Source organism: Caretta caretta, chromosome 2 (assembly GCF_965140235.1).
Source record: "Caretta caretta isolate rCarCar2 chromosome 2, rCarCar1.hap1, whole genome shotgun sequence".
Taxonomy (NCBI): Eukaryota; Metazoa; Chordata; order Testudines; family Cheloniidae; genus Caretta; species Caretta caretta.
Window position 1 is genome coordinate 131,723,887 of NC_134207.1, and position 72,089 is coordinate 131,795,975.

The 72,089-nt window shown below is 40.7% G+C and overlaps 1 long non-coding RNA gene across 1 annotated transcript; it reads right to left on the reverse strand.

Moving 5' to 3' along the window:
• Positions 1-202: 202 nt before the first annotated feature.
• On the reverse strand, positions 203-28,067 carry LOC125630950 (uncharacterized). Its single transcript, XR_007354830.1, has 3 exons — positions 28,043-28,067; positions 11,361-11,445; positions 203-243 (listed from the first exon to the last, which is right to left on the reverse strand). It is a non-coding gene; the product is annotated as an uncharacterized LOC125630950 (long non-coding RNA).
• Positions 28,068-72,089: the final 44,022 nt, after the last annotated feature.

Genomic DNA, 72,089 nt, shown 5'->3' on the forward strand with positions numbered 1-72,089 from the left:
TGCACTGCTTCAAGTAGAATAAACAAAGATTTATTAACTATAAAGATAGATTTTAAGTAATTATAAATCAAGGCATAACAAGTCAGATTTGGTCAAATGAAATAAAAGCAAAATGCATTCTCAACTGATCTTAATACTTTCAATGTCCTTACAAACTTAGATGCTTCTCACCATAGACTGGCTGGTTGCCCTTCAGCTAGGCTTTCCCCTTTGATCAGAGCTTCAGTCACTTGGTGATGGTGTCTATAGATGGAAGTGGAAGAGAGAAGAAGAGCATGGCAAATGTATCTCCTTTTTATCATGTTCTTTCTTCCCTCTTGGCTTTGCCTCCCACCCACTTCAGATTCAGGTGAGCATACCTCATCGTAGTCCCAAACTGACCAAAGAACGGAGTGTGTGGGGGGGTTTGACTCACTCAAGAGTTCAACAGATTCTTTGTTGTTGCCTAGCCAAGTGTCCTTTATTCCTGTGAGGCTGGGCTGGGTTTGTCCCATACATGCCCTGATAAGGTGTGAACTGCCCCCTTCTCTTGGAGAGTTTTTGCCTGGGCTTGTTTTAAGCCATGAGGACACAATTTCAGCCTCATAACTATATACATGAAATTACAACCTATAACAATGCTCAGTGCATCATGAGCCTTCCAAAGACACCCAACATGACAAACTTTGCATTGGATACCACACAATCATATTATAAGGATGAACATGGGGTGCAGGGTGTTCCCCCGAGGTACAGAATGTCACAGAGGGCCATCTGTGCAGGCTGATGTGTAAGGGACAAAGCCATGATTTTGTATTCTCTCAGCCCCCTTTTGGCCACCATGTGCATGGCCACCATATATACACAGCTCCATGTGTGACATTTTATGCATATTGTGCAATACATTATTAGCATGCTTGTAAATTGTTTGATAACTTTCAGATAACCATACACTTCCTTTTTTTAAAAGTGTGTGCTGGTCACGCTGAAGAAAAGCAGAGAGGCAGTAGTGACAAGTCACTGGGTTTGTTCACAGGATTCCCCAGAGTGGTTGGAACAGGTATGGGAAAGTAGGACTTTATTCCTTGCAGCCCTCAGTGTGACAAAGCTCTGTCCTTGTCTCCGTGGGTCCCACATTTCCTGGCAGATTTTGCTAGCCTCAGAGGCTCACTGTGACCCTCCACATAACCCTTCTCTCTCTAGAGACAAGGGTCACAGTCTGCTGAGCCATTTTCATCATAAGCCAGCAAGGGAGGTGAGGAGAAGTTATCCTCTCTTGCACAGTCTCTGTTGTCTCCCAGCCTCAGTGATTAATCGGGGGGGGGCAAAAGGGGGAGCCCGGGCCCACCCTCTACTCTGGGCTCCAACCCAGGGACCCTAATAGTGTCAGCTATGGTAGCTGACCTTTTAGAAACATGACACATACAATTCCCTGGGCTACTTCCCCACAGCAGCCCCCACTTCCTCAGGCTCCACTTCACCCTTACCTCAGGGCCTCCTTCCTTGTGCCTGATATGGTGTGTACTGTTCAGTCTCTCCAGCAACACGACTTCCTCCTACAGCTCCTGACATCCACACCCACCAGACTAACTGGGAGGCTTTTAACTAGTTTCAGCCAGTCCCTGATTGGCTTCAGGTGTCCCAATCAACATAGTGTTCTCCCTGCCTTCTGGAAAGTTCTTAATTAACCCCAGGTGTCTTAATTGACCTGGAGCAGCTGCCATTTAACTTATCCTGGTCCTAGGGATTTATTTAGCCTGCAGCTAATATATCTATCTCCCACTACTTTTCTATAGCCATCTGGCCTTGCCCTGTCACATCAGAAACAGGTTCAGAGTACGTGAGGAACCAGTAGCAGCATGGGGAAGCTAGGAAGCCTCAGAAGAGTGTAGTTGTTGGCCAGGAGAGAGCCTGGGGATTATTGGAGTGAATCCGGGGAAAGGGGTTACTACAGGGTGGCATTAAACTCATTAGCCTGTTCCATCATTAACTTCTGATGCCACACTGCTACCCTGTTAGTGCCTACTTTCATGCTAGGCTCTGCTCCCACCTTCTTTCTCTGGGCTTCTGTTTCCCCTGTCCCCACAACAACTGCTGCTCCTCCTAGTTCTTCTTTAGCTCCTGGCTCTTGTCCCTTCTTCCCATCACAATCTCTCTGCCCATCTCTGTGGGGCACTGATGACAATACCTCTGCTTCCTTTGCTGTCTGCTGCTGCTTGTGTAGGCTGAGAACCAGCAAGGGTAGCAGAAAGCAGCAGAGGGTGTGTGCTCAACTTGCCCCACTGTTGTGATTAGCAAGATGCTCCTCTTTGCCCAGAGTCCAGCTGAGGCAGGTCTGAGGAGAGGCATGAGGGGAAAGCCTGAATGCATGAGCATCATATGAGATATTTGACACTTGGCAGATCTGCACGTACACACAAGGGATCCTAGATAGCATTCAGCATGTCCCACATTGCTGAAAAGAGGAAGTATGATTGATATGTAGTAGACACACTTTATTCAACCCATTGAGTCTCATTCTGAGGATCCTGACCTACCCGGCTGAAGACATCATACACATGCCATATGTTAGTACAACTGATATAGAAATGATTTTTTGCTTTCCACGAGATTCCCTCAGAGAAGATATTGAGCAGTGCGGGGTTTGTGGCATTTCCCCATCATTCTTGGCTGGAGCCTGATGCACCAAGTCATTTTCTCAATGCAATCTCCTTTGATTGGATTTCCACGCTAATTATGTTTTCATTCTTCAGCTCCCTATATTTTTATTGGTACTTTTATTGCATGACAAACATATCTGCTCATGCTGTTTTAATTCTGTATTGTATCCACCGTCACAGAATTCAGATGATGGGTTTTGACTGTATGCTAGATTAAATTTTCACATTTGATTCTGTGTGTCATTGGGACCACACAAAATGCCAGCAAGATAAGAGGAAAAATTGAGCTGTTCCTTAAGGACAGACAGGATATTTTTCATTATCTGATAATGGTCCTTGTGCTAGCTTTCTCTTGAGCTAATGTAATCAGCTTAACCTATGGCATTCTAGTCAATATTTATGTTTAGGAAATTCGTGCAAAGAATTCAGGATAAGGAGGAATAGTTTGGGTCTATAGCTTTGCAAGGTTTGTGACAAACTAATGGAGAGTCTAAGGGAGCAAAAAACTAAGAATGATCTTTGGTAGTAATGTGGGAGTCTTTCACATATTTCCCCCCCAAAGATATTCTCTGTATTGCATTTTGGCCAAGCAAGGAAAGAACTATTACAATCATGCATATTGCAAATCCAGCAGTATTTCTGAGACCTGGTTCTCTATACATTATTTTAATCTGAAATGTTTTGGGAAGAATGTTAGCTTTATGTATGACTCCTTTAACCTTCTCAAGAGCACTCATTGATGGCATTAAATGTAAACAGTGTGAAAAGAATAATAGTACATAGGTGCTGTTTCCTTAAAGGACCAAAATGAGAAAGGATAGATTAGTATAAACTGTGTTCTATAATTATGGATTTAGACTGTCAGTTTTTGTGCAAGCTCCTTTATGAACTGTACTTATGGACCAGGTACAACTGCATTTCCCATGCTAGAGCTCCCCCATGTTTCTTGCAGAGCACAAATCACCCCAAAGGAAATGAGGTGGAGAGAAACAATGGGATCTATGACACTGTGCACTGGGAGGGTCAGTCTGAAACAGGCCTTGGTGGACAGTCACCAGCTGACCGAGCTAAGCTGCTTTAAACTCTGACAGAGCTGCAGCAAATGTGAAACTGACCAGAGAAATCAGGAAACTGAGATTAGCCCCTGATTGCTTTTGCCCCCCAACTTGATGCAGCAGAGAATCTAGGCTAGAAATTTTGTGAGATAATCATCATTGGAGAATGTCAGCGCAGCACAGCTTCTCCAGCATATCTTGGAAAAGGAATTATCTATAGCAGGGATGACAAGCTCATTCAGAGGAGAGGGCTGGATTCCATATTTAATTGTGGTTAGTGGGGCAGGATATAAATTCAGGACTTCATGCGCCCCTTGTCCAGAGCACCTATCCCTCTGATGTCAGGAGGAGTTTTGCAAATATACCAAGAGGAGAATTCTGACTTTATATAAAACTAAAGTTATTTATTCTGTATCTTGTTACATTCATGATCATGTACTTCCGCAGGCCACTACTACTTCTATCCTGTGTTTCCCTTCCTTTGTCTATTTCTCTCCCTCTTTTCATGTCTCTTATGTTCTTCCCTTTTCATTTCTTTCCCAATACCCACCACTTGAGAGTTTCACTTTCACCTTATTTTCTCTTCTGTGTGCTAAAATAATCAGCAGTGACATATCCAGTGGTGACACTGAAGGGGACAGGGGAATTCACCCTCTTGAATCATTTTTCCAGGCTACCTGCAGACTTAGGCAAACATTATGAGTGAAACCCTTGAAGACAACGGTAGTTTTGTATACTTTATAGTCATTTCTTCTCTGTGAGATTATCTTTGCTGCCTCAAGGGTTAAAAACATACTTCTTTAAAAATGAAAGTTTATGTTTTTCTCACTCTGATTATGTAATCCAGACAATATAGATATGGCACACAGGCCTGTTTCATCTGCTCAGATGGTTATTTAACAACAGTCTATTGTATTCAGTTTCCTAAGAGTTGCATTCACCAGTGTAAAGAGTTGTATATTCACTTTTTAGTGTTATAAAGAGTTATAGTATGCTTGCTTTTCTCTCCTCTTCCCACTGCTGTCCCATATCTCCACTGCTTTTTTAAAAAAAGTAATAGCGAGTGATTTATTAATTCCCCTAAAGTACAAGTATGGACAGAAAAGTGATATTGTGGGGTTTAAGTTCAGCTCTAGCACTTCTGTGAACATTCTTCTGAGATGAGACCTTATACTTGAAAGTGCTCATCCTCAGCCAATCAATCACTTATCTGGCACCACATGTCCATTTGTCCCGAATCCAGGATACTCCTGGAATCATACTCTGTGTGTTAGCTTCATCTTTCTCTAATCATGATGACATCTCACCCAGGGCATAAACTGCACAGATCCTATGCCCTTAGACAGTAAGGATAACTATTTAATATCACCTTTACACCTAAAAAAAATGAAACAAATACCAATCAAAACAGCAAAACTTAAAACTCAGTACGTGGAATTATGGGTAAACAAGATGGAAATGGAGCTGGCCAGACACAGCTTTTTCCCCTTCTCCCTAGTACAGAGAGCTCCATCCTTTTAGATCTTCTGGCCGTGACACTTGTACACAGTTTGAACACAACTCGGAGTCATAATTGGTTTACATAAAACAGTCATTGATCAATTCTGAATACCAAATGAGTATGTAATAATTGTCGTCTGTAAATGTTTAAGGAGAAATGTTGACCTGCTTGAAGTCAATAGGAGTTTTGCCATTGACTTCAATAAGGGCCAACATTTCACCACAAGTGAAAAAGAAAAATGTCTAAATTCACTAAATAAGTTGGATAATTCTGGAGTAGGTTTTAATTGCCAAATTTAATTGATTAAATTATAATTCTAATGTTTCAATGACTGATACATAAGAGAGCATTGTGGAATCTAATGAATAAATAGGAGGAAGAACAGGGAACAAAGGAAGGTAATTAGTCTTAGAAAAAAATAAAATAAAATAAAATTAAGAACACACCACAGTACAGATGAGCCATGTAAAGTCTGAGAGAGAGAGAGAGAGCTTTTTCAGGCAGCATCAGTTTTATGAACCAGTTATGAGTGTCTTCAGGCAACAAAACAAAGACATTAATATTAGCAGAGTAGTGTAGGAGTGTTTACACTTGTCCAAAAAGAATGCTGAGATTGCTTTCAGTCTCTGCCATACAATTGTCATTTGAAGGAACAAGAAAGGCTAGGCAACTGAGAACATCAGAGTTAAAATCCATTTTAAAAGAACATTATCTTCATTAAGATAAAAGATGAAAACAACACAAGCAAATTTTGCTTGGTCAGGAGGATACGTCTAACTGAAAAACAAAATCAGCTGAATCAAAATTAACAGCATCTGCTATGGGACACATTCTGCTGTGTTCTACCAGTCTCATTCAGAGCTCAGTCTTGCAAAATGCTGAGCACTGTGGCCCTGATCTAGCAAAGCATTTAATCACATGCTTAATTTTAAGCATGTGTGTAGTCAATAGGGCACTTCGGTGGGACTACTCATGCTTAAAGTTAAGCATATGTCTAAGTGTTTTTCTGGATCAGGGCCAGAGTGGCCAGCACCTTCCAGCATCAAGCCTTATTATCATTGGAGAGGCAGCATAGTCCAAATGAAAGGGTACTGGACTGTAATATAGGAGACCAGTAGTAATTCTATTCCTACCTGTACCAATGAACTGCTGTGTGAACTTCGGACCATCATTTCACTGCTCTGTGCCTCATTTTTTCTCCCACCCTCATCTATTTAGGCTGTAAACTCTTCAGATGGACCATTTCTTAATCTGGGTTTGCACAGCACCTAGCACAAGGGGATCTGAACTAAACTGGGGCCTTTATGTGCTACTGTAACACAAGTAAACAACACTTTCATTGATTGCACTTGAATTACTCCAGATTTACAGGTATGTAACATAGCATAATTCGACTCTCTGGGCTTGATTTTCATATGTTCTGAGCATCCACAACTTCACTGAAGCCAAAGGGAATTACAAGTGCTCAGCGCTTCTAAAAAGCAATCCCTTTTATGTCTCTATGACATTTTTTGGGGTGGGGGTGTTGTTTCCAAGGAGAGTAGTATTGCCTAGTGGCAATACTCCAGGCTATGTCACCCACTGGCGAAAGTCAGTGGTCACCTTGCCTAGCCGCTAGAGTCAGTGGCACTGCTGTTCAATAGTGAGAGGCTTTGGCTGCCTCGCCTAGCCATTAGAGCCAGTGCCAACTGTGACGGACAGCGAGAGTCAGTTACTAAGGGTAGAGGGAACCCAGGCCTACCCTGCTCCACCTGGTTCCAACCCTGGGCCATTCAAAATAATGGTCCAATTACATGGCCGAAGGGCAAGCACCTTTACACCTATTCCCTGGGTCACTTCCTACCTCTACTTCTGTTCCAACAGGTCACACTCCAGAGCGTCTTCCCCTATCAGTAGTGACTCATCATCCTGAGCCCCACGACTGAAGGGCTGGAAGTGGCTTGACTGTGAGGCCCAGTGACTTCTCTGCAGGACACTGCAGCACCCAATAGCTCTCCAGTTCAGTCTACCCAGACTGAGCTAAGTTGCTCCTTTTAGAACTCTCCCTCCCCGGGAGCATTCTCAGCAAGGGCGAGGGGGCATGGCTTCCTGTGTCCAGAGCAAATCCTTAACCCTCACCTCACCAGTGTGAGGTTGGTACACTCTGTCACCATCATCTAGGCTTCCTCCCCAGGCACCTAGTTTAAGTCAGTACTGACTTCATTTATTATGCTAAGTTATAAATAAAATATAAAATCCTTTCAAACTGATAACTGGGTAGCAGCAAAATATAATTTTTAACAGATCTATTTCTTAAAGAGGTATTAATTTCAGAGGTCCCCTGGGTTCTTATGAAATATATTTAAGTCTAATACATGGAGAATGTATTCATTATCAGATTGCCTTTCTGTTGCTTTCCCTCTTTTAGCCATGAGAGATTTATGCATTTAACAAGTCTATTTCTTTCCCAATTATTCATTTATGAATGCTTCAGTGTAGTCCGATATACTCTGGTTTCTTGCACAGAAAGTACATCTTTTTAAATAGTTCCTTTCTTTAAAATCAATTCATTTGGGTGGGTCCCACTCTGGCAGAGTATATTACTATTATTAGACTAATGACAATGCCATAGGCACAGCCTCCTGCTTCCACCCGCCATGCATAGCTATACCAGGAAAAATAAGCAAAGCACTTGAAGGCTTTCAGACGGCCCCATGATTCTTGTGAAGCCACAGAAGTGTGAAACAATACAGTGCATTGTTTATTCTCCAATCTGTACCTGCTGGTTTATTAACTGACCCTCCTGGAATGTAACTGAACAATGACATATGCAATATGTGGCCACTAGGACCATTCTGTCAAAGCTAAACAAAACACAACCCAACTGCAGCAGCTAAGCAACTTACATCATCATGCTGAGTTCCCTTTTATTTAGACCTGATGTATTATATCCATTGGGAATTCTTCAAAAGGCTGCCTATGTGTTAGCAAGAAGCCAGGAGACAAAGTGGATGTTCAATTTTCATCGTCCATCTGTTGTTTAAGATGGTTATTGAGGAAACAAATGTTCTACAATTTTAAGTCAAGTAAAGCTACTGCCTCTCTGGTACAGGATTTACATCTCTTTACATAAAAAAATGCAATGCACATTTAAAAGGATACGACATGCGATTGCAGGACCCAGAAGAAAAGGCCAAGCTCTTTAAACACATACAGATTCAGAATGAGTAAACATTTGGCAGAGATGAATATGGGTTGGCAGCATAATTTGAGCCATATTTCAAGGACTAAATTGGAACCTTATTTCTGCAGGGAAAATGCAATGATTACAGTAAAGATCCTGAAAATCAGTTACAAAATGGGGGGGGGGGGATTACAGTGTACTACATATATTGAAAACATATTAAGGTTTTCTAAAGCCTCCTTTGTCTTCCTACCACAGCTCTTCTTCCCACATAGCCTCTCACAGAAGGAAGGAGGATGAGGGTATTTCAATGAAGAATACAAACAAAAGGAACCCAAGTTATCCTCTTGTGTCTGACCAAACAGAGTAAAGCACCTGGTTTATGTGTGTGGGAGGCACTATTTCTGTGATACTGCTGAGACCAGGATGTTCTCAAACGTTCTATTTTGCATAATTCTCTGGGAAGCTTATTTTCACATTATATACTATAAAAGTAAAATACCGTAGATTCTTTTCTTCAATATGTCATACTTCTTTCTCCATATAATTAAAGTGGGTGTGTAATTAAGTACTACCTATTGCTCATCTGTATCCATGTTCTGTTTTTTTTTTCCTTTTAAGTACTTACCTTTAATGAGTAATCTAACCCATTAATTTGAATTGAGCAGTTTATTTTCATTTTAATGTATGTTGTAATTCAATTTTACTGATAACTACTTGTTGCGCTCTTTCAACTATATGGATCAAAAATTGCTTTGCAAAAGCCAGTTGTCATTGGTACTAATGTGCATATCTCTTGATTAGACTAATCAGTGAGCTTTCAGTTGTAAGGATCACATCAGGAACGACTGCTTTCATTTTTCAAAGGAAGAAAGAATTCCATGCCTGACGGAGAATATCTTATTGCCCTTATATAAATCCATGGTATGCCCACAACTTGAATACTGCGTACAGATGTGGTCCCTTCATCTCAAAAAAGATATACTGGCATTAGAAAAGGTTCAGAAAAGGGCAACTAAAATGATTAGCGATTTTAGAATGGGTCCCATATGAGAAGAGATTAAAAAGGCTAGGACTTTTCAGCTTGGAAAAGAGGAGACTAAGAGGGGATATGATAGAGGTATATAAAATCATGAGTGGTGTGGAGAAAGTGAATAAGGAAAAGTTATTTACTTGTTCCCATAATATAAGAACTAGGGGCTACCAAATGAAATTAATGGGCAGCAGGTTTAAACAAATAAAAGGAAGTTCTTCTTCACTCAGCGCACAGTCAACCTGTGGAACTCCTTGCCTGAGGAGGTTGTGAAGGCTAGGACTGTAACAGGTTTAAAAAAGAACTGGATGAATTCTTGGAGGTTAAGTCAATTAATGGCTATTAGCCAGAATGGGTAAGGAATGGTGTCCCTAGCCTCTGTCAGAGGGTGGAGCTGGATGGCAGTAGAGAGATCACTTGATCATTACCTGTTAGGTTCACTCCCTCTGGGGCACCTGGCATTCAGTAGACAGAATACTGGGCTGGATGGACCTTTGGTCTGACTTAGTATGGCCATTCTTATGTTCTTATGAGTGTAGTTCAACTGAAAGTAAAGTTTGTTACAACATGTGGGGGTGCTATTTAGTGCCAATTATATCTTAATTGACCTATCTGCACATTGAAATGCCTAGTAGATGGAGATTTTCTCTTTTATGCTCACACCTGATTTGGGAACCACACTTTTATCTTATTTAAAATGGACCTGTTTGTTTAGGCATAATGATTAAATAGGGCTATACATATGGATTCTTATACCAGAATTTCACCATACTACATTTTTATAGTTGCATGTTCGTAAATATTACTTACAATAGGATCATTTTACTTCAAGAACATCTGTAGCTTTTTAATTATATGCATGACATAACAGAACTGGGAGGCTAGACTGATTAATAACAAAGATTATCAGGGTATAGTTGGCAATTAAAAATGAATCAGGCTTGAAAATGAATTCAGCCAAGGATTCTGCAATGTATGTGAATATTATTTTCAAAACTTTTTTTTTAATCACAAACATTTAGGAAACCCACAACTTTTGAGCCTTGTGGCTTATATTGTCTGATTAGATGATATACAGACATATTCTATGGTGGCTTGCCGCCCATGCAACCTCACTGATATCAACAAATTTTGCATGGGGTTTCAGTCGGTATAGAATTTGGCGTTTAGCTATTAAAATAACCAATATACCAAACCTGCTGCCCCAAATTACGAAAGTGATTGGTAATTTATCGGTTCAAAAAGTCCTCAAAACTGATGGCTTTAAAACAAACATCTGTAATACTCTCAAAATTAGCTCAGTCTGTTCCTGAGGTGCATACTAAATACCCTTATGGATCATGCAGGAGGCCACTTGAGAGTTAAGTACACTTCAGATATGTTTTTCATACTTTCCACCCACAGAGTAAATTTCTTCTTAAGCTGAAGCAACTTCATTGCAACCTTTGTAAGTTTGAACCCATACAATATTCCAAGTATTGCGATTTTCTCTTTATTTTATATAATTTATTAGGGGTGAGAAAATCTGAATATTATTTACATTGCAGTGGATATAAATACAGGTGCTCCAGAGCAAAGACTGAGCGTGGAAGTTTGAGGATTCATAATACTTTTTGCCTTGAGAATCGAGCTCTGCATCACATGAATGATACATGAGAAGGAATATTGTAATGTAGTTCTGAAAGGTACTGCACTATGTCCATATTCTGTTTAATTAGTGTAGATTAGGGTCTTCCAATTTATTTCTTTATATAATTATTCTCTTTTTTCACATGATTATATTTAAAAGGACTATAACTAGGAATAATGGCATGACATTAAGAAAGGGGAAATTTAGGATGACTGTCAGGAAAACCTTCCTGACATAGAATCTATTAAATTTTGGAAGTCTCTCTCTTGGGAAATGGCAGAAACTCTTTATCTTGTGACATTCAAAACTTGAAACTTGACAAAGCACTATAAAACTCACCAGTACTGTGAGGAACAGACTTGCATTGGCAAAGAGATGGAATGGATCCTTCAAATGGGTTATCCCATCTCTATCTTCCATGCTTCTATAAAGAAAAAAAACAAAACGTTATCCCTGTGAAAAACAGTCACAATTTTCCATTTTGGTGAATGAACAGCCTAGTTTTTAGTCCAACTAATAAAAGGCTTACTGATTTTCAGATTTAGTCATTCACCAAGCAGCATTATGCATGCTTTGCTGCAACATTTCTATCTCTACCATTCTATGGGGAAAAATTTTGAGATCCCCAATAATATATTGTTTACATAGAAACATAGTATTTGCCATTGGAAAAAAACATTGGTCCACTGAGTTCAATATCTTGCCTCTGGCCATATTCAATAACATCATGCTTCAAAGGAAGGGGTGGTGGTGTCAATGAACGCAGCCAATGTTTAGTCCAATACACCGTAGAAAAGATTCCAACCTAACAGCTGAGATGATCTGCTTATATTTTTAACCATGAAACTTAATTACCCTTCTCTTAACATGCACAAGTATCAGTGATAAAACAAATCATAGAAATATCCTGCTCTTTTGTAAATCCAAATACACATATGCATTTGACTTTATAATCTTCTCTGACAGTAAATTCCATAGTCTGTGTACACACTATGTGGAAAAATATATATTTTTTTTTATTTGATCTAAATGTATCTTCCATTAACAGTAAGGACAGAGAAATAACACAATGGAATTTCGAGAGATTAGAAACATGGGCAGAAAAATAAAGTGATATATTTGACTTGATAAAGAAGCAACTAAATACATCTCCAAAAATATAATCCAACACATAGATATTTAGTTGGAAGCAAATCTTGGAAAGAAGTGAGCTGAGGTTGATAGTGGACAGCAAACAGACATGATTTCACAATGTGTTATGGTCCTAAAATAGTCCAGTGCAATTTTAGACTGCAAATACAAAGACAGCATATCATACATTAGAGAAGTAACAGTCCCTGTATGATTCTAATGTCTCTAATGGATATTTTATCAATGATTAGGGGGCTGGAAGGACTGACTTAGGAGGAAAGAATGAAAGCTAAAGACAATGGGTCAAATCTTCAGCTGCTGTACCTGAGCATAGTGCCAATGATTTCAATGATGCTGTGCCCATTTATGCCAGTTGTTGATTTAGACAGTATGCATTTCTTGGCTAATGGAGGGATGTGAAAACAGTCAACAAATTACTGAACATTATAAATGCTAGGAGAGATGGGGAAATGGCCATGTGGTTAAGATCATTGCATGGGACTTAAGAGAATTTGGTTCAATTTCCAGCTCTATCACAGACTGCCTGTGAGGCTTTAGACAAGTCATGTAATTCCTCTGTGACTCAGTTTCCTATCTGTAAAATAGGCACAGTTATACTTCTCTCTTGTCTATTTAGACTGTAAATTCTTTGCAGCAGGAAATCTGTCTTACTATCTATGTGTAAAATGGGGCCTTCATCTCAGCATGACTACCATGAAAGTAATAATCAGAGAGAGAAGAATTTTTTAGGGATCTCCAACAAATTTAATTAGGAGGAAATGTGCTAAATTAAGAATGGGGAAAGGCAGAGGCTAAATATCAGAAATGATTCCCAAAGAATGAAGTGTGTTATAGGTGTGGGAAATGTACCTAGCCGCATTGCACATTTAAAACTAAATTGTAGAGTGCACCAGGAAATGTGCTATAGAGAATAACCTTGCATTGTTGGGAATGGACTAGATGACCCAAGAGGTCTTTTCTATCTCTCTGTTAAATGCTAAACCAGTAAGCTACTTATATCCCATTCCCTGAAGAGTATGGCCTCCTATATTATCCATTTAGAAAAATTATTACAGTCTTTAAAGCAAATTTATTTCCACACGTCTTTAAAAACCACAAACAAACATTTTACAAATACTGGAAGGCAAAGTTGTAATTTCAGTTTTGATAAGCCTCTGAATTTCTCCAGGCTTAGTTGGAAACTATACAAATTTATTTGAACTTTGCTCTCTTAGGGCCTTCTTGTTTTCTTACAGCCTTTCCCCAGCCTCTCCACCCAAACAAATCATCCTTTTTTGTCCTATTCCTTTCTTTGGTTGTTCCTCAAGTCCTTTTCTGTGATCCTCTTTATGGGTTTACAGAATAAACAGCTTAAGATGGTTCTCACATCAGGCTCTTATTTTGTTGAGCTGTGGCCAAGCTACTCTATTCAAAGCTAGTATATTTTGGAGCTTCCACAAATCAGAACAACCCCTTATGTATCATTCCCATCCTAGGGAGGGTTTAGAATTCATAGGATTAGAAAACAGCATATAATGCAACCTAGCATCCACTGACAAACCAGCTTAGACCCAGCAAAGGTAGAAGGTGTGGGAGGTTGCAGAGAAGAAAAAATAGCAGCCCTCTTATTTTAAACCCATTCCCACCTCCTCCAGGACAACTTTACTAATGTCCCAGATGTTCACCACAAGTGGAATTTGCAAAGTGAAATGCATCCAATTTGTAAATCCAGAGTAGATTTTTTTCCCCCTAAGACTCATACTCTAGTTCAAACAGCAATTAATTCAGGGAAGTCCTATGGCCTCTGTTATACGGGAGGCCAGACTAGGTGATCAGAATGTTCCTTCTGGCCTTACAATCTGTGAATGCACTGAATTGATCTGGGGCAATCATTCTCCTCTATAGATGGAGCTTCAGAGTTTCATGGAAAGTTCGTCCCAGAGCTTTTTCCCTCCAACATTCCTAATCTTTAAAATCAATGCAAGTGAAGTTTGGACAGCCTCTTATTTTTTCTTAACCATCTCACTGACTCCTAAATGTGAAAAAAAATGACAGAACAAAATTAGAAGTCTTAAAAAGGAAATGATTATTCTCTTTTCCATCAGCTGTCAGCAGTTAATTTTTATATCTTGCTTCATCTGATCAGTCTGTTGCACCACACAAGTGACAACTGCAAGACAACACAGTGACCTTCTCACTTAGTGACAACACCTGCCTCCTGCTTGCCTTATGTCAGTAGTCCCTTTCAAAGTCAAAGGGGCTTCTCTCACATGGGCAAGGTGAACAGCATTTGACCTCTATCTATGTTGAGATATCCAGCCAACAAACACAAGTTTTACTTCAATGAGATTTTTCAAAGCCACCTGAGGGATTTGGATGCCCAGTTCCCATTAAAATTAAATCCACCAGGCAGCTTTGAAACTCTCAGCCTACAGGCATAAAAAAAGAAGTGGATGGTGCACCCAGGGAGTATCAAGAATAAGCCATATGCCACCTCTGTAGGAGCTCCTGAAGTTCAGCAGGCTCACAGCTTTCCATTGACATATATTTCAAGGGAAGTCTAAATCTTTTTATGATTCTGAAAATTGAGCTTTAATGTTAAGCTTCATTGAATACAAATTAGCTCTGCTTACTGACCATTACAAGTATGTTATTTATTCCAGCTGCAGTCATTTTCTTCAGAAGCACATTTTCATTGGCGCTAAAGCACCCTCTCTTGAGGTGATCAAGTAGAGCAGATTAAAATTAGACAGGTGAAATTCATCCTTGTGCAGAGGGAGAGTACAAGGCATGTGCACCATTTAAGTCTCAGTTGAGAGCATGGGCTTTTACCCACAGTGAATTGCAATTTTTTTGTTTTTTTTTTTCTTGAATATAAATGAAGTGAGGAAATGGCCTCTCCAAATCCCAGTCCCAAGATTCAGTGTGCAATTATCTCCATCATTCAGAAACAAAAGATACAGGAGGTAGTGCCAGGCATTAGGTTTTGCGGTACCAGTGATTTTGTGGGGAAGCTGATGGTGGCTGGTTCTCTTTTCCCATGTAAAGATCAAAGAATTTTGGTCCTAAGCATTAATTCTTCACTTAATAACACAAATAAACAAAAAAAACATTGAACCAAAACAATAGAAATCAGCATGAGAATTTTTGCAACCTGCATTGCAATACTAATGACTTTTCATCAGTCTCAGTCAGATATTATGAAGCATGCTTCCAGAATTCATTTTGGCTACATTTGGTAACACATAAAAATTAACAAAAAAATAACTGATTATTTAAGAGTCAGATTTTAAAATTAACCCACCCTCCTCCAAGATCCCCCATTCCACAAACAATTCCTTCCCAAGCCCCCTTTCTCTCCCCAAGATTTTATCTCTTAACTCAAATTTCAAAATTAGGGTTAAACCGAAAAAAAAGAGAAAGCCACACACTAATTGACAAGAATAAGAAAGAAATGTGGTCAATGACTTTGCCTAATCATCACCTGGCAAGTTATTCCATAATCGTCCATTATGAAATAACTGGTGTTGACAGAAATAGTACGGCTGGTGCTGACAGTAATAAGATACTGGACTAGATGGACCACTAGCCTGATCTATTATGGCAATTTCTGTAGTCCTTTGTTCCCATGAATGGGGATGTTACTACCAACATGAAAGTTAATTAGGATATAACTATATGGCAATTTAGTGCATGGAAAGCCAGGTGTAAATCTACAGTTCTCTACCACCATGAGCACTAAATGGCTGTGGGGACCCTACTGCTATGCACTATAAGCAGTAGATCAAAGTGCACTATGGAACTTTTAGGACATGGTAGCATGGTCTACACTCAAGCTGTTTGAAAATTAACACACCATTATAAAATTCTTCGCAGTTAGAAAATTCTCAAAACACAGTTCTGCCAGATGTTAGATCAACAGTGTGTAGAAGACATTTTAAAACTGGACGAGGTGGGGGAAGCGTCCTGTTTTGCTATCCACTCTACCCCTCCCTACACAAATCCTCTGCTTAACCCAAGGCACCCCTAGGGGGCCGCTAAGATGTTCACTTCTTGTGGACCTTGGGAAGTCTGCAGGAACTGGGTCTTTCTGGGGCCCAGTCCTATTTAAAATTTTGAGATACTTCTCAAGGATTCTGGAAACCTTAATAAAAACTTAGTGGGATCCTTCATGACCACTGAGAACATTAAGCTCAGTAGACCCCAAGGAGTGTATTTGGGTTTGTCTAAATATTTCAAAACATCAATTTTGCTTCACAAATACATGACTAAGTCACACAAGATACAGATGCCTTATGGTGCCCGAGGTTCACACTTGTAGGATGGTAGGATATAGGTTTTGCAACGCTTATATTGACCAAGAGAAAATAATTTCAAATAACCATATAGGCCAGATGTTCATAAAAGAGCTTGGCACAGTTAGTCTCTAAATGAAGTCAACAATTTCACCATTGTTCTCTTAATGGAATTCACTTACCTAAAGATAACTAAACTGAATACCCAGACTCCCTTAAGGTGAATTGAAAAATAAAATAAAACAAAATAAGGCAATGTTTTCTAAATCAATCTACATTGACGTCTACGTTGTAGCAACTGTATCTGGGCACAGTTAAGGTTGCGGCTATTGGACTGTAAATCCATGGCTTGCTGTGGAAATACAATCTTAACTTCAGAATTTTCTGGATTCCTATTTTTAGCCAACTTTCCTGAAAGGTAAGATGTACTCAAAACATCAGTATGTGACTCCTGTCCCTCAGCTTTATCCTAGCCAATAAATAAATAAATAAATAAATGGGGGGGAAAGGGGAAAATTGTATCCATGTTGCTCCCACGGGTAATCCACAAACAGCTGATTCTTGTACCGATATTGTATTTTATCTTTATAATATTTTAGCATGAATAAACAATAATAGGAGAAACAGAGCTGTTGTATTTGCTAGGTCCTTTGTGTCTCATTAGGCAGAATAATGCATTTCATGCTGTTGACCTTATGACTTAAATCATGTTTTCATTATTTTCAAGCAGCTTGTTTCTGTTATGTGCTTGGGGTGAAGAAATAGGGTTTGTGTGTTAATCACTGCTTTCTTCTCGTCAATGTTATTTTTCCCCTCCAGCCCATTAAAATATAACAGTTATGTACTTTACACAACAAAAACCGTTATTTCTTCTTATTGATTTTTTTTTTAATTTAGACTTGCAAGCTAAGCATTTGAATCTTGCTGAAGTTTAAATAAATGATGACCGATGTCCACTTTGATTTTGTCTTGAATAGGTAAACAAATATCCAGAGGACACTACTAACAGTTCACAAACAATATTGTAATATATAGAGCTGAGTAGGAAGGGTTTTCCCATCCCTGAAAATGTTTAAGATAAAAAAAAATCCATCCCAGATCAGGACAAAAAGTTTAAATCTTGAAAATTTTCATCAACAGGAAAAAAATGGATTGGGTCAACTGAAACACTTTGAAATGTTTTGTTCAATTTTGACCTTAAAATAGGATTTTTACTATAAATTAACTTGAATTTTGAAATTAAAAGTAATTCTTTTTAAAAAAAACACACTAATAGAACTTTTTATTGAGGAAATTTCAAAACAGACCATTTTGACTGTTTCAAACTTTTTTTCCCTCAAAAAAATTCAAAAATTGGAAATTTGATAAAATCAACTGGTTATATTTCTGGATCCAGCAGAGAAGGAGACAGATATGGAGGGAACTGACAAACACAGCTGTCTGCTGTGCTTGCTTTATAATTATAGCAGCAAAACTGAAACTAACAAAATTTAGGCTTTGCACTGAGGAGGGAGGAGTGCTCAAACACTTGAAGGAACAGACATCACACATCCTTGTACACAAACCGTTTTGATTTTGACAAATGAGTATTTCCTAGTGGAAAAAACATTTTGTCAAAAAATTCCCAGCCAGATCTAGTAATATACAGAAAGTAACAAAAAAAGATGAAATGTCAATTGTAAAATATATTTGTACCAAATTCTTAAAATGCCAGTTTCATGAGAGGAATTCTGTGTAAAACAATAACTTTTAACTAGTAGTTAAGATAGCCCCTGATTCCACAAATATTTTCACACTTTAGTAACTTTACAGTAACTGCAGAGGATGTAAGGAGATTTCCATACCTAACCCATTCTTTTTAGATGACAAATCTGAGGAATTGTCCCAGACTGAGGTGTAGATAGAGAAGGTTTTGGAACAAATTGATAAATTAAACTGTAATAAGTTTCCAGGATCAGATCATATTCACCCAAGAGTTCTGAAGGAACTCAAATATGAAATTGCAGAACTACTAACTGTGGTATGTAACCAATTACTTAAATCAGCCTCTGTGCCAGATGACAGGCAACTAGCTGATTTGATGCTGATTTTTAAGAAAGACTCCAGAGGCGATCCTGGCAATTACAGGCCAGTAAGCCTAACTTCAGTGCCAGGCAAACTGGCTGAAACTATAGTTTAGAACAGAATTATCAAACACATAGATGAACACGGTATGTTGGGAAGAGTCAACATAGCTTTTGTAAAGATAAATCATACCTCACCAATCTATTAGAATTCTTTGAGTGTGTCAACAAACATGTGGACCAAGGTGATCCAGTCAATGCACTATACAAGGACTTTCAGAAAGCCTTTGACAAGGTCCCTCATCAAAGGCTCTTAAGTAAAGTAAGCTTGGGAGAAAAGAAGGAAGGTCCTCTCATGGATCAGTAACTGGTTAAAAGGTAGGAAACAATGGGTAGAATAAATGGTAAGTTTTCATAATGGAACAAGATAAACAGAAGGGTCCTCCAAGGATCTGTACTCGGACCAGCACTTTTCAACATATTCATAAATTATTTTGGAAAAGGGGGTAAACAGTGAGGTGTCAAAGTTTGCAGATGAGTCAAAATCACTCAAGACAGTTAAGTCCAAAGCTGACTGCAAAGGAATCTCACAAAACTGGGTGACTGGGCAAGAAAATGGCAGATGAAATTGAATGGTGATAAATACAAAGTAATGCATTTTGTAAAACATAGTCCCAGCTATACATTAAACATGATGGGGTCTAATTTAGCTGTTACAACTCAAGAAGATCTTGGAGTTATCAAGAAAATTCTCTGAAGAAGTCTGCTCAATGTGCAGCAGCAGTCAAAACAAGTTAACAAAGTTAGGAACCATTAGGGAAGGGATAGATAATAAGAAAGAAAATATCCTAATGTCATTTATAAATCCATGGTACACCCACATCTTGAATTCTGTGTGCAGTTCTGGTCATCCCATTTCAAAATAGCTATATTAGAATTGGGAAAAATATAGCGAAGGGCAGCAAATGTGATTGGGGTAAGGAACAGCTCCATATGAGGACAGATTTTAAAAATCTGGGACTGTTTCCTTGGAAAAGAGATGACTGAGATGGGATATGATAAAGGTCTATAAAAACCTGCATGGTGTTTAGAAAGTGAATAAGGAAGTGTCATTTATCCCTTCAGATATAACAGAAACCCAGGGTCACCCAATGAAATTAATAGGCAACATATTTAAAACAAGCAAAAATAAATACTTCTTCACACAACTCATAGTCAACCTGTGCAACTTTTTTTGTCATGGGATGTTATGAACAACAAAAATATGGGTGGGTTAAAAAAAAGAATCAAACATTTTCATGGAGAATAGCTCCATCAATGATTATTAGCCAAGACAGTCAAGAAAAGAACCCCATGCTTGGGGTGTCCATAAACCTTTGACTGCTCGAAGCTGGGGCTGGATGACAAGGAATGAATCACTTGATCAGTTGCCATGTTCTGCTCACCTCTGAAGCATCTGGCATTGGCCATGACCGGAGAGAGGACGTTGGGCTAGATGGACTGGTCTTACCAGTATGTCCAATCTTATGTTCTTACACAGATGGGAAATCCCACTGAACTCCCTTCACATGAATAAAATTAAAAGGGTGCATATTTGCATTCTTCCTTTATAATGGGGGATGCTGTTAGCAGTGCCAATTCAGAAAAGCATTAAATATGTGCTTAAGTCCATCCTTATTCAGCAAAACAGCTAGGCACATTTTTCAGTCCCATTGAAGTCAATGGGACATAAGCACATGGATAAGTGTTTTGCTTAATAGGGCCAGATTGCTGAATCAGGTGTGGAACTAGACATTTTACCATCATTTAAAAAAAGGGAAACAAAAATTTTAAACTGCATTACTGTGTATTAAATTATAAACAAACTACCAAACCATTTAACTCTTCTGGATTTTAAAACTAACGGGATACAGTAGCATTGAACAAAAATACTGAATTATGAATACAACAGTGACACTTTTATTTTTGGAAGAGGAGAATATTTTATTAATAGTTTGTCATTCCTCAGCTGCAGTGAAGCAGTGTAGGTCCATTGAATTTAGTTTTGCTCCATCTTGAAAAAAATAATGGAAATAGGCTGATTCACTCTTGTGGAGGATGTGACCCATCATTATACATTTTATATCCCATGAGATTATGTAATAAAAAAAACCTTCTTACTGATCTAGGGGTGAGTGTGGGGGGGAGATGTGTTTGAATTTTTCAAAAAATAAAATGTATTTTGTCATTTCCTCAACATTCTCTACAAAAACTGAAAATTCAGAAAATTGGAAACATCATTATGCTATCAAAGATTTTTGTGGTTTTGTTTTTGTCTGTCATTTCCATAGTCATGCTTCTTGTTTTACCTCAAACAAGGAAGTTCAGGGGCAAAAAATTAGGGAGAAAATATTTCAGACATATACACACAAGGAGCTAGATTCACAAAAAGATTTTGGCACCTACTTGCCACTTTAGGTACCTAAATCTCAGGAGCAGGCCCCATTGGGAATCACAAAATCTTCCCACTCAGCTTTCCCCAGACCTGTTTGCACCTAAACTCACTTGGCACCTAATTTTTTTTCAGTAAAACTTCCCTAGGTGCCTATGTTTCCACCTCAGTCCAAATGAACTGCAGGGCTCACTCCCATAACCATGCTCAGATGTCACCTCCCAGATTCGGCCACTATAGATTAGTGTACACAAAACAACCTGAGGGAATGAAGGCAGACATCCTCCCTTATAAATTTTAGCCCACTGGTTAGGAAACTGACCTGGGATGTAGGTGGTCCCAGGTTCAAGTCCCCCCCTCTACCTGAGGAGGCAGAAGTATTGGAACTGGTATCTGCCATCTGAGGTGAGGGTCCTAAACACTGGTCTAGCAGATATTATGATAGAGAGTTCTCTCAGTCTCTCCTCTTGAAACTGTTCCACTACAAATAGTAAGTCATTAGAGTAGGTGGACTGGATCCTGGGTCTCTACCTACCCAGGGAGTGCTCTAACCACCAGACAACACAGTCACTCTCTCTTCCACTTGAATACCAGACCAATAAATCTTTTGTTATTTATCCACAGTTGAACACCTCCCTCCCCACCCCTGCAAAACACAGCATAGTCACCTAACACCAATAAAGGGTTTGCAGCTGAGAATCCCAAGTAGAGGGAGATGCCCATCTGTCATAACCATACAGCTAAGGGTAGTCTAGAATTCCTCCTTACCTATAAGGGGTTAAGGAGCTCAAATAACCTGGTTGGCACCTGACCAGAAGGACCAATGAGGAAAGAAGATACTTTTAAATCTTGGGGGGGGGGGCGGCTTGTGTGTTCTCTTGGGAAGCAGAGAAGCATCACGCCAGAAAACTCTTTCTCCTATAAACCATCCTAAAAGTCTCTCATATTACAAAAATTCTAAGTAAAAGCCAGTCAAGGCATGTTAGATTATCTTTTGTTCTGCTTGTGAATTTTTCCTTTGCTGGAGGGAGGTTTATTCCTGTTTTTTGTAACTTTGAAACTAACCCTAGAGGAAGTTCTGATGTGTTTTTGAATCTTTTGTTACCCTGTAAAGTTATTTTCCATCCTGATTTTACAGAGGTGATTTTTACCTTTTTTTTTTTTTAAATAAAATCCTTCTTTTAAGAACCTGACTGATTTCTCTATTGTCCTAAGACCCAGAGGTTTGGGTCTGTGATCCCTTTTTAACTAATTGGTTAGGATGTTATTCTCAAGCCTCCCCAGGAAAGGGGGTGTAAGGGCTTGGGGGGAGGATATTTTGGGGGAATAGGAACTCCAAGTGGTCCTTTCCCTGATTCTTTGTTAAATCACTTGGTGGTGGCAGCATACCCTCCAAGGGCAAAGAATTTGTGCTTTGGGGAAGTTTTAACCTAAGATGGTAGAAATAAGCTTAGGGGGTCTTTCACATCTGTACCCTAGAGTTCAGAGTGGGGAGGGAACCCTGACACCATCTTTGAGAGAGGAGGCAGAGTGGGACTTAGCACCTCTGTCCCCCACCCCCCCACTAGCTTTGGACCTCCCCTGGCTAGCTTAGACAAGAAGCCTCCTATTGTACTGACTTTTGTGAATCTCATTCATTGACACCTATTTATCTCCCTTCACTGCATAGAGATCCGAGGCCAGTGGTGGGCAACCTGTGGCCAGTTAAGGTAATCTACTGGCGGGCCGCGAGACAGTGTTTACATTGACCATCCATAGGCATGGCTGCCTGCAGGTCCCAGTGGCCACAGTTTGCCGTTCCTGGCCAATGGGAGCTGCGGAAAGTGGCACGGGCTGCAAGGATGTGCTGGCCACCACCTCCCACAGCTCCCATTGGCCGGGAACAGTGAACTGTGGACACTGGGAGCAGCAGGCGGCGATGACTTTGGTCAATCAATGTAAATACTGTCTCGCGGTCCACCAGCGGATTGCCCGCTGGCCACAGGTTGTCCACCACTGTCCTAGGCACTGAAATCAAGTTGTGTGAATCCCAGTGATTTTTCTAGGTACCTAAAATGTTTCTTTGTGAATCTAACCTAAGCTGAAGTTTTTCTATATTTTATCTATTTCACCAGAACTGGTTCAGCCAGACCTAATTTCTATCTTCTACTGTTTAATATTCAAGACCTAGAACTAGAAAGGGGCTATTCTAATATAACTGATGTGTATTTAAGCAATGGTTCAATCATAGCATTTTTTTAAAAAAATGTAAAAATGACAGAACTCTTCTCCATTGAAAAAAAATCAGTTTAATCAAAATAAACATTTTACAGGAATGTGTTGATTTCAACAAATATTTTGAGAGAAAAAATTCAACAGGTTTTGTTTCTATAGTGTAAAATCATTGAGTTTTAATAGGGTAATTCTGATTCATTGTGTTTCAACTTTTATATTACATTCATATTAAATTTTATTGTAGTATATATTATGTATTAGTAATATATATTATTTAATAGACTATAAAAAAGTTAAAACAAAATGTATTTAAACAATGCTATAAAAACTAAAGTTTTTGTCACAATCAAAACCAGAATGTTTCAATGGTCCTGAATTTTTTTTTCTTTTTAGTTTCCATTTTGTGGGAAATTTCAGAAATTCAGCTTTTTGTTTGGAATTGAAACAAATGAATGTTTGGAATTTCCCATGGAATGGAAATTCTGGCTCCTAATCAGCTCGAGGTTCAATCCAAACTAGGGAAAAAACTAGCTTGAGGATCTCACAGGAATATACTTGTATTTACACTTGTATGAACAGTGTGGAATTGTATTTATTCGATATTCTTTTAATTTAAGCAAAAATGAATTTTAAGCAAAAAAAAAGAAATTCTCTTATTTACACTACAATCTTCCCATATAAAAATGTATGGCATCCTTTGGAGTCCTATAGCTGTCATATGTGAAGGGAGAGGTGCTTATGTTAAAGAACTGGGGAGGGAAGAAAATTGAATGTAACTGTCTCCACTGAGCCAGTAACTCTTTCAACCTCTCTCTAGAGGAAATTTAGCCTGGAGCAGTGAGTCAATATAACCACCTAAGTATAAACTCTTGACAGCTTATGTTGGAGATAAGTGGATCACAGGCCTCGTACTGGACTTTCACAGGGCTGAATGTCACCCAGTAGCCATACTAAGTGTTTTGAGAGACAGACCCTAAAAGGAGAACTCCAAACTCCATCTTGGTTGTGACCAAGGAAGGAGTTACACCATAATATGTGCTCACGTGTACAATAAGTCAACTTGAAAGAAAGTAAAATACATTGGAGATAACTCAGGCACCCCTGTTTTAAAGTATGCAACACTACTATCCAGGGTATGAAAACACCCCTTGGGAGCAATTACTCCTGTGATCACAAGCACAGAGAATTTCTGTAGAAGGCCTTGCTAAAAGGACAGGATGAATGCTAGTGTTAACTAAAACTTTGTGACAGACAAAGAAGACTGAGACACATGCCTGCTTTGAATTAAAATAATCACCAGCAACACACAAAGAATATAGCAATGCATACAAAATGCAAAGTAGATTATTGCTCAATCTGTGGTCTTTATTGGATTTTAAAAAAACCCACTGAAATGAGAATATATCAAACATTTACAAATGATGGAAATGTCCCACGGAACACACTGATTTAATATACTATGGATTTATGTCAGATTACAAGATTACTGGTAAAATGTGTGATCATAGTTAACAAGTTGTTGAAAAATGTACAAGTTCTTCACTGAATCCAAGGATGGTCCTCTTGGGTATCCCTCCCATTTGTGAGAAGAAGAGTCTGCCTCTTCTCACAAACAGAATTTGCTGCAAATCTTTTTTTTTTTCCCATGTGGAATATTATCTACAGTATTACACAGCAATAGAAATCAAGAAAGGTCCCAGTGATACATAAATGGATTTAGAAGTTGCACAGCATGCCACCTATGGAGACTAGCGTGTAGACTGCAAAATTGTAATAAGATTTCTTTTAAAAATACTCAAATCTTTGGCTAGATAATATAGTATAAAATGTACTCTTCCTTCCACTTTCTTCTCTGGGAAAAAAAATACCCCTTTTACATAAAGCACATAAAAGTCCTAGTAATCATTGTATATAACTCATTTAAGCCCTCAGACTGAGGCTTGGGTGTGCATGGTTCCTTGTGTAAGTCATCTACAGAAGGGTAAATTTCACCCTTGGGCCACAGTCCTTCATTGGATAGCATGGCCAACAGAGAGTACCCTGAAGTCAGTGGGGCTCCATGTGAGCATAAGTATCTGCCCATGTCACAAATCTGGTTGAGCTCCATCTATTGGCCACTTACTAGACTGCTGTTAGGGGATCCAAATACTGGCTCCCCTGAGTTGCTTGTTGGGACTGAGCAGAGTCTAGGCTCTGTTCTTGGCTTGGTCCTCTACGCATGCACTTCAGGTGAAGAACTAGTATCTTACACCTGGGCAATGGGGCTCTCCCAGGTCAAAGGGCTAGACTCAGAAACTAGAACTGTTTTGCCAAGCCTCCCTAGCAGATTTTGCAAAATTCCCAGAATCCATTTCAAGGTTTGAGTCTTCTGGTTTACAGTTTAATTCTTCATAGCACGTGATAGTGAAAGCCAACAACCACAGACAGATTCTAAAACACCATTGCTCTTTACTTAACAGCTCAAAGAAATACACAGATCTAGACAAAATAATAAACACATCTGTATGTATTCTGATGCCTTGTGTTTCTTGCCACTCTGGAGGGGGCTTGAGCACAGCCCTCTCGGGTGTGCAGAATCCTTCCTTGGAAGCTCATGGCTTCTCTTCCAAACCAAGGAGCTTTCTCTATCCCGACCAGCCTTCTCTGACCTCAGTTGGTTTTGATGTTAAACTGGAACCACTTCTTCCCCCACATAAACCTGTTCATCTCTTCCACTCTCCTGCCAAAAGCTGCTTCTTCCTATCTCAAGTTTATATGTCCCCATACCAACATAGGTTTCTTTTGTTCTACTGCAGGTGTTTTTCCACTCTCCACTTCACCAGCACCCTATAAACAAACTAGAGGAAATATTTTCATCTAGCTCAAGCCAACCTCCTTTGTATACCAATTGTTCAGTTCAGTCATTAAGGTTAACTGCTCTCCATTATACCTTTTCTGGTAAGTAAATGCTTTCAGTCCTGTCAGCAAATGGTGGATTCCACTTCCAAAAGAAACGTTCCATAATACAATTTAACAATGGTGTAACATCAACTGGAATTCATAAGCCATACAGACAGGTTACCCAAGCAATCACACTATGCAAATCCAGTTACTGGATCAGGGCCTTAGTTTGTAGAATCAAAGTTTTAGTAGATGTAGCAGGACTCTGATACTCCTCGTATATTCCTTTCACTGAAGAAGTGTTTTGAAAAATATTCACCAATATGAGCTCTGAAATATTCCAGACTGTAATAATTGTATTCTAGTTTAACTATTGCTGGGGTGGGGGGTGGATCTTCCATGCACTGCAGTCATGCTTATAATTTTTGGTGCATAGCCTTATCAAGCATATGAAAGGAGAGACAAGGATGCAAGAAGCCTTCTCTTCTTTTTTTGCCCCTCACAGTACCTGGATGCAATTACTGTGCCTGTGCTCTCTTGAAAAGAAAGCCTGCTCCTTAACAGCACAATCCAGGGATGCAAACCATGCCAAAGGGATGTGAGGAAGTGGGTTTTGGCCTATGTAGACTAGCCCATTGGGCTGGCCAGGTGCTCAGAGAGGATTCTATTGCACCATCTGAAAGTGCACTGGGCACATTGCCCTATGAACACGGCAGGTCAGGGAAGAATTCTTCTTGAGCACCTCACTCTTCATACTGCACCACTCTCATACAGGCCAAAATATGATAAAACCCTTGGCTGGTCCACTCCTTTTTATTTCTTAAGCAGACAGCTTTCAGGCCTAGTCTCAAAAAAGGACTTAGCATAACAAGCATGGTGCCCCTCTTTCCCTCCCCATTGTGTATAAATCAGATTGTATGTTGCATAAATTTACAGAGAAGCAGAGGAGGCCTTAGAAACAGTAAGTTTAGTTTGTCTAGAAATTGAAAGGTACCTATTAGAAAACTAAACTAAACCACAATGTACTATATATTGGTAAAAACAAATAGATTTGACATTAATACTTCCCATTCACCTTTATGACACAGTAGCTTATTCATGTTATTTATTTTACTATAGCTTAGTGATACCTTAGGGCATTTATTTAATATTGTTTCTAAAACTCTCCTGAAATATAACACAGTCATGTAGGTTCCAATGGGAGCGAGTTATTAATCTATGTGAATAAGGGTAGCAGAATCTGGACCTTAAGTGACTGGATTTCTTTTTTAAAATATAAAATCTTTTTATGGCAATGTCTTTCCCAATGAAGTTTTTGCTTTACTTTGGAACTGACTGGAGATAATGCATCAGATTAACCTTTTCATACATAATACCACAAAACAGTCACATAATTTGCTCATAATAAGCTCTTAAATGTTATGTAGCACATTTCTTCAATACAACTGAAGAAATGCATGTACACTGAATTGTTATACTTTTGCCCTCTCTCAATTTGAGTAGGAATTGTGATAAACAGTTTTTCATCAACATTTACTAATTTATCAAAATTGTGGAGTTTTTGACGAAGTTCCAACAGAACCCAAGGTAGGGTTCAATGGAAACCTGCCTGGTTTCCTGCCAGTTTGACTCCCTAGTTTCTGATAAATCTGCCTGCTGGAGTTTCAGGGTCTACAATTCTGGGGCAGCCCCTACATGCAGACTGCCTCAGAGTTGTGGATCTTGGAAGCCCTGTGGTCCACAACTCCAAGGAAGTCTGCCTGGTGGGCTGGTCCACGCTGGGATCTACCCCCTGTTGCAGAGAATTTTGAACATTTGGGGGCTTGTCCCAAATTGGAAAAAAAGACAAATTTCAGAAAATGGAACTTTTCCATGAAACAGAATTACCTCTCTTTGCTGTTAGGGTTTCCCCTTAATGATAAATTGTCATTCAGAGATAGTCGTAACGGTCTGGAAGGATCATATTATGCAAACATGCTGAAAAGACACGCTATTTGATGAACTAACCTGCTCCACTTCTATTGACAATTTGATCTGTGTTGATTTTTTCAATCCATGCAACAAGATCTCAGCTGCTTAGTTCTTGGAGAAGTATTTCTTCAGAGTTAATCTTGACAAGATGATGAGAAAATACTGTAAAACAAGAAAGAGAAACATAAATATAAAGAGTGTTGAATTGCTTTTAAATTAGCTTCCTCAATCTGATTCTGTAAACCTTCCTTATGCAAGTGGCTCCATTAACTTCAGTGGAACCACTTACATGCTTAAGTACTAGTCAAAAAAAGTAGGGGCTGTAGAACCCAATATTAAACTTGTCTGAACTAGGCACTTCTGTTAGGATCATCAGTGAAGTGACTCATATAATGGCTGATTATATGGATGAAAAGCCTAGAGAAGGGCAAGTTGAAATTCTTGTCCATATTCAGTCTGTTTTCTCTGAATTCTTCTCAAAGGGGTAATCAGAGTCCCATGTTTGCTAGATTGGTGTGCACTGATGAAGAGCCAGAGAAGAGGGCTATGTTATATCTGGCAATTCACCTCATACTTCATTGTTAGCAGGTGTCATGTCTGTTATGGTTCAGAATATTGGAAGGATCAAATAAAAACTAGCCCTGAAATCTCTCAGATAGGCTCAGTTCTGGGAGTTCCGTGCCAAGCATCCATATCAGTTAATATAATTCTCAGCTGAAAAATTAAAACAGAAAAAAAATCTAAACATGCATGTGTGCCAAGTAAAGGGTCAGTTTTGAGCATGATAAATCAAACTGGAAGATTGAAAAGTGCAGTACAATGAAGTTTTTATTCTTTAGTAGTGGTTAAATCAGTAAAAGAGAAAAAAAGTTTCTTGATAGAAATGTGTCCAAAAATCTATCAACTTTAATTTCTTGTGTATCTCAACAGTAGACACCCCCCCCACACACACACATAATATTGTAATATCACACGGTGTCCTTTTTTTTTCTGTGGTACTGGGTATTCATTCATCAGTGCACTGCAACCCTAAAGCTCCAGCCATCTCTCTTAGGTAGTGTAAAATTCATCTCTATGCAGATGGTCACCAGAAGGCCTATGCACCACTTACTCCCAAAACAGGGTTCAAGTAGGACTTACATAGGTACAGTCCATTGTGCTGGTTGTCTAGACAGGGGTGAATTTCACACCCTGGAGCATCCTTTCTATTTATTCAGCACAAAGTAATCACCTGGACAAATGAAATTAGAAATAAATAATTTGTAAGGATATTTTTATTCGCAAACAACTACCATGGGCCACGTTAACCACTGGCATAGGCATGCATAACTTATTAAAGTCAATGAAGCTACATCCACTTACATAAATGGCGAATTTGGTTCAGTGTTGAAATGTTCTTTCAGGGACACAAGTGATAGTAATACCAATGGCTACTTTCTTAAACAATCATTTTGTGCATACAAAAGTCTAATCTGTTGTCAAAGATTTTAAAGTAGAAAAGAGTTTTTATAGAATCATTTTTAGTTGACTGTCAATGTTATCATGTCACACTTTATATTCAAACTCCATTAATAGTTTTAAAAGAGTTAATAAATGATTATTAGATGTTTTAACGCCTGCTGAATAACCTGAATCACTACAACAAGATACTTCTAGAGTTCAATTGGCTTGACAGAATTTGATTTGATTTGATTTTTTTTATGTTCATGGATGTTAGAAATTTTATTTTTAAGTATTTTTTTATGTTTAGCCATTACGATTTTCACAGTTGCACAAGATTATGGATTTTAAGGATTTTATTTTTTTTTCTCAATTAACATTTTCACAGTTGCAGGAAATTATGAAGGGTCAGACAATAATTATTTAATGACAGTAAACATTGAGATTCAAAAATGTAGAATTTTGTAACAGTTAAAATACAAATTGTTAACATCATTTGCCAAAATATACAAAGTAAATATCCTAATAATTTCTCAAAAAGCATTTTGCTTACTTTGCCTATCCGTAGATTTGGTTATTAATGATGGTACTATTTTCTCTTTGGTTTGTGTGTGTATGGTGGAATTTACCAATAATAACCTAAGCCTTCCAAGCCTATTTATAACCATGGCTAATAACCATCTACAATACCTTCTACTGATGTAATTATAACCATTTGTAACACATAATATTCATGTCTATAACATATTTATAACAGCTATTAAACCTTTATTAACCCTTTAAAACTATTTATAAATGGAACCATAATATAAAGCGTGAGATCTTTCTAGTGAAGTTATACATTTAAAGTATTTACTGAGACTGTTAAGCCACATTCCTCGTTGTAGGGTGTGGGGGATGAAGATCTCTCTAGTGTCACTCTTGCTGACGATAAGGTTGTTTTTGTTTGTTTGTTTTGGGGGGTGGGGGGCCAGGGGATGCCTACAAGAGTAGAAGCACAAAAATAATGGTATAGCCTACAAGTGTGTCCTACTTCAAACCTCCACTCCACAAGGGGACAATTCTTTTTAAAACATCTTCAAGGCCAATCTTGAGATTGTGTCCTCCAAAGGAGGCAACTACTATTGATACCAATGGAAATTCTCTGCCTATATGAAGAGTGGAACACTGTACTCATTCAAGATCTGCTGCATTAGATGTGAGAGCAAAATCTGCCATTTAAGCAAAGAGCCTATGTTTAAATGTTCTTTCAGCAAGTGTCATGCACGAGTGGAATCCATATGGCTTCCAGCTTTCTAATGGAGAAGCATCTGCATTCGTGTATAAATATAAATTTATTTTTTTCAAGCTATTTCCAAGTCTATTTTTGTTCGTGTATTTTTTTCCCCAATGACCACTTTTAGTGTTTCAGAACAATGCTCGTTGAATAGGCTAGGGCCTATGGAAATAAATTACTTTTGATGTTTTTTGGAATTGATTTTTAATTGAATTTTCTAAAGAATCAAAGAACAATATAATCCCAATGCCAATAAAAAGCAACTAGGGATCCCACAGAACCCCTAAATTCCATTCTCTATTAACAGAATCCTATAGAATGGACAAATATCATTCTTCTCTGAATGTTTCCTTAAGCCTAAACATACCTTGCCATATTTTGGATGGATTGCATTTAGTCAGCTAGCCTTCATCCAAGCCTCAGTTGCAATGTAGACCCTGAGAAAAGAAGAAATCTGTCCATATCTAAGGAGATATAGATACCATATATTACCCAATACCACCCACATTGAATCTTCTCAGAAACAAAATAATAGTTACATGTTCCTAGCAGGGAGAGGGCTGGGGGGAGTCCTCCTCTCTGCACCCCCACCCCAGCGCAGCCTGCCTGTTGCACTCCAAACTCCCCGTCCATAGCCCTCTGTCCCAGCCCAGAGCCTGCACCAGCATGCAAACCCCATCTCAGAGCCTGCACCCAGCACCCCAAACTCCCTCCCAGAGCCCAAACCCTTCCCGCACCCAAACTTCATCCCAGAGCCCGCACTCCAAACCCCCTCCCACATCCAAACTCCCTCCCAGAGCCTTAGGCGGGGAGTGGGTGGGTGAGCGGGACTTGTTCTGGGCACCACCAAAAATTATACAAACCTGTCACCCCTGTTTACATTATATCTTTCCTGTGCCAATGTTGGCTCACAGGACAGACAGTAGTCTCCTCTATTTCTGTTTCCCATTTGCTGCTGCTTCCATGTGCTCTATGGTGTAAAGATTGTGTTCTGCACTCTCTGCTAAGGGTTCTTCTCAAGGTTTCTCTTGGACAGTTTCTTTTCCTTACACCAGTTAACTTCTACTTGATAACTTCACAAGGGAGTCTGTGTTGGAAGCTGGAGTATGTGCCTCAGATATGTTTAGCTCTTCCTTTTGATTCTAGTGGAGGCAAACTGCTGGTTGGTGATTTCTTGGATCTCTTCATTAATGATGAAGTCTTTCAATCCAATGACTAGGATATTTTGTAGGCACTTATTTTCAAAAGCATCTAGTTTTGTATGTAACATTTTGGTAGATCTTCAGCTCTCACAGGCTATGGGAGCACTGAGATTACATTTGAGTTGAAAATTCTCAGTTTTGTTCTGGTAATATACATCCTTGATTTTTCATACAGTGCTGAGTATAATGAATGCTGTAGATGCCTTGACTAACTGTGGTTGCCTTTCCTTTCATCGGGATATGGTCATATAAATATTAATGTTAAAATGAAAAACCACAAAAAGTGGTTTTGTGACAATGAATATGTGATAACTAATTGTGGTTTTGCCATTTTTTCCAGGTCCATATATGTGTAATCTGTGGTGAATATGTTTAAGATGCCTGGTTTAATATGTTAACTAGATGGAATATTTGTCATAGACTTCACATAATTTTACCTGTGGTGACAGGAAGACAGCTGATATATGAAGACCTTGACTCTGTGTTTTAATACTTCCTTTTCTTTTTTTCCAACTGGAGCCAACTCTGAATTTCCTGGCTTTTGGACATTTGTTTATCAAACTACTTTGTTATTTTTAGTCCACTTTTAAACGGTTGATACACATGTATGATGTAAGCTAAACAGTGATATCTGAAAATTGTTTTCAAAGCAATTTACAAACACAAGCTTGTTAACTCTCACAAACCCCCTGGGATATAGAAGGCAAGTAAGGTTTAGAGTTCATATCTTTTGAGGCTCAGTCCCATACCTAATACTCATTGACTCTCAGACTTTCAAGCCAGAAGGAACCATCATGATTATCTACTCTGACCTCCTGCAGATCTCAGGCCTGCACTCATCAACTCCTGCCACAGGCCCATAAGCTCTGGCTGAGTTACTGAAGTCCTCAAATCTTGATTTAAAGACTTGAAGTTACAGAGAATCCACCGTTTATTCTATTTCAATCCAGTGTCTGACCAGTGCCCCATGCTGCAAAGGAAAGCAAACAAAAAATAAACCAAAAAACCAGGGTCTCTGTCAATCTGACCTGGTGGAAAATTCCTTCTGAATCCCATATATGGCAATCAGTTAGACCCTGAGCATGTGGCCTAAGATGTATGAACCAGACACCTGGGAAAGAATTCTCTGTAGTAAGTCAGAGCCCTTCCGATCTAATGTCCCATCTCCAGCTGCTGGAGATATTTGCCAATAGTAGTTGCAGATGAGCTGTATACCACTTTAGGCAATCTCATCATACCATTCCCTCCATAAACTTATCAAGCTCAGTCTTGAAACAAGTTAGATTTTTTGCCTCCATTACTCCACTTGGAAGGCTGTTCCAGAACTTCACTCCCCTGATGGTTAGAAACCTTCATTAAATTTCAAGCCTAAGCTTGTTGATGGCCAGTTTATATCCATTTGTTTTTGTGCCAACACTGACCCTTACTGGGATAGGGTTGGGGATGACACCATCCAGTACGGGCCGAGTGTGCCCCGTCACACTCCTAAACCCCAGTCAATATACTCACCCTTCTTAGCAGGGGAGGGGGGCCCAATGGCCAAAGGGGATAAATTGGTCCCTGTTGGCACGGCAGTAAGGCCCGGAGACTATAGTCAGTAAGTTCACCCCAGTGAGACAGGGCAATGCGGCCTCATGGCCAGCATTGATAGATTCACCCCTCTTTGCGTGTTAGTATAGCCTAGTAGCTATAATCAGTATAATCACCCCAGAAGGACAGGGCAGTAAGGCTTAGCGGCCAAAGTCCATGGGTTTGCCTCTCTCAGCAGGGCAATGAGGCCTAATGGCTAGAGTCAGTGTACCTGCCCCCAAGAGCTGGGCAATGTGGTCCAATGGCCAAAGTCAATAAGTTCACCCAGTAAGGTCTAGTTAGACAGCAAGGTCACAGTCTATAGATTCGCCCTTCTTAGCAAGCCAGTGAGGCCTAGTGGCCAGTTAGTAAATCCACCTGGTTTGCAGGGCAATGGGCCACGTCCAATGGCCAACGTCAATAGATTTGCCCCAGTTAGCAAGGCTGTAAGGCACAGCCGCCAGTGTCCATATATTTGTCCTTCTCAGCAGGGCAGTGATGCATAATGGCTAGAGTCCATGTATTCGCCCCTAATAGCTGGGCAGTTTTGCCCAATGGCCAAAGTCAATAGGCTCGCCTCTCTTAGTGGTACAGTAAGGCCTAATAGCCACAATCAGTACATTCACCCCAGGAAGGCAGGGCAGTAAGACCTACCGGCCAAAATCACTTAGGAAGGCGGATGCCACACACAAGGAGGGGGGTGGCAGCCCTGGTAGGGGGGTCTAGTTTCCTCCCCCTCCCCCCCCCCCAGTGGACCCCAGTCAAGGGCCCTGGTAGCAGCAGGGACACATGCCACTGAATCAGTGAGGAGGTTCTGATGGAAACACGCTGACTCCAAACACTGGCTCACTAACCGGGCCACTATCTAATTCCCCTGGGCTACTTCCTACTGTAGTTCCCATTGCTGCATCCTGGGCTTCTCTGCTGTCTCCAGGTTTGCTGGTCTGTGCTGTCCCCAGTGACTCCTGATGCAGCGTGGTCCTGGTAGGTGCCTTAGCATCTGCTTGGATTACAGCATCTCCGGCCTCCCCGGCCTTGTCTGATCCTTGGTTGGAGCCAACAAAGCACATCCTTCCTCCCTGGTGGTCAGCCCCAACTCAGCTGAGCTGCTCCTTCTTATATGAGAGCACATGGAGCATGCCCACTAGGATAAAGGGGATGTGGCTTCTTCAACCCACAATGTAGTGTTATCCATTCACTGTCCAGTGCGGAGCGAGTGTGTCCTGTCACACTTACTCCTTCCCTGGTGTTTACCATCTCATGTATTTATAGAGCACAATCATATCTCGCCTCATCCTTTATTTTGTTAGGCTAACAAACCAAGCTTCTTGAGTCTCCTATCATAAGGTAGGTTTTCAGTTCCTCTGATCATCCTAGCAGCACCTCTTAAATAAATTGCACCCAGTATTCCATTTCTATCACTCCAGTTTTCACAGTTATCCAAATTGTCTTGTATGATATTCAGGTACCTCCCAACTTTTTGTCATCTTCAAATTTTATTAGGACTTTTTGTTCCAACGTCATTAATGAAAACATTAAGAAGATTGGTCCCAAGACTGATCCTCCACTGATAACCTCTCTTCAGATTGACAGTTCACCTTTCACCATGACCCACTGTAGTTTCCCCTTCAACCAATTCCTCACCCACCTTTCGATTCTTGTAGTAATCCCCATCTTCTCCAGTTTAACTAATAATTCCCCATGTGGAACTGTATCAAGTGCTTAGACGACATTGCTGTCTGGGCAAGTCAATTAACCTCACTGTGTCTACATTTTCATTTAGTAATCCTAAGCACATGCACCACATTGACTCTTTTTTAAGTCCACAAAACCCCAAGGATCTAGTCAATCACTCACCTATCACCTCCCTTCATTTGCACAATACCCACAGTCTGTAACTATTCCTTAACACACACACACACACACAGTCATTGCTGGTTGATGCTGTACTTTTGAATCCCTTTTCCCTGTCCACATCTTTCCCCACAAAGCGGATCCAGTGAATGCACTGGCACATAAAGTAGAAGTGGTTGGAAAACTCATCCACATATGTTTTGTGAGATGAACTTTTCCACACTCCTCCTCAAGTTATCAGATAGGAACATCATTAAATTATGTGCCAGAATGGCACTAAGTAGGAGGGCAACAAAGGTGCCAATTTTATTGATGGGAAAACAGACTCAGCAAGGTGTTGTGAGTGCTCAGCACCTCTGAAAAAATCATGCCATAGCTGTCTCAAGCTGGACAAAAGCTGGCAGCCAGAACTTGGGGGCACTACTGAATGTTTCAGGTGAAGAGAAATATGTTCAAAAGACAGATTTCCATGTTTCTCATGGTTATTTTCTTGTATTGACATTCTTTCCTCTAATACTTTAGTGTCATGTAAGAGTCTTTTATTGTGTAACTCCTTTTATTGCACATTTTTCCCCTTGTGTTTGGTTAACCTTGTTGTAGAGCTCTACAGATATAAGACCAATTCTGTCCTTGGATAGACACGTACAATTCCCATTGACTAAAAGTGCAATTGGATCCTTTGCCTGCAAATAAAGCAAAATTTGATATATACACTGCTGGAATCTCACTCTCTAACCCCAAAGCAAAATAAATCTTGTCTCTTCTGAGAGTTGGAAGACAAGGGAATAATATGTAAAACATTAATCTCAGGCCTCATCCACCCTGAGAGAACGCTAGACATATGTGTTGCTTCCGAGAATCTTGAACAGCTTCCCTGACCAGCACAGAAAGTATTTTTTTAAAATCATCTTAGAACCATCGTATAATGCTAGCAAGGTACTCTGTAGTATGCTTTGCATTGTTGGAATGTTGCCAGTCACAACAGGTAGAGAACATGATGTCAGCAGGTATTCTGTACATGTACAGATATCAGAATAGATATGAAGAGAACCAAGAGAGCCATGTAATCTTATTGTAGCAAACCCTGTACATGTCCTCATATCATCTCTCCCCTTTCTCTCCCCCACCCCCGACACACTGCTTGTCACTGTTATTTAGATATGATGTGACAAAGTCAGATTGTTGGGCAGAGATCTTGTCTTTCTAGATATCCTATAAGATGTGGAGCTGGTCAAAAACTTATTTTTGTTAAAAAGTGGCCTATTTTAAATAACCATTTTGTTATTTTAAAAATATATTAATTTTGTGATTTTTCCATTTTAATTTAAAATGTTGAGTCTTTTCAATGTTTAGTGAAAACATCAAAAATGTTATGAAAAATGTTTCAAAAATTTTCTGTATCCCAGAAAGTGGAGGTTTTGGTAAATAAAAAGTTTCCACTTACAAGAAAAAAAACATTTTTAGTAAACTAAAATTGTTGAAAACCATGTCAATAACATTGTTGCTAAAAACTTAAAGGTGCATTTTTAAAAATTGCAAACATTTAGAAAAAAAATGGTTCTTTTTCAAACATTAAAAAGCCAAAAACAAGTTTAAAATGTTGCATTTGTTGTTGAAACTACTTCCATGTTTTTGAGTGACTCTAGTAAAGTTCCCACCCCCCTTCTAAGGATTGTGAAAAACTAACTAACTTACTAAGTAATCCTCAAAGTTGATCAGAGAATAGAATTTAGCCATAACATTTAAAGACTAGAGCTGCTTAGGCAATAGCTACCAATGGAATTTTGATATAAAACCTGTAGTTAAATCAAATGCATAACAATATAAATACTTAGAGAAAAATAATGAAATTGAGACAGGATAACGTAAGGATAAAATAAGCTAATTTTATATTTTATATATACAAAGTACTACAGTATCAAGCCTGATATAAAATGCAGCAAAAGCACAATTTTTTAAAATGTCCTGTAGATGGCATAAAAATACTAAGAAGGACTTAAGGCATCATTATGGAAGCTAAGAGGGAATTTGTTTCTATGGAGCTTGTTGCTACAAATGAGATTAACACTGAAAGCAAGTAATTCAGAGAAAATGTGTGCTGTTGCTTCACAGTGTATCTTGAAAATAATGGCATTATTACATTTTAGAAAAGGAGGATGGTCCAGTGCTTAAGGTACTACACTGGGTTTCGGGTGATCTAGGTTCAAATCTTAGCTCTGCCAGTGATTTCTTCATGTCACTTAATCTCTTTGCCTCAGTTCCTCACCTTTATAATGAGGGCAATACTTCCTTTCTTCCAACCTTTGTCGGAAAACTTTTTGGAGAAAATTCCGTCTCTTATTATATGTATATACAGTACCTTGTCTAATGAGGACCAAACTCAGTTGGGCCCTCTATGTGTTATTGTAATAAAAATAATTCATAATTTACTGGAAAATGGAAATAAAGATCACAACCAATGTTTTGAAATTATATTAGGGAGTATTTGGTCATTCTAGAACCACAATGACAAAGACTAAAGTCAGTAGCAAGAAGTTGATTGTAAGCTATTTGAGGGAAAGGCTAATTCTTTGTATATGTCTATATAGGGTATAGTGCAATGGGGCCCTTTGATGGGGCAGATAGTTCCCATATTGGCAACAAGAGGGTTAATGAAAGCCTATGGATCCAACTGGCCCACCCCACTAACCTGCAGCACACGCCAAGCAGGAAGAGTGGAGTTAAAAGAGGGAGACCTAACCCAGCTCAGGAGACCTAACCCAGCTCAGGGCTGACCAGGAAGGAGAGAAAAGCTCCGATTCTTTTGATGGGACAAAAGCCTTGTTTCAGCCTAGAGATTAAGTTAGCTTGCCAGCTGGACAAGCCTCTGCTAGAAGGGATGACCAGACCCTGGGAAATCAGAAGCAGCATGGATTTTTTGGAGACAAGGCCTGAATAGAAGAGGGTGTAGGGGTCTCACCAAAGGTTTTTGGGACAACTGTGTTTTAAGTTGTTGGGTTTTTTTTTTGTTGTTTCTGATTTCCTTTGGACTTGAACACCCCAGAAGGGGTAGGATTGACGTGTGCCCTGGCCAGGGGGCCAAATCACAGCTCCCACTGACCTCACCAAGACAGTGACCTGCTGGGTTAGACATGCCCTGATGGACCACATGGGGGGGCCAATGTGGCAACCTGGTCACAAACTCTGCAGAGACTATGGGCAAGGAATTAGCCCCTGTGGAAGGGAGCAGGTCAAGACTTCAAACAGACAAACACCTATGGACATAGATGCTAGAACTAGGGGTTCTGCTGCACCACCTGACTTGACGAAATGTCCATCTTATACAGGGTTTACAGTTTGGTTCAATGACTCTCAGGGGAAAAAAAAAACAAAACTGTTCCAGCACCACTGCCTACGGAAGCAACTCCCAGCAGTATGGACGTGGCACCGCTACTGCAATGGCTGGCAGAGCAGAAACTCAATGCCATCAGTAGCTCCTGTAGCTCAGTGCCACCAGTAGCAGCTGGCCATCCAGCAGCAGGAACTAATCCAAGACTTAGCTGCTGAGCAGTAACTGAAACGACAGCAGCTAGTGCAGTAGGTTGTGACCCTATTGAAGCCTCCCGCAATGGCCTTCTGTCACGAGTCTAGTGTACTACCCAAGACCTTACAGAGATGGTGACCTACCAGCTCCGTGGTATTGTGCTCTGACAGGACAGAAGCAGCTACTGCAAATATATAATAATAAACAATTCCAAAGGGCCTTATTCACACTGGTGTTCATGTATGAGAGTAGTCCCATTAGCTTTAATTGGGTTATTGACATTAACATGAATAAAGTTTGGACAATTAGATCAAAATAGTAAAAATCAAAGTATCTAAATAAATCTCCATCTCTCATAACACTATGCAATTCCTTTCCAGCACTGATCTGCATGTTCATCCTACAGTAAACAAGCACACAGTGAGGTATGGTCAATAGGAGCTTAGTGTACGTTACTGAGAAAGCTGCTCCTTAGGGAAGGGACAACATGGAAGAAAGCATGATGTAGGGAGTGGCAAAAGGAGACAAAGGAAGCAGTCAGGAGAGAAGCTCGACAGATTGAAGGGAGGATGGAAGGTGTCAGAAGAAAAGAGGGTGTGTGTTATGTTTCATTCTATAATTATAATGAGAAAATATTTAAGACTTTCCTCCCACATCCAATAGTATTTTAAACTCAAAATGAAGGAAAAATAACAGGTAAAACTACATTCAGGGTGCCTTATATCCACCCTGCAGAGTGAGTTACAGTGAAAAACACTGAGTTCCCATGACAAAAGATACTCCCTGTAGTACAAAAGGAATTGCAAGACTCCAGGACTGCATTATCAAATGTTCCAAAGGAAATGGCTGTTCAGAATAGAACACAGCAAGATTTTTAGCTAAGAACAATGGCTCAGATCCTCAAAGGTATTTAGGAAGGTAACTCACTTTTAAATCAACTAGAGTTAAGCATCTAATTACCTTGGAGAATTTTGGGCCAAGATTCTCAGCTTGTGTAAATTCATGTCATGCCATTGAGTTTAATGAAGCAACACTAATTTACAGGAACTGGTTTCGTGTCTCCTTTTTAAAGCATTTAGAACTAGAATCCCTCTGGTGATCACAATATTAAGTTATTAAAATAGGAAGTTTCCCTTCCCCATTATTCTCCTGACTTGATCCTAGCTGTGTAATCTTGCTTTCATACAGAAGTTGTATGAACAAAAGACACGCCTACCACAGAAACTGGAGATTCACAAAATTAGAAAGTTACACAGTAAAAGAAAGAATAGGGACAGATTATTATACAGAGACATGACAGAGAAAGACTTCCTAAATTAAGTTAAAGAGTATGGTCTTGGGTCCTGCAATTGCTGGTGCATTGCTCTGCCTGCATGATGGCCTACTGAAGATGGGGCGCTGTATGACAGCTTGAGTGCACAAGCTGACTTAAGTTCAAGGTCTTGGTCCTTATCTTTAAAGTGTTCAATGGCCTCAGGCCAGGGTAGCTAGATGATAGATTACAGCTCTGGGATGAAGACCATGGTGACAACTCAACTCCTCAGACACAATGAAAATTTTAACCACACAGTTAAAGATCCTCTGTGTTAGTGACAGGGCTCTCTCAGGGACTGGTCTGACACTCTGGAATGAACTCCCACAGGAACTAAGGATCATCACAATCCTTACTACCTTCTGCTCCAAGGGCAAGGCACACTTCTTTGGCCTGCCTTCTCTAATACACACAAAGCAGCCTGTGCAATTAAAAAATAAAGCAAAATAGAAAAACCCTAGCAAAACAAAACACTGCATTGCATAATGAATTTTCCCTCTGAGGAGAGAATGAGAGAAAGAACAAACCACAGGTGACAGATGTTGTTAGTCATGTCACTTAATAAACTATTGGAAGGGGCTCAGATACTGCAGTGATGAAGGTGATATAGGAATCTATGTGCAATAGAATAGGATCAGGGTGTCAGTTAGGTTTTGATCATTCTGCGAACACAAAATGAACTTTAGATCTCTCCTAGAAATGTATATGAAATTGACATTGAGAGAAACTCACATAAGCAGTGATTTTTCCACCAGCTTTCTTTTAGATCTATACATGTATAACCATTATGCATTTCCTCACTATTAAATACTTATTTATAATTTATTATTATTGTGAAAATTACAAAGACACAAAATCCTTCATCATCAATGTATAACAGCAGAGAAACCAAAATTGCAGATTGCTGGTTTCATAAATAATACAAATTGATGATAACAAATTAAATAATTATTTCAGACTATTAACCCACAAGGATAAGCCCATAAAAATCAATATCCCAACAGTAGTTGGAAGCTAACCTTTCATGTGGCACTTGTCATTTTAGATTATAAGACCTTCCAGGCAGAGACCATATCTTCATACAAAATACCCAGCAGAATGTGACTTTAGTCCCCACTGGGGGCCCTGGCAGTTATTGTAATGCAAGTACTATTTAAGAACAATACATTTATTATACATTTGGAAAAAAACCCTGTCTTATCTACTTTGGTGATGAGTTCATCTTTTCCTGAAAATAAGAGTTATAAAAATAACCAAAAAACCCCCAAGTGATCCAAGCTTTCTTGTATATTTTATAGAGGTGCATGTTCAATAAATGTAATAGGGATGAGGCAGAGGTGGGAGGGAGACAGGTGATTCATTTCAATGACTCAGAGACACAGAATTACTTATCTTAAATTTCAGGTTATCTGTTTTCTCAGTGTGTCATGAAAATGACTCACTAATGCAAATTTATTGGGAGGTAACACCCTAAAGGATAAAACAGAAGTCATCTTAAAAAACTTTTCTTTCCTTTGCACCAGTATGTTTGTGAACATCTTTGGTAAATGACAGGTTTCAGAGTAACAGCCGTGTTAGTCTGTATTCGCAAAAAGAAAAGGAGTACTTGTGGCACCTTAGAGACTAACCAATTTATTGGAGCATGAGCTTTCGTGAGCTCGTAGCTCGTGTAGCTCACGAAAGCTCATGCTCAAATAAATTGGTTAGTTTCTAAGGTGCCACAAGTACTCCTTATCTTTGGTAAAGAAAGCTCCTTTTGTGATTCAAAGCACATCTGAAAGTCCAAATGCTTTCTTTGCTGATGCTTAAAAACTAAAATGATCTCATCTCAAATCATTCAGTGTTCCTTCCATGGATTAATTTTGTTATTGCCTTGGCATAGTGCACTGCACTGATTTCCAGCAACGTCTTGGAATTATGTTGTGCACTTTGGGGGAAAAACAAACAAACTGCAGGGATTTAGCTCATGGTGGAGGGGGAAAGTGGAGAAAACATCTTGAATAAAGACTAATTTTAGAGATGCTGAGTGCCCACAGCTTCCACTGATTTAAAATGAAGCTGCAGGTACTCATTATCTCTGAGAATCAGGCCCTAGAGATCTCCAGCTGGGCACAAAATAATTGAGAAGCTACTTTTGACAACATAGGCCTCCATTTCCCTGCCATCTTTAGGCAGCAGGTGGAGGAGGAAATACCACCCATGCATTCACAATTAATTCTGACTTAAATGGAAGAAAACCTTCATTAATCAGTTACTACGGATATGTGATGTAAAACTTTACCAGCCTCCCTGCTTATGGGCAGTCCTACAGGTGTACAGCTGCCATATTACAGAGAGCCCCAATCTTTTCTGTCGATACTCATAATATGGTTCAAGAATCCTTAGCACTGATTGTCTTCAACCCACGCATCTATCCACACAACACTTGCACGATGACAGAGATGACAACAGATGAGACACAGGCGGTGCAAATCTCTTCTACCTACTAGAGGACCACAGCCAAGAACTGTAAATGAAGAAGCATTACCACCTCAGTGAAGATCACCTGTTCCTGTTTATTTGGTTTATATGTTATTCTGTTTACGGATTCTAAGGCCAGAAGAGATGATGCTGATCATCTAGTGATGTTTGTAACATAGGTCATAGAACTAATGAGCTACTCATGTTCTCTCTGAGTTTTCCATCCCTAGGACTCTGTCTAGAGAAAATGCAGGAATATTTCAATTTAATCTGTCCTGAAGGAAGGGAGTGTGTATTTTTTTCTTTTATTAATTTACAGGAATTCAGTGTTATACCATAACAGTCATTACTGAGGACATAAGAAAGCTGAAAACTACAGAACAGTATTTTTATATGGTTTTGTTTTGAAAAACAAGTTTGAACACCATTTATTATGACTCCAGCAAGCAACAGCAATGGCTTCTGGGAATTGCAACATAGAACAATGGCTGGAAGGATGCCACTAAATTTCCTAACAGAGTTAAGCTTCCATAAAAAAGGTCAAGGGAGGACTCCTGAGCGGTTGAAACAACTGTACATCTCCAGATGCCATATTTAATTTGAGATGTACTGGACCAAGACCAAGAAGGAATAGAACACTCCAGTATTTTGGCCAGCCCAAGAAGAAATTTACGAGTAGAAAATGCAGATTTTATATTTTTTGCTTCAAAGGAAGCCTTCATTGAAGCATCTGAACTTTCATGCCACAAGCAAAACTTGTAAGAGCTCAAACATTTGATAGTTTTGTTTTAGGTAGGACTGTGTTTTTAAGGCTCTGCCTGTCTAACAGAGAAAGATGTAAGTGCTTCTGCTATCTAAGCAAGCCTTATTAAAGTATAAATGCTTCCCCTCTCTTTCATGTCCAAGCTTGGAGTGTGCTTTGAAGAAAAGGAAACTCTACTCTTCTGGGATGCTAAAGGGGGAGAGGAACTATTGGAGAACTGACTAGTTCTGAGCTAAAAATTTCTGACTTAGTTTTAGACAGAGTCCTTCAATAATTGGCCTGCACATTAATCAATAATTAATTTATGTGTATTAAAATACTAAAAAAAATTAGCACCCAATCCTACGTATCTTCTGAGGCATCAAATGTCATCGAGTTCCACTGAAATTGTGAGAGCTAAAAGGATAGCTGGCATGTCACAGTGGGATTTGGCCTTTACTTTGTGATTACTTCAAATAATTTATAGAGCCAGCTATTAGACAACAGCATTGCTGCACTTAAATAGATTCACACCAATTTACATTATCTAAGGCTCTGCCCCAAGACGTCTTAAAACCTCTTTTTCCCCTTTGTAATGATAAATCTAGTGCAACTTTTCTTCATCCACAATTGATTAAGAAGGTAAGGGAATGCGGAGAGGTTGCTAGTGGGGATGTGGATTAGTCCGCTGGTTTTCACCACTGGAGAATAGTTAATTAAAATCTCATCTTTGACTACACACAAACATTAGTTCAAGTAGTCTCTTTTCAGTAAAAGCCCTCAGATACTAAAGTAATGGGCAAAAGATAGATTTGATTTGACAGTAGTCATTTATGGAAATCATCAAACAATGCTATAAACTTGCACTATCTGCAACCTCACCTTCAAAGAAACCTACAACTGTAATGCTTGGCAGGCCAGAATTAAAGTACATTGGCAGAGCTGTGAGGGGAAAGCTTTTATTGCAGCTGTCCTCATTATGTCTGCCTCCAACCATTGCTATTGTTCCTTCATATTCAGAAGCAATAAATGAACTCACAGCTCATACAATGCACTGAAAACCCATGGGTTGTGTTTCCATTTCACTCACAAATTTCCTTCTTGAAGTGTTTGTTCTATGTATGTGAGAGACAAGGTAGATGAGGTAATATTTTTACTGGACCAACTTTTGTTTAATGGACAAGCTTTCAGGTTGTTGGAACCCATTTGCAGAGGGGGACTGAGTGCATCTAACAGTCGGCAGTTCTGTCTGTTCCTCTTATTACCCCATTTTTTCTGGGCTTTTTCAGGTGTCATAGGCATATAAGGATCTCAGGAACACCACAGCTCCTTGGAAGACTTCTGCCATAGATTCATGTATTAGACAAGCAGTCCAACTCCCCCCCCCCTTTTTTTTTCTCCCATTGCACTCAGTTGTTTCTTGAAACACCCTGTCCTATGGTGTTACCAATGGGCACTCCCACTCACGAGTCACAGAGTGAGGAGAGGCAGCAAGAAAGAAGAAAAAGCTTTTCAATTAGAAATCAAAAGGGAGAGAAAGCAAGCAAAGAAGGATAAAGGAAAATCAGGTTGAAAAGGACAAAAAAGAAAGAAATGACAGAAGAAATAACATACGGTAGGAGATAAGGGGTACACCGAAGGCTGCATTCATCCACTAATCCAACATAAGTGGGGCTCTGGAAAAAGGAAAGGGAGGAGCAGAAATCAGAGAGTTAAGGTCAGGCACAGGTGCTGCAGATGAACTAACAGTGCCCACCTGCAGTGCAGCTCAGGCATTGTTGGCAAAAAAACAACAATGGTGATTGTCTCAGCTCCTGTTTTTCTTGACAACTGATAGCGCTAAAAAGGGATGAAAAGCCACAGAATCAGAACAGGGCTCAGAAAATTAATAACTCTCTGACCTAAAGGCATTGAGTCTGGGGAAGATAACTTTATAAGAAGGAAATAAAGATTGCTGATAGGTGCCACACCACCATAATGTTAAAAACACACTGCAGGCAACAGGTAAAAATGGAAAATAAACTAAGAAAAAGGACAACCAGGGCTCAACATAATATGTGCCACCAGTTTAGCTCAAGTGTTAACACTGGGCCAGATGGCAAGGCTGGAACACAAGGGATGAATGTACAAAGGCGACATAAACTCACCTATTCACTCCCCTGATCCTGGGGAATCTGTATGCAGTGGTAGTTCCCATATGCTGCATAAGAGCCACCTGCGGACTTCTCTGACTTATGCTGGCTGCTTCCAGCCCCAAGGGTCTAAGACTATAGCCAGGGATTGGTGTTGCACAGGGGAATTATGGTCACACCTGCTTTCCTCTGTCCATCTGCACTCAGCCACCGGAAGACTGGTGTAGAGTCTCTACACTGTCTTTAAATCCACCACAGGATTCCCCTACAATGGAGTGATCCTTGCAATGATGGGCCGCAATTCATCAAGGTGTTTAAAGGTAGGCATGAGTTTAATCATAGAATCATAGAAAATTAGGATTGGAAAAGACCTCAGGAGGTCCTCTAGTCCAGCCTCCTGCTCAAAGCAGGACCAACCCCAACTAAATCACCCCCCAGCCAGAGCTTTGTCAAGCTGAGCCTTAAAAACCTCTAAGGATGGAGATTCCACCACCTCCCTTGGTAACCCATTCCAGTGCTTCACCACCCTCCTAGTGAAATAGTGTTTCTTAATATTCAACCTAGACACCCCCCCCCACTGTAACTCGAGACCACTGCTTCTTGTTCTGTCATCTGCCACCACTGAGAACAGCCCAGATCCATCCACTTTGGAACGCCCCTTCCCCCCCCCCCCCCCCCATCAGGTAGTTGAAGGCTGCTATCAAATCCCCCTCACTCTTTTCTTCTGCAGACTAAACAAGCCCAGTTCCCTCAGCCTCCCCTCGTAAGTCATGTTCCCCAACCCCCTGATCATTTTCGTTGCCCTCCGCTTGACTCTCTCCAATTTGTCCACTTCCCTTCTGTAGTGGGGGGGGCACAAAACTGGACACAATACTCCAGATGTGGCCTCACCAGTGCTGAATAGAGCAGAATAATCACTTCCCTGATCTGCTTGCAATACTCCTACTTGCAGCTCAATATGCCATTAGCCTTCTTGGCTACAAGGGCACACTATTGACTCATATCCAGCTTCTTGTCCACTGTAATCCCCAGGTCCTTTTCTGAAGAACTGCTGCCTAGCCAGTCGGTCCCCAGCCTGTAGCAGTGCGTGGGATCACCTCGCCGAGTTGGGGCCATGGATATGTGCCAGCTCTGCCAGATTCCACTGGAGCAGTAGACCAAAGCTGCAGCACTGCATCCCAGGATCTAGCCCTCTAGAAAAAAGAAAACTGCCCCACATCTTTGGTTTGGAGAATCTTGCAGATGTCCTTCCAAACTGGGCACTAAAGACAGTCCTCACCAGAAAGGCAAAAGAAGGGAAATAAGAATGAAAGAACAAAAAGATGTAGACTAGTAAATTTGAAACATACTTGCTTATCATGCAAGTATATGGATTTAGACTTAATAACTAAGACCTATACTTCAGAAAAGAAATTTTAATCAGGATCACTTTCTTTTAGTTCTTCATAAATTACCTCTTCTTATTTTTTCCATAATCCTCTTTTTTTTTTTTTTTAAATCCTGCTGCCATACAGTTACTCAAGAGGAAAGATTTCTCTTTGTGTTTCTAATACCTACCCTTAATAGCAAAGTCGATTCAAACATATAACACCAATAGCTCTGACTGATGAAAATATTAGCATTACAGAGAGAATATGAAATCCTGTGACTTTTAACCAATTAACAAAGTGATTTATTTAAAACCTTTTTGTTATACTTTACAACAACCTGTATGAAAAAAAAAATCATCTTTATAGTTAGAGCTTAAGGGTTTGTAGAGATTTCTTACTGGGTGCTCATTAACAAAACACTTTTTTGTATAAAATAGAGGTGTCAAATGATAAAAATAATGAAAGCTTCCATGGCTTTACATGCTATCAAAATGGCTGTGCTCCTTGCAGCATTGCATTGTATTAAACATTAGTCAGATGTGCAATTTAAGATATTCACAGTTAGAGATTTCCTTTTTAGGCTTCAGGAAGTAACACTATTCAAAAGACTAACGAGAGGCAGATATTCTTTTCTTGTGCAACCTTGTCATCCTAGTCACTGCTTCCTTTCGTTGCTGTTTGCCCTCTCCAAGGCAAAAGTCATTCATTTTTTAAACAATTGTTATTAGTGGATTAGCCTCATGATATGCACATCTAGGGCTAATGCCTCAACTGGCATAAATCAGCATAGCACCATTAAAGCAGCTTTACACCAGCTAAGGATTTAGTCCCTTATTCTTCTCAAGACTCCAGGTGGGTGAGCAATTACTTACTTAGACAATAAAACTATGGGGCCTCACTCACTACTGTGTTATTGCACTGTTGTGGTAGTGTAACTCTACTGAAATTGATGTAGTTACACCAGCCTAAAACTGCAGCAGCGCAATGGTGAGGTAGCCACAGGCAGTGTTTGCTGTCTGCCATCTTCATTCCAAGTGGGTTAGAATAGGCAATTTTTCATTAACACATCCAAGGGAAAGGGAATGAGAGAAAAATGCTAATAGAAAGTTACCTAACATGATTATTTATTGTCTTGAGCCTCATGACACAATTACCCCAAATTTGGGTGATCTGGGCCTCTTGTTTTCCTAGCTTTTTACTCATTTTCAGGTGTATTATCTTGTGTTTGTTGGAAGCAACTTCATTACTGAGGCAAAGGAAAGTAAAATGTTTTTCAGCTTCTAAACTCAACATCATCTGTTGTGAGAACCTGCCTTTTTTGCAAGTGACTTTTAATGAGAAAAATAAACCCAAAACATTTGCTTTGCCAAAGTGGATTTAAATGGGGATTTAAACATTGCTTTGTTCATTTCTTAATAGCAGTTGGCTGATTGGTCACTGCAGGTGCACACCTCTGCCCAGAACTGGCTCTCATTTGCTGTCTTGAACATATTTCTGAACCAAACACCACTTGTCAGCATAGCTTTTGGAAAGAAAGTACTCCTCTTTGTTCTCTATGTGCTTCAGGGTGACAGTTGCACACTGTTACAGTCATAGGGGTCTGGCACAAGAGGAAAACAATAGCCTGCTGCTACCACAGGCTAGCAGCCAAAATGCTTTGGGCAAGCTAGCATTCACACCAGCTGTCAGAGGAGGACTTGCTCTCAGTTCAGCCAGAGGCTAATAACAAATAGAAACCCATTCCCTAACTCAATGAGCTCAGGCCACTGCCCTTTAATAAAATATTGGTATGATTAAGATAATCTATTTTTCCTTCTGGAATATGACAGGAACCACTGAAAGCAATAGTTAGAACCCAAAAGAACTGAAGTGCTGGGGTTTTAAGCATGTTCTATTGTTGGGGAAGAATCTTTAGTTATGGTTTCCATGTTGGCCATATTGATTTTTAACTTGTTGCTGTTGGCCTTCATGTTAGGAGACCTTCATGCTCACGTTTGGTGCCTTTTCTAAAACGTGCTGGGGAAAAGGGAAGGTCAGCCGACTAAAATCTGTCCAGCAACAGCTAGGTTATTTAAGGGGCATTTACCTTGATATATTTCCCCTAGTGTCTCTGTCTCTGACTTGTTTTATTATTGATAGTTAAGTTGGGGGTCCTTATTATCTGTACAGTTGTGTTTTTTTTAAATAAACTTACATTTTTACACCTCACTATTCAGTCACTTCTCCCATTACTAACATATCTAGCTAGTCACTAGATATGGGTGAGGTCAGAAAACCTGAGCTTGTGGCCTTCTGATACACACACATGGTCTAGGGCTGACTGATTCAGTCCTTGCCCCAACAGTTTATGGTGACCGCGGCAGGACCCCCTTCTCTTTAGTTAGCATTTTTTTGATTGTTTTCTCTCGGTTCTCAACAGCAGGCAGCTCCGTAAGCTGTGTGGGTAGGGAACTGTCTCTGGGGGTGCCAAAATGGTGACCATTGGCAGGTTGGCCTGTGTGCCTGCAGCGTGTGCTGGTGTTTCCCACAAGGGTGGCATTGCACCATTGGCTGACTGCCTAGTGGCAGCTAGGAGGAGCCATTGGCCTTGACTGCTGATTTTACTCCCTGCCAGGCCAGAGTCCAGGAGGGGCTAGTCTCCAGACAGCGAGTGAAGAATCAGCCTCCTTCAGTGGGCCCAAACAGCGCGGGTGCTGTCAGTTTGAGTTGCCGCTTGCCTGCACTTCCAGGCCACTAGGTCAGGAAGCAAGCAGAAAGTCTGAGGCAGCAAAGCCTAACCAAGGTCATGGTATGTGGCAGTGCCCCGTTCCATAGGTTGAGGCTGATCTTGGATTGTGGACTAATAGCAGGTTGTACCCTGCCTCGACATAGCAGACAGAGCCCCATCCTACATAAATAGCCAAGCTGCTATTGAGGTACTCCTCAGCCACTACTGAGAGCCGCCGAGTACCTGCAAGTTCCTGTAAACCTCAGGACTACAGCGAAAAGGCCTAGTGGTTTTAGTTCCCAGCTGGTCCGCCAAGCTATCACAGACCCACATGTGCACCTGGATCATTGGAGAAGTGGGGTGGTTACCGGTACAAAATAAAATTCCATTGTATACTGTGTAGAGATATTTGCAGAAGGGAAAAACCCTAGGGTGAGAGGGCTGCTCAAGATGGGCAAAGCTTATTCTACCCTTGTAAAGTGTTGGGAGAGGTTTGTGAAGGGAAAGCCTGCTCCCAACAAAAAGCAAAAGAAGCGGGCTCTGATTTATGGGTTATACATCATTGCCAGGGAGCTCCAAGAGGTCTGCTTCTCCCAGGCAGATATGATAGCCATTTATAGCAGCAAATCAGAGCCAGGGACTCTGAACTAGAGAAGTTTCAGGGCCGGGTAGAGGGACTGGAAGCCCAGAATGATGGGTATCTAGCCCAAGTTAGTCATTTTGATTTACAGGTCCAAGACCTGACGGACACTTTAACCAAAGAGACAAAGAACTCCATCAGGCTGACGTTAAACAGGAGGAGGCTCAAGCAGTGATCCCAGAGCTAATGGAGGAGCTCAAGTCTAGCCAGACCAAAGAAAGTGAGCACTCAGATTGTCAGCGGGAACTCCAGAGGCTCCAGTCTAAGCTGATGCAGACTCAGGAGCTTCTGAGAGCAGCCTACAGAGACCCCCTGCATAAGGACTCTGAGGAATCAGACAGTTCTTCCAGTTCCAATGACTCTGAAATGGAAAAGCTCCATCGACCGCCTAGACTGCATAGAGTTAAAAGGGTGGAAAAGGAATAACAACCCTCTGCTCAACCTGAACTCAGTCCACCAGCAGTTGAGAGCTTGCCTATGGCACCAATAACTACCACAGTGGTGAGTTATGGGCCAGGGTCTGCAAGGCCAATAGAAAAGCACCGTGAAGTAAAATTGTATACACCCGAGAAAGCCCATGTGGGTGGGAAAGCCCTCAGCCCTTTAACCAGGGACACTGTTTTGGACTGGCTAGCCAAAGTATATGCCTTGCCAGTTGTAGAAGGTGAGGATATAGCTGATCCGAGTGTATGTCCCATGAAGAATTTGGTGCCTTGCCCATACACTGGCAAGTGGGGGATGTAAGCAACTCATTGCAGCTGTATGAGAGCATTTTGAAATTTTACTACCCTCACCAAAACCTCATTGTCAAATATTATTCTGAGAGACAATAACCCCAGTGAGAGATCAGAGAAGTATCTAGGGCGGAAAAGGCTTTTATATTGGTTGGCCGGGGGCCCTCCTGCGATACAACAGAGTTCCAGGAAGCAGTTCTCCAGGGTTTGACACCAACCCTCAGGATAGCTCTTGGTCGAATGGACCCTCAGAACATCTCCCTCAAGAACTAGAAGACCGCTTGCGGGAAGCCCATGAAATCCAGCGAGAGGCCTTTCCAGCACGTGGAGCTAAGAAAAAAGTAGCCACAGTAACAGACAAAGGTAACAGAAGCAAGGAGTCACCCAAGACTAAAAGGAACCTGCAAGAGGGCAGAAGATCCCCACTGCAACAGAGGAACTGAAGATCTCCAGACTAGCAAAGAAAAGGCAATTACTTTGATGGCCAATATAGGGAGGAGCAAAAGACATTTCCAAATAGCATATGGAAGAGACTTTTGCAATATGAAACTAGGGAAGCCATAGACCGCCTTCCCACAGAGGAGCTGTTACAGAAGCTAGCCCACCACAAGAGGAGCTGACAGCTCCAAGAGAAATCCTCAAATTTATTATGATGAGGCCAAACTCCCCCTTCTCCCCCACCTATGGCACCCATAGAAAATGACAATTGGGGAAGACCCTCAGCATTGGTTACCATCAAGGGAGAGTTTGGACAATTAGAGCAAAGACTGCTCATCTACACGGGTGCAACTGTACCTTCAATCTGTGTGGATGGAGCACCAGAAGCAAAATGCACCCCCACCACTAACTCTAAGGTATTGGAGAGATTCAGTGGGGGAGAATGTGTGGTTCCCTTCACTGAACCAGTGACCTGCTACATCCACATTATTGTTGCCAAGGCATCCTTTGGCCTCCAATCTTTAGGGGGACAGGGACTCCTTGAGATGAATTTAATCTCTGAGTTAAGGCTGACTGTGGACCTGCCAAATAGACAGCTGGTTCAGGAAACCAACAAGCAGCAGTGTGAGATCATCCCAGCTTCTCACCGAGTAGCTGCAATCAAGGCACCTGTCATAAATATAAAGGGAAGGGTAAACCCCTTTGAAATCCCTCCTGGCCAGGGGAAAGCTCCTCTCACCTGTAAAGGGTTAAGAAGCTAAAGGTAACCTCGCTGGCACCTGACCAAAATGACCAATGAGGAGACAAGATACTTTCAAAAGCTGGGAGGAGGGAGAGAAACAAAGGGTTTGTGTCTGTCTGTAGTCGTCTTGGCCAGGGACAGAACAGGCATGAAGGCTTAGAACTTTTAGTAAGTAATCTAGCTAGGTATGTGTTAGATTATGATTTCTTTAAATGGCTGAGAAAAGAATTGTGCTGAATAGAATAACTATTTCTGTCTGTATATCTTTTTTGTAACTTAAGGTTTTGCCTAGAGGGGTTCTCTATGTTTTTGAATCTAATTACCCTGTAAGATATCTACCATCCTGATTTTACAGGGGGGATTTCTTTATTTCTATTTACTGCTATTTTTTATTAAAAGTCTTCTTGTAAAACACTGAATGCTTTTTCATTGTTCTCAGATCCAAGGTTTTGGGTCTGTGGTCACCTATGCAAATTGGTGAGGCTTTTTATCCAACATTTCCCAGGAAAGGGGGGGTGCAAGTGTTGGGAGGATTGTTCATTGTTCTTAAGATCCAAGGGTCTGGGTCTGTAGTCACCTAGGCAAATTGGTGAGGCTTTTTACCAAACCTTGTCCAGGAAGTGGGGTGCAAGGTTTTGGGAAGTATTTTGGGGGGAAAGACGCGTCCAAACAGCTCTTCCCCAGTAACCAGTATTAGTTTGGTGGTGGTAGCGGCCATTCCAAGGATAACGGGTGTAATATTTTGTACCTTGGGGAAGTTTTGACCTAAGCTGGTAAAGATAAGCTTAGGAGGTTTTTCATGCAGGTCCCCACATCTGTACCCTAGAGTTCAGAGTGTGGGAGGAACCTTGACAGCACCTGAAGAGCTTGAACTTCCAGAATGGTGTGGTGAAGGTAGCTCTAAGACACCTTTAGAAGTATTTGCTGGGAACAAACTCCAATGTGGCAGAACATCCACCAAAGTCTGGGTAGATGGTTCCGATCGTAAATCAATGAGGCAATATAGGTATCCAGCAGCTACCGAAAAGGGTATTAAGGATATCATCAAATCCCTGCTCCAACAAGAGGTGCTAGAAACAACAGAGAGCCCATATAATTCACCAATCTGGCTGGTCATCAAGGCAGATGGAAGAATGTGGCGCCTCACAATTGACTAGTGGGAGCTAAACAGAGTTACAGCCGGGATTGCCCCTGTAATCATGAAATGTAATGAGGTGTTGGTAGGAGTTACTACAGGAGAGAGGCAGTTCAGAGTCTTAGACTTGTCTAACACATTCTTTTCCATCTCTCTGCACCTTCCTCTCAACACAAATTCACCTTTATCTACAGAGAGCAGCAGTATACTTTCACCCATGTACCACAGGGTCTACACAACACCCCATCAATTTGCCACAAACAAGTTTCTAAAAGGTGGGACTCTCTGGAGGATAAGCAGCATATTCTTAGTTATGTGGATGACATTCTGGTGTTCACCTCTATCTGAGAAGAAAACCTCTGCATATTAGATGTCATCCTGGACCATATAAAGACGACAGGTTTTGTCATTAACCCTATAAGGACACAGTTAGTCTCACCAGAGGTCACCTATCTAGGAATCCACCTTGGACAGAATGGCAAGAGACCAAAGACGCTCAGTGCGTTAGCCTGATATGTAAGCTCCCTGTACCACAGGACATTTCAGGACTTAGATCAGGGGTCAGCAACATTTCAGAAGTGGTGTGCCGAGTCTTCATTCATTCACTCTAATTTAAGGTTTTGCATGACAGTAATACATTTTAATGTTTTTAGAAGGTTTCTTTGTATAAATCTATCATATATAACTAAACAATTGCTGTATGTAAAAAAGGAAATGAGGTTTTTAAAATGTTTAAGAAGCTTCATTTAAAATTAAATTAAAATGCAGAGCCCCCCGGACCGGTGGCCAGGACCTGGGCAGTGTGAGTGCCACTGAAAATCAGCTTGCGTGCAGCCTTTGGCACATGTGCCATAGGTTGCCTACCCCTGACTTAGATCATTCCTGGGCTTAATGGGTTTCTCTAGGGAGTTTACTGAAGGCTACACAAAATTAGCCAAACCACTGTATTTTATGCTCAAAAAGGGGCAAGAATGGAAATGGACCAGTGAACAGAAGGAAGCCTTCTCTGCTCTAAAGCAGACTGTCGCCTCTGCACCTGCACTAACCTATCCAAGACCTGAGAAGTTGTTCTACCTTCAGCTGGCAACAACTGACAAAGCCATTAGTGCAGTATTGTTACAGGACCATGGAACTGGTCTACATCTTATTTCCTACGGTTCTAGTATTTTGAGTGAGGTGGAGCGCCAGTTTAGCCCATGTGAAAGAGAGGTCCTGGGCCTTGTGTGAGCTATTGGACACGGGAATGTATTATGGGAATGGCCCCAGTGGGGGTCCTCAGAACCACACATACACCTGTAAAATATGTTCTCTCAGGCAGGATCAACGAGGGCAGAATATCTAGCCCCAGGCTAGCCTTCTGGACTCTTAGCCTCTTAAATAGGAGCCTAAAGGTTGAGAAGGTACCACAGGTAGCATTTTTGCCATATGCCTTGCTGATGAAGGGGCAAGATCACATTTGTCCACTCCCAATTCCTGAGACCAATCTCATCAAATCACCTTTCAAGTTGGAAGGTAGTTACCAGGAAGTTAAGGAACAAGGCCTCACCATATGGGTGATGGATGGAAGTTGTTTTCATAAAGATGGAAATCTTTACATTCTAGTGAAAGAATTCATGCAACTCCAGCCCATTGGTGGTCTGTCATCTTGCATCCAAATAGACTACAATAAAGGACTGAAAGGGAGTTTAAGCTAATGTTCATACTGTTATAAAATAAGTTAATTGTTGTCTCTCTCTGTTCTGTATCACAGGAGTCAAGAAACAACAATCGCCTTACATGGTTAATATGTCCTATAAATACATGTCTTATGATTTCTGTATATGAGGGTGACCAGTACTATTGTACCATGAAGTCAGTGATGAATATCAGAGGTCTACAACCTAGTGAGCCAAAGGTATGCAGTAGTGGATGTTGTTGGTCCTGTCTCAATATTTGGGTACAAAAGAGATCACTGTATCCTCCAATGAAAGGAGGAGCAGGGAGAAAGAGCCAATCTAATTTTGGCATCATTCAATGGTGTTTTGTCAACTAAAGAAATCTTGCCCCTGGATAAAGTATCCAAACTGGCATTTGGGAGCTCCCTGATCTTCGAGTCACTGGTTGCACAGGAGGTCTAGTGTCAAAGAGTCCTCTTAAGTGTGCATGCATCTCATCTAATCTGGTGGGTAAGGCCAAAGAGGGGACATCTGGTGTTAAGGTGTATTCCGATGTCCAATTCTATATCACCTCACAGAGAATGAGATTGAATACCCCTTCTCAGCAATATTTCATCGATTTAAAGTGTGAAAATGTTCCTCGCCAATATTGTAACGTGACTGGCAATGTAAATAGTTTTTGTTCATTAAACAGACCATTTGTAAGCTCCCAGGGAGAGTTAAGTATTGCTGTGACCAGTAATGATACAGGGGTCTGGACTCTTGTTTGGGGCAAGGCAACAAATACAGGTGCATGTAATCCCCAAACCTTATGTTAGCCATATAGGCCCTGTAGTCATTAAGGAAGACCTGAAACGTATGATGGTAGTTCATCCCAGTTATGCCTTAAGAAAGATCACAGTGGACATGCAAGTCTTAGTAAACCATATACAATCTGCATGTACCCCGTTTACTCAAGCACTTGCAATGGGATGGAACTCCTGGATCAGCAGTGCACAGCCTAGATATGCCAAGCAGAAAAGGCGTCTTACTGCAAAGGTGCTACGTGGAATTGGAACAGGTTTAGAGGTAGTTAATGCCCTCAGCTCCGGTACTCTAGCTCAGTGTAGTAATGTAAGGCATGAGCTTACATCACTGAACCATCCTTTAACAGAGTTCCTTAACAAAACTGTAGAGTTTAACTATAATGTAATCACTACTCTACAATCATGGTATAAAGCTCAAGGCCAGATCTTAAAAGGGTCATAGATGCCATGGCTGCCACTCAGTGTAACACTTCACGGGCACTGACCTGCACCCAGGTGCAAATGTGGCTCCGAATTGTCACTGGAGGCATCATAAGAACAGGATTCCCGAGCAGCATCCCTCTGTTAAAAGATATGTCTCCTTTTGAGAGGAACTACCACTCCTTGTGGAAACCGTTAAGTTTTAATTAAAATATAGATGCTCACAAGATCAAAACCTACATACTCGCCAATGCTAATGGCACTATAAATTGAATATACCCTCTGATTCTCCTGAGAATTAACATTAATCACACAGTAATGACCCCCATTAATCTGCCAAGATAGGTAATAAAAAAACCACGAGGAGAATTATGGTATAGATACAACCCTATGTATATGGGAAGCAAACACTGGATATGTTTGCTCCAGTGAAATATATCAAGGACCTCACATATGCCTTTTGCCTTCATCTGTGCTAAGTCATTACAACCTGCAACCTCAGGTAACACACCAATCAGAATTGGTACTAATTAATAATCACTGTTTGTGTCAGAAGTTCCTGTGATCAGTTCATTGATAATTTCTTTTACCCAATTGTTAATGATCCCCATATAAATCTGTGCTTATCCTTTGTATTGTCTTTAAAGGGATGTGATATCAGCTTTATCTCTGAAAAAAATGAATACTGAGGATGTAAGGTCAGCCTATAATCTGTACCAGATAATGTAGACCCCAATAGTCTTGATGCTAACCTTAGCATGCTAAGACAATTAGTAAAGCATCCAGACTTGGAGCAATGTGTAAAGGAGTTTGTAGACAAGGTAAAAATACTATGATAACTGTTGGGTTGTAATTCCACAACCCAAACTGAAAAGACCTTTAAAAGAGTGCTTCATTCTTCCAAATTTGCACACTGGTGGGAATCGCTTTTTGTAAGTCCTACTGAAATGAATCATTAATGATGAATCCAAATTGATCTGTTTGTCATTGTTTTGGTGGTTCAATTTGTAACCATTGTATCCATTCTTGTGACCATCTGCTGGATGAAAGTAAAAATTAGAGGGGTTACATACATAGCGATGCACCACCAGTTTAAATCAGGTGTGGCAACTAAAGGTACCCATGGCAGCTCATTGTCAAGGAAGGGATGTGTTGTGGAAGAATCTTTAGTTTTGGTTTCCATGTTGGCCATATTTGTTTTTAACTTGTTGCTGTTGGCCTCCATGCTGGGAGACCAAGTTTGGTGCCTTTAATAAAATGTGTGGGGAAAAAAGGGAAGGTCACCTGACTAAAATCTGCCCAGCAACAATGAGGTTATTTAAGGGGCATTCACCTGCCCCTCAGGGCTATTTGCCATTTGTCTGCCAGAGACCATAGCTGGGCTGTGATCTCTTCAGGCAGCTGAGGGATGGTCCTGTAAGGCTATTGGCCCACTGCGCTGCCATAAGCAGTATCCAGGCTGCTATCCTTACCACTGTGGTGCTTGAAGGTCAGTGCTCTCCAGCCAGAGAGAAGTGTCTGGTACAACAAGCAGGTAGTAGGAGCAGCCTAGTAACCACCGACCTGCTTCTCCTGCCATTGAAATGTGGTAGTGTGATTAAGTTTGTTTCTTGTTATATATTTCCCCTAGTATCTTTGTAAGGACTTCTGGGTTCGGACTTCAAACCAATTCTATCTGTTGACAACTGAGTTTGTTTTATTATTGATAAGTTAAGTTGGGGGTCCTTATTATCTGTACAACTGTGTTTTGTAAATAAACTTGCCTGTTTGCACTTCACTATTCAGTCTTGTCTCCCATTACTAACGAAGCAGGCCGGAGAACCTGAGCTTGGGGCCTTCACACACACACAGACACAGACACACACACAGTCTAGGGATGACTGATTTGGTCCCTTCCCCAACACTACTGACCCCTGTGAATTCCTGCCCAGTGGAACAGGGGGAAAAGGGATGAGATCACAAAATGGAAGAAGGGCAAGACAGTAGAGTTTGAAGACAGACAGAACCTGGGATGGGGGGGGGAAGGCCAATTCAGTGGATAACTTATCAGAACTTCTTCACACTGTTAAAAAATACCATTTAAACACTGCTTTCTTCATCCCCTCCTTATAATCAGTTCTCTTAAATTCTCTTGAGTCTTATTTCAAAATCACGTCTTAGGATGGAAGTTAGCAACCATCATCATGGGGAAATAAGGAAGGATAGGCAGTGTAAATTGCACATTTCTATTGTGGAAAGACAACTGAAAAATAGCTTCTGTAACACCACTGGACACTGTCAGCTGAATTCACAAAAAGGACTTAGATGCCTGTCTTTTTAGGTGCCTAAATCCCCAAATCAGGGTCTACTGGGATTCACAAAACAACCACCCCCAAATCCTGTAGGAATCTAGACTGAATCAGCTCTTAAATTTTTTGCAGTAAAAGTTGCCTACGCATGAATTGTTATGTTCTGATGCAGCAATCCCAAAACACAAGGAAATCAAAGCAGGACATGCAGGTAGATGATCAATCAAAGCATGTAATAACCATAAGAAGATAAGAATGGCCATAGTGGGTTAGACCAAAGGTCCATCCAGCCCAATATTCTGTCTACCAACAGTGGCCAATGCCAGGTGTCGCAGAGGGAGTGAACCTAACAGGTAATGATCAAGTGATCTCTCTCCTGCCATCCATCTCCACCCTCTGACAAACAGAGGCTAGGGACACCATTCTTTACCCATCCTGGCTAATAGCCATTAATGGTCTTAACCTCCATGAAATTATCCAGTTCTCTTTTAAACCCTGTTATAGTCCTAGCCTACACAATCTCCTCAGGCAAGGAGTTCCACAGGTTAACTGTGCACTGAGTGAAGAAGAACTTCCTTTTATTTGTTTAAACCTGCTGCCCATTAATTTCATTTGGTAGCCCCTAGTTCTTATATTATGGGAACAAGTAAATAACTTTTCCTGATTAACTTTCTCCACATCACTCATGATTTTATATACCTCTATCATATCCCCCCTTAGTCTCCTCTTTTCCAAGCTGAAAAGTCCTAGCCTTTTTAATCTCTCCTCATATGGGACCTGTTCTAAAACCCCTAATCACTTTAGTTGCCCTTTTCTGAATCTTTTCTAATGCCAGTATATCTTTTTTGAGATGAGGGGACCACATCTGTATGCAGTATTCAAGATGTGGGTGTACCATGGATTGAAAAAAGGGCAATAAGATATTCTCCGTCTTATTCTCTATCCCGTTTTTAATGATTCCTAACATCCTGTTTGCTTTTTTGACTGCTGCTGCACACTGCGTGGATGTCTTTAGAGAACTATCCACAATGACTCCAAGATCTTCCTCCTGATTAGTTGTATCTAAATTAGCCCCCATCATATTGTATATATAGTTGGGGTTATTTTTTCCAATATGTATTACTTTACATTTATCCACATTAAATTTCATTTGCCATTTAGTTGCCCAATCACTTAGTTTTGTGAGATCTTTTTGAAGTTCTTCACAGTCTGCTTTGGTTCTAACTATCTTGAGCAGTTCAGTATCATCTGCAAACTTTGCCACCTCACTGTTTACCCCTTTCTCCAGATCATTTATGAATAGGTTGAATAGGATTGGTCCTAGGACTGACCCTTGGGAAACACCACTGGTTACCCCTCTCCATTCTGAAAATTTACCATTTATTCCTACCCTTTGTTCCCTGTCTTTTAACCAGTTCTCAGTCCATGAAAGGATCTTCCCTCTTATCCCATGACAACTAATTTACATAAGAGCCTTTGGTGAGGGACCTTGTCAAAGGCTTTCTGGAAATCTAAGTACACTATGTCCACTGGATCCCCCTTGTCCACATGTTTGTTGACCCCCTCATGTTGACCATGATCCAGTTAAGTCAACAACAGTCCAAATGGTATGTGGCAGCAGGACCTAACTACACACACCTCACGCTATGTATACACACACACACAGAGGAACTGGAAAACTGAGTTCAGGGAGCAGGAACCAGGAAACAAACAAGAACAGGAAGAGGGAGCAGGAAGCAATAAGTAGGAAGGCAATACACGTACATACCAGTCATTACAGCTTCCTTTACTCTTCCTCAAAAGTTCAGAGGTAGCTTACCAGAAGCACCAAGGGATCCTGAGGCCGAAGGCTGTACCTCTGATTCAGCTGAGGGTGTGGATGCTGTTGCTCTCAGACAACTTCCCCAATTGGCCACATGACATCATAATTGTCAGAAAGAGTGTCTGCTTTCCTATCTGTTCCCCTTTCAGTAGACAATATATCTTGTTGGTTAACACATGCCTGTAATAAACACAGTTGCCACACTCTCTACTATGCAGCCTGCAAGATCACTCCACAAGTATCAAAAATATTTCCAGATCCTCACTTAACATACATTGCTTGTCCCAGATAGAACACATGGAGTATTGCATGGATACACTTGTTGACTCACATATTTCCTGGTCAGATAAGTCAGCTTCGAGGATAATGAAGGAGTGGGATGAACCTTTCACCTCAGCATAGAATCATAGAATATAAGGGTTGGAAGGGACCCCAGAAGGTCATCTAGTCCAACCCCCTGCTCGAAGCAGGACCAATTCCCAGTTAAATCATCCCAGCCAGGGCTTTGTCAAGCCTGACCTTAAAAACCTCTAAGGAAGGAGATTCTACCACCTCCCTAGGTAACGCATTCCAGTGTTTCACCACCCTCTTAGTGAAAAAGTTTTTCCTAATATCCAATCTAAACCTCCCCCACTGCAGCTTGAGACCATTACTCCTCGTTCTGTCATCTGATACCATTGAGAACAGTCTAGAGCCATCCTCTTTGGAACCCCCTTTCAGGTAGTTGAAAGCAGCTATCAAATCCCCCCTCATTCTTCTCTTCTGCAGGCTAAACAATCCCAGCTCCCTCAGCCTCTCCTCATAACTCATGTGTTCCAGACCCCTAATCATTTTTGTTGCCCTTCGCTGGACTCTCTCCAATTTATCCACATCCTTCTTGAAGTGTGGGGCCCAAAACTGGACACAGTACTCCAGATGAGGCCTCACCAATGTCGAATAGAGGGGAACGATCACGTCCCTCGATCTGCTCGCTATGCCCCTACTTATGCATCCCAAAATGCCATTGGCCTTCTTGGCAACAAGGGCACACTGCTGACTCATATCCAGCTTCTCGTCCACTGTCACCCCTAGGTCCTTTTCCGCAGAACTGCTGCCTAGCCATTCGGTCCCTAGTCTGTAGCTGTGCATTGGGTTCTTCCGTCCTAAGTGCAGGACCCTGCACTTATCCTTATTGAACCTCATCAGATTTCTTTTGGCCCAATCCTCCAATTTGTCTAGGTCCTTCTGTATCCTATCCCTCCCCTCCAGCGTATCTACCACTCCTCCCAGTTTAGTATCATCCGCAAATTTGCTGAGAGTGCAATCCACACCATCCTCCAGATCATTTATGAAGATATTGAACAAAACCGGCCCCAGGACCGACCCTTGGGGCACTCCACTTGATACCGGCTGCCAACTAGACATGGAGCCATTGATAACTACCCGTTGAGCCCGACAATCTAGCCAGCTTTCTACCCACCTTGTAGTGCATTCATCCAGCCCATACTTCCTTAACTTGCTGACAAGAATACTGTGGGAGACATGGGTGTCAAAAGCTTTGCTAAAGTCAAGAAACAATACATCCACTGCTTTCCCTTCATCCACAGAACCAGTAATCTCATCATAGAAGGCGATTAGATTAGTCAGGCATGACCTTCCCTTGGTGAATCCATGCTGGCTGTTCCTGATCACTTTCCTCTCATACAAGTGCTTCAGGATTGATTCTTTGAGGACCTGCTCCATGATTTTTCCAGGGACTGAAGTGAGGCTGACTGGCCTGTAGTTCCCAGGATCCTCCTTCTTCCCTTTTTTAAAGATTGGCACTACATTAGCCTTTTTCCAGTCATCCGGGACTTCCCCGGTTCGCCACGAGTTTTCAAAGATAATGGCCAATGGCTCTGCAATCACAGCCGCCAGTTCCTTCAGCACTCTCGGATGCAACTCGTCCGGCCCCATGGACTTGTGCACGTCCAGCTTTTCTAAATAGTCCCTAACCACCTCTATCTCCACAGAGGGCTGTCTATCTCTTCCCCATTTTGTGATGCCCAGCGTAGCAGTCTGGGAGCTAACCTTGTTAGTGAAAACAGAGGCAAAAAAAGCATTGAGTACATTAGCTTTTTCCACATCCTCTGTCACTAGCATAGACATCTTGGTCATCATAGGTTGGCAGAAGAGCAGATAGAACAGGGTTTTTCAAGTACTTCCAAGAGGTGTATTCTGAACATCATGTAAAGCACGACTCATAGCAATAAGGAAGGGTGTATCTCAATGTTCCTCCACTATGCAAGCTACATGCTTCTTCAGAGTCCCACATAGTCTCTCCACTATCCCATTTCCTTCAGGATGGTACACAGCAGTTTCAAGGGTACAAGAGAAGCAGCAGTTCTATGCGTTGTGCAGGCTGAGCATGCCATAGAATCATAGAATATCAGGGTTGGAAGGGACCTCAGGAGGTCATTTAGTCCAACCCCCTGCTCAAAGCAGGACCAATCCCCAACTAAATCATCCCAGCCAGGGCTTTGTCAAGCCTGACCTTAAAAACCTCAAAGGAAGGAGGTCCCAATACCTCCCTAGGTAACGCATTCCAGTGCTTCACCACCCTCCGAGTGAAAAAGATTTTCCTAATATCCAACCTAAACCTCTTCCACTGCAACTTGAGACTATTTCTCCTTGTTCTCTCATCTGCTACCACTGAGAACAGTCTAGATCCATCCTCTTTGGAACCCCCTTTCAGGTAGTTGAAAGCAGCTATCAAATCCACGTTCATTCTTCCCTTCTGCAGACTAAATAATCCCAATTCCCTCAGCCTCTCCTCATAAATCGTGTGCTCCAGCCCCCTAATCATTTTTTGTTGCCCTCTGCTGGACTCTTTCCAATTTTTCTACATCCTTCTTGTAGTATGGGGCCCAAAACTGGACACAGTACTCCAGATAAGGCCTCACCTATGCCAAATAGAGGGGAATGATCACGTCCCTCGATCTGCTGGTAATGCTCCTACTTATACAGCCCAAAATGCCATTAGCCTTCTTGGCAACAAGGGCACACTGTTGACGCATATCCAGCTTCTCGTCCACCATAACCCCTAGGTCCTTTTCTGCAGAACTGCCACTCTGTCCCTACTGTGTAGCAGTGCATGGGATTTTCCAGCCTAAGTGCAGAACTCTGCACTTATCCTTGTTGAACCTCATCAGATTTCTTTTGGCCCAATCCTCCAATTTGTCTAGGTCCCCCTGTATCCTATCCCTACCCTCCAGCGTATCTACCACTCCTCCAAGTTTCGTGTCATCTGCAAACTTGTTGAGGGTTCCGTCCATGCCATCCTCCAGATCATTAATGAAGATATTGAACAAAACTAGCCCCAGGACCGACCCTTGGGACACTACGCTTGATACAGCTGGCAACTAGACATGGAGCCATTGATCACTACCTGTTGAGCCTGATGATCTAGACAGCTTTCTATCCACCTTATAGTCCATTCATCCAGCCCATACTTCTTTAACTTGCTGGCAAGAATACTGTGGGACACCCTATCAAAAGCTTTGCTAAAGTCAAAGAATAACACGTCCACTGCTTTCCCTCATCCACAGAGCCAGTTATCTCATCATAAAATGCAATTAGATTAGTCAGGCATGACTTGCCCTTGTTGAATCCATACTAACTGTTCCTGATCACTTTCCTCTCCTCTAAGTACTTCAAAACTGATTCCTTGAGGACCTGCTCCATGAGCTTTCTAGGGACTGAGGTGAGGCTTACTGGCCTGTTGTTCCCTGTATCCTCCTTTGGAGGATCAACCTTCACATGATGCTCATTGTCTGAGCCCTGACCCTGCCTCTGCTGGTCACCAAGCATAACTACTCAGAAGTTCCTTCCTCTTCATAACTCTCAAATGTCCTCCATGAGCCACATCCAGCACTATTTGTTGCATTGCTGCTAGAACTATCACCCAAGCTCCTCTGCATAAGATATGTCTGCACCGTGATCTCAGAACAAATGGTTTATGACGTAGACAAAGCTTTCATAAGGACTGGGTCTGTCTAATCTGTTCACACAGAACATAGCAGCTTGCACTGTTCAACATCTTAAAGAGAGGCATCAGTGGTCTGCCCTAAGCTAAGTTGGCATATCTTTCAGGAAAAAGCATTCAGTGTACTCTGCCGTTTCTGCATATGAGAGTGCCAACCCAGCAGAATTTCTCAAAAGAGCATGTATAAGTAAATTACATTTTACTTTCTATGTACTAAATTAAAGTCATACTGCTGCAATTGAATAATCTACCACCACAGCCTCGCGCTCAGTAGATCAATGGCTTTATGACTGAGGCCCAAAATAGGCAAATGATCTGTTTCTAATGTAAAATGTCTTCCCACTAAGTGGACTTTGAAGTGTACAATAGCAAAATGCGTTGCCAAGCTGGCAATAATGGGAATAATGTGCTTTTGTGAGGATGAAAGTATGGATGCAAATTTAACAGAACACCCCTTCTGGAGCAGACCTGCACCCTAGCCCCAATTGTACACATCAATCTGAATCATTACAAGTTTCCTTAGATCAAAATAAGCATGGGATTGGATCTGATAGAAGGCTTCATGCAGGATTTCAAAACCTTGCTTTGTCCAAACCAACTGGCCTTAGCCCTGGTTAAATCAAACAGTGGCTTGACAAGGGCATGCTCAGCTAGGTATTGAGCTAGGCCAAGGAACGATACACAGCAGCAGACCCTCAGTAACTTCGCAATCCCAATACTATGTGTACACATACATACAGAGTAACAGCAACTGGAACACTGAGTTCAGGGAGCAGAAACAAGGAGACAAACAAGAACAGGAAGAGGGAACAGGAAGCAATAAGCAGGAAGGCAACACATCAATACACACACCAGTTGTCACACCTATGTTTGTGCCTCTGCCCATGTGCACTGCAGACACACAACAGGGGTCCAGATGCCTAGGCCCCAGAGCAATGCACAACTCCACCTAATTTACCTGCAGGGTCTAATTTGGTAACTGTTCTTAAACTTCACCTACCAGATTGGTCCCCTCTAAATAACCATACACAAAACAGCCTCTGCAGCAGAGACAGCAGCCCTCCCTCATAACTTTTAGCACAGAGGTTAGAGCTGGGATGTGGGAGACGCTGGTTCAAGTCCCCCCCTCCACCTGAGTGGGAGAAGGGAATTGACTGAGTGCTCTAACCACTGGGCTATGGGATAGTCTGATGTAGGACTCTCAGCTTCTACTGTTGAAGCAGATCCACTGTGGATAAATGATTAAAAACTTAAGTGGAGTAGTATGACTGTATCCTGGGTTTCCACTTCCCAATTTCAGAGGAACAGCCGTGTTAGTCTGTATTCGCAAAAAGAAAAGGAGTACTTGTGGCACCTTAGAGACTAACCAATTTATTTGAGCATAAGCTTTCGTGAGCTACAGCTCACTTCGTCGGATGCATACTGTGGAAAGTGTAGAAGATCTTTTATACACACAAAGCATGAAAAAATACCTCCCCCAACCCCACTTTCCTGCTGGCAATAGCTTATCTAAAGTGATCTCTCCTTACACTTCCCAATTGGCTGCTCTAACCTTTAGCTATAGAATCTCTCTCTCTCTCTCTCTCTCTCCACTCCCCCCACCCATGTTGAAGCTGCTGCACTGTGGATAAATAATGAAAGAATCATTGGGCACCTAAAAGTTAGCACCTCTACACTTATGTTTTGTTGCTGTTGTTGTTTTTTGTGAACCTAGCCCTGCGTAGCTAAGATTGCAGTGGCTCTTTCAATGGGACATACTGGGACAGGGATTGTGAGTGGGCTGGAGAGATAGCAAAAGCATGGACAAGGAGTGATAAAATTCCTTTAATTTTACAAGGATTTGCTCTCTTAGTGCCTGTTCTGCACCACTGAATTCAATAGGTTTTTTGCCATTGATTTCAATCGGAGCAGGAGCAGGGCCCCAAGGCCCAATCCAGCTCTCAGTGATGTAAATGAAAGACGTTCCACTTACTTGCATGGAAATTAGCAGGGGTCCTTAACATAAAATGGTACTCACAGCAATAATTTGAAAATGTTGCAGTCTATGATTAGTGATCAGTTCAACCTTGCTGAACTGGAGAGTCTACCATCAGCAAATTGCCAAAATGTTTTCACCCCAGTGGCACCCTGTTTTTATTCCTGTGCAATTCCATTGAAATCTGAGGAGTTTAAGGTGTAACCTCAATAAATAATAAAAAGTAAATCTATCTGTGATATGAAAATGCTACTTACACATCATCAAGGATAATGATTTTACAATCAGGATGTATCTGAAACTGTTGATGCAGCATGAGACAGGATAGAAACCAGGTTACTATTCCATACCAGTTTGGAATCTGTAGGTCTAACAGTGACATTTGCCATATTACTGACCCCATGCATTCAAAAATCATGAGACTGGCTTAAAGAATAAGATTAAAAAAAATAAGTTGGGGTTTTTTATTTGTCTTCTGGTTTTTGAGCCTTAAAGGTTCATGTTTCCAAGCTTTTCTTCACAGAAATGAGTGCCAGAAACTTACTTTTGTTTTCAAATGAAAACTGAGATTCTCACATAAACATGACACCAGGGCCTGGGGCTTTAAGAAAAAAAAACAGAAAATATTGTGAAAGTTGAAGTCAACGGGACCTAAACTTGTACTTAAAGTAAAACATATGCTTTGCTGAATTGGTGCCTAACTTATGGAGGGGGGAGAAAATTCAGTGTACAATTTCTGTACCTATACCCATAGTACAATTTCCTTCACTTCAGCATTACTGGCAAATGGGGAATAGTAAATAACAGAGGAACATTTTAATCAGGAAACTTTGGAGAGATTTATCAGTGTTAAAAGTGCTTTGTACAGACTGATTACTGTTTCTAAGGGCAAGAAGTACTGCAAAGCAATACAAGGTGAATTCTTAATGTCCTTGTCCTCAATATACAGTTTGATTTACAGCACACATATCAGATCCTCCCTGCATTCACCCTGTTTGGGTAAAAAGTATTTTAATCAGAATTTCTTGTGTTTTATGAGGCTTGACCTAATCTCTACCGAACTTGTTTTTTCCCCTTCAATTTAATTTAAATGTAAGAAAGAAATCACTCTGTGCAATCATTTTTGATATCACTAGTTGAGAGGAAATTATCTGTGTAAAAAATATTCTACTGACCTGTTGCAAATAGACCAATTTAAAACAATGCCATATGAAACGCTGCTTGTTTGCCTCAAAAGGGTGAATGTGGAATTTTGCCAAAATGTAGAATTAGGTCTACTGCTAGTCTTAATGATAACCTTTTGATCCACTGCTTGAATTGCTTTAACAAGACTTGTCAAGATTCAGGTAAAAGCTGGAAAAGGAAGAGCCTGGAGAAGTTTTTGGATCTATTTTTCTTTTTGGAGGGCTAGTGGGGTGAAAAAAAAATACTTTTAAATAAAAATATGCTATGATCATTTAATCTTTTGGGGGGCATGTTAATTATTGGCTCTTCTTCAGGGGTTTGGGTTACTCTTGCTGATTTCATTTCTGGATGATGTATGTATCTATTTCATTTCTGCTGAGCAGAAAGGAAGAACATGAAAACCAATATTAACAAACAGTTAGGTGTGTTTGAATGCGTCCTCAAACTGCAAACAGTTAGGTGTGTTTGAATGCGTCCTCAAAAATGGGGATGCTGTACCCAAATCCCATTTGAACTCACCTAAACTATTACTATTAGGGCCCGATTTTTTGAGAGGATGAACATGTATAAATTCCATTGTCTTCAGTTGGACATGACGGTTCTCTGTCCCTTTGAAAATCATGCCCTTAATACCATTTCTTCCTCTACATTACACCAGACACTACCCTCTCTACTGCCACTACAAAAGGTTTTCTGCTCCCCTCCAGCTAATTAACCCACAACACACCTCTGACCCTACAAAACACCCCCTCTCCCTAATTCTAAAGAAGCCATATTATTTAGGTATTATTAAGTTAGAGAGTCTCCAGACATCACTCTGTTGGTCTCCAAATAGATATTCATTATTCATAATTATTAATTGAATAAGAACAATCATACTGGGTCAGACCAGTGGCCCATCTAGCCCAATCTCCTGTGTCTGACAGTGTCCCGTGCCAGATGCTTCAGAGGGAATTAACAGAACAGGGCAATTTCGAGTGATCCATCCCCCAATGTCCAGTCCCAGCATCTGCAGATGGAGGTTTAGGAGCACTCAGAGCATGGGGTTGTGTCCCTGACATTTTGGTTAATAGCCAGTGATGGACCTATCCTCCATGAACTTATCTATATATTTTTTTTAAATCAGTTATACTTTTGGTCTTCACAATATCCCATGGCAATAAGTTCCACAGGTTGACTGTGCATTGTGTGAAAAAGTACTTTTTAAAGCAACAACAGCAACAATAACCTACTGCCCATGAATTACATTGGATGGCCCCCAGTTCTTATATTATAGGAAGGGGTAAATTACATGTCTTATTCATTTTCTGCACACCATACATGATGTTATAGACCTGTATCAAATCCCCCTTTAGTTGTCTCTTTTCTAAACTGAGTAGTTCCATTCTTTTTAATCTCTCCTCGTATGAAAGTTGTTCCATACCCTGACTCATTTTTGTTGCCGTTCTGAGCACCTTTTCCCATTCAAATATATCTTTTTTTGAGATGAGGTGACTAGAAATGCCTGCAATATTAAAGGTGTGGGCATACCATGGATTTATATAGTGGCATTATGATATTTGCTCTCTTATTATCTATCCCTTTCCTAATGATTCCTAACATTCTGTGAGCTTTTTTGATTGGTGCTGCACATTGAGCTGATGTTTTCAGTGAACTATCCAGGATGACTCCAAGATATTGTTCTTGAGATCTTTAATGTAGGCCTCATCATTTTGTATGTATAGTTGAGATTATTTTTTTCCAATGTGCATTATTTTGCACTTATCAACATAGAAATTCATCTTCCATTTTGTTGCACAGTCACCCAGTTTTGTGAGATTGCTTTGTAACTCTTTGCAGTCTGCTTTAGATTTAACTATCTTGAGTAATTTTGTATCATCTGAAAATTTTGCCACCTCACTGTTTACCCGTTTTTTCCAGATCATTTATGAATATGGTGAACAGCACATATCCCAGTATATATCCTTTGGGGACCACACAATTTACCTATCTGCATTGGTTAGCTATGGTGGCATTCTTTTGGTCCTCTTACTCTCTCTCTGTATATATATATATATATATATATATATATATATATATATATATATATATATATATATATATATATATATATAGTAAGAGGACCAAAAGAATGTATATATATTTAATTTGAGGTATACAGTTAGTTTGAACCTCTATTATGGTGTTTTAAATAGTCTCCATGCAATTTGCAGGCATTTCACACTTATGACTGTTCCTTTTAATTTCCATTTAAATGGCTTCCTCATTCTTTACAGTTCCCTTTTTGAAGGTGGGTTTTTCTGTCATTTACCCCCTACTAGGATGTTAAATGTAATTACATTATGGCTGCTATTACCAATCAGTTCAACTATATTCACTTCTTGGACCAAATCCTGTGTTCCACTTAGGACTAAATCAAGGCTTGCCTCTTCCCTTGCAAGTTCCAGGACAAGCTGCTACATGAAGAAATTATTGACTGTGTCTAGAAATTTTATCTCTGCACCCTTTACTGTGGTTACATATTCCCAGTCAATATGAGGATAATTGAAATCCATTATTATTGTCCTCTCTGCCTTTATATGCTCTTTATTCAACCTGAGCATTTCACAATCACTGTCACCATCCTGATCAGGTGGTCAGTAATATATGCCTACTTCTAAACTCTAATTATTCAAGCATGGAATTTCCATCCATAGAAATTCTATGGCAAAGTTTTATTAAGATTTTTACTTTATTTGCAGAATCCTACCAAATTCACATTCCATTTTGGTAAATGCCATGATCACAGTATTTTAAAAAAAAATCTTGAAATTCATGGTTTCAAATATTTAAATCATAAATGTCACTGTGTTGTAATTGTGGGGGTCCTGACCCAAAAGAGGGTCACCAGGAGAGAGGGGGCTTGCAAGGCTATTGTAGGGGGGTTGTGGTATTTCCATCCTTACTTCCGCACTGCCTTCACAGCTGGGCAGCCAGAGAGTGGCTGCTGCTGGCCAGGAATCCTGCTCTGAAGGTAGAACTGATGCCAGTAGCAATGGAGAAGTAAGGGTAGCAATACAATAACATGCCACGTTTACTTCTGTGCTGTTCTGGGTGGCAGCACTGCCTTCAGAGCTGGGTTCCACCACTCTCCGGCTGCCCAGCTCTGAAGGCAGCACAGAAATAAGGGTGGAAATAAAGTGGCCCCACTTCACTTGCCAGATTTCACGGGGAGACTAGATTTCATGATCCATGAGGCATTTTTCACAGCCACAAATTTGGTAGTGCCTTATTTATTTGACTCTATGCTTTGTTTCACATATAATGCAACTCCCCCACCTGCATGATCTACTCTGTCATTCCTATATATTTTGTATCATGATATTAAGGCATCCCACTGATCACCTTCATTCCACCAAATTTCTGTGATGCCTATTATATCAATATCCTAATTTAATGCCAGATACTCTGGTTCACCCATCTTAGTATGTAGACCTCTAGGATTTGTACATAAGCACTTGTACATTTTGTCAATATTCAGTTGCTTGCCTTCATGTATTATATTTAAATGGGACTATTATACGTTTGACTGTTCCTCAATAGCCCTTACCTGTACTTAACCAACTTCTTTCCTAACCTCTTGACTTTATATATACTTGACTTGATATACTATCTTGACTAAGATATAGAGTTCCCCCTTTAATACATGTATCCCTAAGGGATGTCCCCACCTGAACCATGTGCTCCTCTACACATGTCAGGTTTCCCCCAGCCCTTAGTTTAATAACTCTTCGATGACCTTTTTAATGTTACATACCAGCATTTTTGTTTAGGCGGAGCCTCTCCTTCCTTTTCCAAATGGTTCCCTAAAAAACCCAAATCCCTCCTCCAAACATCACTGTCTTATCCTGCAGTTCTGCCTGTCTATTAGGTCCTGTGTGTGGAATTGGAAATGTATCAGAGAATGCTACCATTGTGGTCCTTTGTTTTAATCTCTTATCTAACAGCCTAAATTTGGCCTCCAGGACCTCTCTCTTACCTTTCCCTGTGTCGCTGGTACCTATATGTGCTACCACCACTGTCTCGTCCCCAGCACTGCACATAATTCTGTCTATATGTCTCTTGAAATTTGCAACCTTTGCACCCAGCAGGCAATTTACCATGAAGTTCTCCCATTCATCACAAACCCAGCTATCTGAATTTCTAATTATCGAAACATGCATTACTATTACCTGATTCTTCCTTGTATCTGGGCTTCCCTCCCTAGAAGTGGTTTCCTCAGTATGAGAGGATATGCTGACATCATCTGCAAGAAGGGTCCCAACTCTGGAATTGTTTTCATAGAATCATAGAATATCAGGGTTGGAAGGGACCTCAGGAGGTCATCTAGTCCAACCCCCTGCTCAAAAGCAGGATCCATCCCCAATTAAATCATCCCAGCCAGGGCTTTCTCAAGCCTGACCTTAAAAACTTCTAAGGAAGGAGATTCCACCACCTCCCTAGGCAATGCATTCCAGTGTTTCACCACCCTCCTAGTGAAAAAGTTTTTCCTAATATCCAACCTAAACCTCCCCCACTGCAACTTGAGACCATTACTCCTTGTCCTGTCCTCTTACATCACTGAGAATAGTCTAGAACCATCCTCTCTGGAACCACCTCTCAGGTAGTTGAAAG